The sequence below is a fragment of the Vidua macroura genome, chromosome 8 (genome assembly GCF_024509145.1).
Source record: "Vidua macroura isolate BioBank_ID:100142 chromosome 8, ASM2450914v1, whole genome shotgun sequence".
In the NCBI taxonomy this organism is placed as follows: Eukaryota; Metazoa; Chordata; class Aves; order Passeriformes; family Viduidae; genus Vidua; species Vidua macroura.
In genome coordinates this window covers 1,173,550-1,243,377 of record NC_071578.1, presented here as the reverse complement: position 1 = coordinate 1,243,377, position 69,828 = coordinate 1,173,550, and the positions used below count along the sequence as shown (strand labels likewise).

At 45.8% G+C, this 69,828-nt stretch overlaps 3 protein-coding genes and 1 long non-coding RNA gene across 14 annotated transcripts; 1 reads left to right on the top strand and 3 right to left on the bottom strand.

Annotated features, from left to right (window-relative positions):
* Positions 1-9,828: 9,828 nt before the first annotated feature.
* Positions 9,829-17,980, bottom strand: C8H10orf143 (chromosome 8 C10orf143 homolog). Of its 10 annotated transcripts, none has more exons than XR_008438134.1 (4): positions 14,989-16,176; positions 14,797-14,862; positions 13,017-14,111; positions 9,829-12,771 (listed from the first exon to the last, which is right to left on the bottom strand). XR_008438134.1 is itself a non-coding variant. In XM_053983950.1 (4 exons), the coding sequence occupies exons 1-4, from the start codon at positions 17,973-17,975 to the stop codon at positions 14,082-14,084; spliced, it is 306 nt and encodes a 101-aa protein (XP_053839925.1). In that variant the 5' UTR covers positions 17,976-17,980; the 3' UTR covers positions 9,829-14,081. The 10 variants fall into 10 exon arrangements, 2 of the variants coding, with proteins under 2 accessions (XP_053839925.1, XP_053839923.1); XR_008438135.1 differs by having other exon boundaries at positions 9,829-13,360; positions 13,469-14,111; XR_008438138.1 differs by having other exon boundaries at positions 9,829-13,212; positions 13,469-14,111.
* Positions 17,981-21,005: 3,025 nt separating this feature from the next.
* LOC128810804 (hepatoma-derived growth factor-related protein 2-like) lies at positions 21,006-21,477 on the bottom strand. Of its 2 annotated transcripts, none has more exons than XM_053983952.1 (2): positions 21,332-21,477; positions 21,006-21,262 (listed from the first exon to the last, which is right to left on the bottom strand). In XM_053983952.1, exons 1-2 carry the CDS (start codon positions 21,395-21,397, stop codon positions 21,041-21,043), a joined length of 288 nt encoding a protein of 95 aa, XP_053839927.1. In that variant the 5' UTR covers positions 21,398-21,477; the 3' UTR covers positions 21,006-21,040. The 2 variants fall into 2 exon arrangements, with proteins under 2 accessions (XP_053839927.1, XP_053839926.1); XM_053983951.1 differs by having other exon boundaries at positions 21,006-21,298; positions 21,344-21,477.
* A 1,438-nt stretch (positions 21,478-22,915) lies between these two features.
* Positions 22,916-25,754, bottom strand: LOC128810805 (uncharacterized). The gene is made up of 2 exons (XR_008438142.1): positions 25,657-25,754; positions 22,916-23,252 (listed from the first exon to the last, which is right to left on the bottom strand). It is a non-coding gene; the product is annotated as an uncharacterized LOC128810805 (long non-coding RNA).
* On the top strand, positions 25,483-47,860 carry GLRX3 (glutaredoxin 3). Its single transcript, XM_053983947.1, has 11 exons — positions 25,483-25,603; positions 30,327-30,435; positions 32,925-32,999; positions 34,905-35,088; positions 38,681-38,853; positions 39,823-39,884; positions 41,484-41,541; positions 42,648-42,700; positions 44,576-44,615; positions 44,697-44,789; positions 47,614-47,860. Exons 1-11 carry the CDS (start codon positions 25,536-25,538, stop codon positions 47,662-47,664), a joined length of 966 nt encoding a protein of 321 aa, XP_053839922.1. The 5' UTR covers positions 25,483-25,535; the 3' UTR covers positions 47,665-47,860.
* Positions 47,861-69,828: the final 21,968 nt, after the last annotated feature.

Here is a 69,828-nt window from a genome sequence, read left to right as displayed (position 1 = left end):
CAGAGAGCAGGAGCTGAGTTACTGCTGAGGCCAAACGGCTCTCGTGAGCTCATGGAGCTGATCCCAGCCCAGCTGCTGCTCCAGTGGCTCCTCTGCTCCCTCTCCTGTGGATTTAGGGAATTCTGGAAAGTTCTGCCCGGGGAGGTGGTGCAGTCCCCATCCCTGGGTGGGTTTAGCAAAGCCTGGATGTGGCACTGGGTGCCAGGGTTGAGTTGAGCTGTTGGGCTGGGTTGGACTCAATGGTCTTTAAGATCTCTTCCAACCCAGGGATTCTGTGACTGTGGGGTTCTGTAAAAGGCCCCTGGCGAACCTGAGCCCAGCAGAACCAGTGGCAGAGCTTTTAGAACAAGAATAAAGCGAATTCCTGAGCTGGCTGTGCCAGCCTGGACATCCTCTCAAAGGGTGACAAAGTTCTGGAATGTTCTCCCGGGGAGGTGGTGCAGTCCCCATCCCTGGGTGTGTGTAACAAAGCCTGGATGTGGCCCTGGGTGCCAGGGTTGAGCTGTTGGGCTGGGTTGGACTCGGTGATCCTGGAGGTCTCTCCCAACCTGGAGGTTGTGTGAATTACAGTTCACCCACCTGGCAGCAGCCCAGGTGAGGATGGAGCTGTGTCAGGAGCACCCCTGGCTTTCTGAAGGGTCGATCAATACCTGAGCTCATCTGCTGCTGCTGCAAAGGTTACGCTGGAGCTCTCCCTGCAGATAAAACAGAACATTATGTCTTCTTCAGACTGGCTCAGAATTGCAAATCCTGGAGTGAGACACACTGGGGCACTCGCAGGCAGCCTAGGAACGAGGTTTGGAGCAGGCAAGGTTCTGCAGCCCTGAGCTGCATCCTGTCCATCCCATCCATCCTGTCCATCCCATCCATCCTGTCCTGTCCATCCCCTCACTGTGGGGACAGGAGGGCGTGCTGTCCATCCCCTCTGTCCATCCCCTCTGTCCATCCCCTCACTGTCCATCCCCTCTGTCCATCCCCTCTGTCCATCCCCTCTGTCCATCCCCTCTCTGTCCATCCCCTCTCTGTCCATCCCCTCTGTCCATCCCCTCTGTCCATCCCCTCGCTGTGGGGACAGGAGGGATCCCGGTTCCCTGCAGGACCTCGGCGCTGTGGGGAGGGGATGCTCCGGAGAAGGTGATGCCCGAGAGCTCCCTGTGCCAGAGGCTGGGCAGAGGCAAAGAACAAAGCAGGGATTTATGAAAAGCCCTCCCAGGACACACCTTGGGCACTGCAAGAGCCCGGCCAGGCCTCCACCCAAGCTGGGCCCCGGCTCAGGAGCTTTCACACTTTGATCAGTTCTGCTCCATTTCCAGCCTGGCCTTCAGTGCCCAATCCCAGCTCCAGGTGCTGCAGTCCCACCCTGCCAGGCTGCTCTCCTCCATTCCCTGCTGGTTGCACTTTTTGGGGCTGGAGCTGCAGCGCTGTCCTTGGTTCTGGGCTGGAGAAGGATTGCTGTGTGTGCCTGGGCTGTGAGGAGAGCTGCTGGCCCCGTGTGTGCAGTTCAGAGCCACGCTGAGGCAGGAGAGCCAAACCCGAAGGCATCGGAGGGGACGGAGCTGTACGGGCAGATGCGAGCCCAGGTAGCCACAGGGCCGAGCGCTGCTCCACCAGCAGTGCTGGAGCTCCTTCCTGTGGTGGCAGCGATGAGTTACTGCCTGTGGAGCACCAGCCTGGCAACCAGCTGGGAACCAGCCTGGCACTGCGGGATCCACCACGCCGCGGGCTCAGGGCGGACTGACCCGCTGGACACTGCTCCAGGACACTCCGGCCGTGCCGGGCTGGTCACCTCACCCAGCCCCGGGCTGGCTGCGTGCTCACTCATTTATTCCTTAAATTATGTCGTTTTCTAACTGGTGTCACGCACCTTCCCAGCCAGGAGAGGTGGGAGTGGGGAATTTGGGGGGCGGGCACGGCCCTGGGTGCTGCCCGCTCCCCTGGCCGCAGCAGCAGGGATGAGCAAGTGCTGCCTGCAGGTCTCCAAAAGAACAGAATCTGGCCCTTCGTGTTCTTCTGACGTGGTTTTTCTTGTATGCAAAGAAGGTAAAATTTGCAGGTTTAAGGTTTAGTTGGCAGGTGAGTTTGTCAGAGTGTTGTGTTATTGAGTTTATACTCCTGGGGTCAGCCCAGGCATTGGGAAAGCACAGCGAGCATTATTCATATTGTTAAACAAAGTCAAGGAATTCAGGCATCTGCTACTGGCCAGGAAAAGAGACACCCAAAACAGAGGCACGTTTGTAATCATTCTCAGTAGTCTTTTTAGGAGCAGTAATTACTAAAATAATCGACAGGCATGGAAGGGGTTATTAACGACAGCGATAGCCTGGAAGATCCATCCCTCCCTGGCACAGAGCAGCTGGGGGGTGGAATGAGCAGCCCTGGGCTTGTGCAAGGCCGAGCTCACACCTGGATTTTGTTGTGTCAGCCGAGGAGCTCTGAGGGGAGCAGAAACAGCCCCGCTGCTGCCTGGGCCGGGTGGGGATTCTGAACCCAGCACCCTCCTACCCCATGCACTGATTTTGCTCTTGCTGCTCTGGAGAAACCAAACGTAAGTTATTAATGAATTCCTTTTAATATGGGCATTTCCATGCGTCGAGCTGGGTGAAATTCAAGCTAAGGTGGAAAACATCCAGGCTGCATTACCACGGGGATGGGACAGTGAGGAGGGAATGAGTGGGAGCCTGCACAGGCTTCCCTGGGTCCAGGCTGGCACCCAGTGCCTGGATGGACAGGGCTTGGAGCAGCCTGGCACAGTGGGAGGTGTCCCTGCCAGGGCAGGGAGGAACTGGATGGGATTTAAGGTCCTTCTCCAGTCAAGCCGCTCTGGGATTCTGTCACGTCTGTGGTGATGCTCACGCTGCTCCGCAGAGCTTACCCAGCCCCACCTGCCAAAACGATGAGGTACAAAGCTGCTTTAGAGAGAAAACAGAGCTACAGAGATCCACCAGGTCCAGCTGCAGCTCCCTGAACCCCGCTGGGTCTCCACTCAGGGCCAGGCTCTGCGCTGAGAGCCAAGGGAGGAGAGCAGGACTGGGAGGAGGTGGGAGCAAACCCCTTCCACGCTTCTGGAACAGGAGCAGCGGGAATAAAACGCCACTTTTCTGGCACTAATGAACGTGTGGCAGTGCAGGAATAGCTCTGTGCCCATAGGAAGTCTGGATTTTCAGCTACTGTTTAAGTTCCTTTTCTTCTAAAAGTGCTGGTGAGGCTCAGTCCTGTCATCCACTTCCTCTTACAACCGCCGCCGACTTCAAAGGAAATCCTGCTGGCAAAATAGCTACAGAATTGTGTCAGGAGTTTATTTGCTCCCAAGATTAGATAATTAATGAAGATAGAATATTAAAATTACATTTACATAAAGCTAAGGGTAATCTTAAAGGGTTCTATTATTTTGTAAATGACCCGAAGTTTGTAACGCATTTATAATGATGAATCAGGAGACGAGGCCTTTCAAATGAGGAAGTACAATTTATAATCTCACTTTCCTTCATTATTTATTCATCCTGCTGTGGAATCATCTGCTCTTCAAAACCTGAAAAGCCACGGAGCTCCCTTTACCTGCCACTGGTACTTTAGAAGGAAACCAAGTTTTGTGTTTGAGTCAGTCCCAATCACAGGGTGAGGGCAGCTCCACACAGGTCCTTTTCTTGGGCCCAGTGAGTCTGAAATTCATAAAATTCCAGCCTGGTTTGTGCTGGAAGGGACCTCAAGGCTCATCTTTTTCCACCCCTGCCATGGCAGGGACACCTCCCACTGTCCCAGGTGCTCCAGCCCCAGTGTCCAACCTGGCCCTGGGCACTGCCAGGGATCCAGGGGCAGCCCCAGCTGCTCTGGGAATTCACCCTGTGTCAGGGCTGCCCACCCTGCCAGCCAGGAATTCCTTCCCAAAATCCCATCTAAGCCTGCCCTCCTTCAGCTGGAGGCCACAAATTCCACAGAACTTCTGCTGTCTGGCTTTCCCTTCAGGCTCAGACTTTGCTGCACCTGAATTGCCGAGGATGTAAGTGAGGGTAAAACCAGACATTTTTTTATTTTCAGCATAAACCCAGGGAAATAGAGATTCCTTTCCACTCTGGTACGGTGTTTGTGGCAGTGCCCTGAAGGATTCCCCTGCATGAACTCATTGCTCTGCTCCTTTCAAACAAGCCTCTCACCCAGCAGAGCTTTATTTAAACCCACTGCCCATTTCTGGGGGCAGCAATTTCCCACCCTTCAAACCAAGGAGGAATTTTCAGCACACAAACTGGGCTGCCCCTGGATCCCTGGCAGTGCCCAAGGCCAGGTCGGGAGCTGGGGATCAGCCTGGGACAGTGGGAGGTGTCCCTGCCATGGCAAGGGTGGCACTGGGTGGATTTGGGGTCCCTTCCCACCCAAACCATGCCAGGATTTTATCCCAAGTGTGGTGTGCTCTCCGTGGGCACCAAGGGCTCAGGAGGATCCCCTCAAGGACATCACGTCCTTAACCCAAAAGCTGCTCCAGGAGCATTCCCTCATCCCAAGCAGAGGAACAAGGCCCCCCAAATTCCCTGCTGTAAGAGGGAACCCAGCCCACCCCACTGCTCTCAGCACAGAGAGCCACACTGGGGGCAAGAAATGGCAGAGAAAATCTTCTCTCCCCTTCCCTAAAGTAACTGTCCCAGCCTGGGGAAGTGATTTGCTGCACACAGGGACTGAGAAAGCAAAGTTTGGACAGGGCAGGATTTTGTGACTCAGCTTTTACCAGAACTGGAACGACTTCAGCAGGATGCTCAGCACAAGTGATGCAACCCTGGCCATAAATTCAGACAGAAAACTCAGGATGTTATTTACTAGCTACCCTAAACTACCCAATCTTCAGTGAAATAGCCTCCCTTCACTGAATAACTCACACCAGCTCCTTCCCTTTCCTTACAAACTCTTTTAAAAATTCCTCAGAATTCTTTCCCTTCTGAGCTTTGCCCAGAAATGCACATTTCAAAGCTTCCCAGGCTCTTTCCTTGCTGAGCTACTTGAGTCAGGGACTGAAGCACGTGGCACGTGCTGGGAGGTGTTGAGTTCAGAGAAATGAACTTTTATTTAAAGGCTTCTTTATGATCAGGACTCCCAGAAAGCAGCACCCTGTTAGTGCAGGGAGTGCTGAGGGATTGGAGCTGGATTCCTGCCCCTCTCCTTGTGCCTGTGAAGATGAGGGTGGTGAGGATGAAGGCTGGTGCTTGGGAAGGTGCTCACGAGCAGAGGGAGGGTTTGGGAGGCTCAGGGAGGATTTTAACTGTGGGAATTCAGCTGTGCTCTGCCCTGCTGGAATATTCACATTCCACTCAACTCTTGTTATTCCCAGGGCTTAGGGCACCACTGACAAAAAAAATAGGTGTGCTGACACGTCTTTATTAATTAATTAAGGCCTAATTAATAAATTAGGATTCAAGCTGTGGCTGTTCCTGGATCCCTGGAAGTGTCCAAGGCCAGGCTGGAGCAGCCTGGGACAGGGGAAAGTGTCCCTGCCATGGCAGGGGTGGGAATGGAGGGGCTCTGAGGTCCCTTCCCACCCAAACCAATTTGGGATTCCATGTAATTAAGAGGTAAACATTAATGGTTTGAGGGGGAAAAGCTTCCCAAGGAGCTGGAGCATGGCTGGGCTTGGAACAAGTGGAAAGGGGAAGGAACTGGGTGGTCAAGTCCTGCCAGAATTTCATTCACCAGTGACCACGGGGCCTGCTCAGAGCCATCAGTGGCCAGCACGAGGTGACAGCAGAGCCGGTGGGGAGAGATTCCAGGAGGGATCTGCACGTGGGGACACCTCAGGCTGATGCTGGAATCCTCCACGGATGAGGAAAAGCCTTGGTGCTGCTGTAGGTCTGTGTTCCATCTGCAGCCTTCCCAAAACTCCACAGGCCTCTCACTGTGCAATTACAGGAGGATTTTGGTCTGATTACACACTAAAAACTCCCCTCTCCAAAGAAACTCGAAGATCAGAGACATTTCCTTTCAAGTATTACGCTGAAATTTGAACAATCCTGCTGCTTATTACAAAATGTTTCTGCATGGCACTGCAGAACTCATCGACTCGATACTTTTATTGTTAGAATTGTTTTGTTTTCTCTATAAATCCAAGCATTTCGCTTCCATACCCTTCTTTTTTTTAAGGAAATGTTGTTAGGGAAGTTTTAGTCACAGCTTGAGCAGGATGCACAGTCACAAGCCACTGCTGTGGGTACATTACCAGGACCATGAGAATCACAACCAGACACAAAATAAATGACATGTTTGTCCTTCAGCTGGGTGAAAATGGGAATGCAAAGTCTAGAGTCTTATTTTTCCTGATCCCCACGATTCCCTAATCTTATCAAATATACATTCCCATATTCCAAGGCAGCCTGATAAAGCAGCTTGCTAGAAATAAGTTGCATTAGATTGTGTACAGCACATTTTCCTGGGAAATCCAATTTCACAATCATGTTCTGGTGACATTTAGCCATTGCTTAGTGCAGCAAGGGCTCCTCAGATATTTGAAACGCTGAGTGCTGTGGCAGCAGGACCAGGGCAGGGATTGTCCCCTTGTGCCACCACAGGGACCTCGAGGGCTCAGTCCAGCTCTGGGTCTCACTGCAGGAGAGCCCTGGAGGGGCTGGAGCATGGCCAGGGCAGGGAATGGAATTGGGGAGGGGCTGGGAAACTCCTGAGGGAGCTGGGAAGGGGCTGGGGAACTCCTGAGGGAGCTGGGAAGGGGCTGGGGAACTCCTGAGGGAGCTGGGAAGGGGCTGGAGGATCCTGAGGGAGCTGGGAAGGGGCTGGAGAATTCCTGAGGGAGCTGGGAAGGGGCTGGAGGATCCTGAGGGAGCTGGGAAGGGGCTGGGGAATTCCTGAGGGAGCTGGGAAGGGGCTGGAGGATCCTGAGGGAGCTGGGAAGGGGCTGGAGAATTCCTGAGGAGCTGGGAAGGGGCTGGAGAACTCCTGAGGAGCTGGGAAGGGGCTGGAGAATTCCTGAGGAGCTGGGAAGGGGCTGGAGGATCCTGAGGGAGCTGGGAAGGGGCTGGAGAACTCCTGAGGAGCTGGGAAGGGGCTGGAGAACTCCTGAGGGAGCTGGGAAGGGGCTGGAGGATCCTGAGGAGCTGGGAAGGGGCTGGAGGATCCTGAGGGAGCTGGGAAGGGGCTGGAGAACTCCTGAGGAGCTGGGAAGGGGCTGGAGGATCCTGAGGAGCTGGGAAGGGGCTGAGCCTGGAGCAAAGGAGGCTCAGGGGGGACCTTGTGGCTCTGCACAGCTCCTGCCAGGAGGGGACAGCCGGGGGGGTCGGGCTCTGCTCCAGGGAACAGGGACAGGAGGAGAGGGAACGGCCTCAGGCCGGGCCAGGGCAGGCTCAGGGTGGGATCAGCAGGAATTTCCCCATGGAAAGGGGGTCAGGGATTGGCACTGCCCAGGGAGGGTTGCAGTGCCCATCCCTGGAGTGTCCCCTGGAGGTGGCACTCAGGGCTGGGGACAGGGTGGGCATGGGGCAGTGACAGGGCACACTCAGGGGTCTGGGAGGTCCTGTCCCACCTCAGGGATCCTGTCCACTCCTTCCCCCAGCCCCTGCTCCTCCCTGGCTTTACAGCAGCTCGCTGCTGACCCTCTGCAGGCAGGAAAGGATTCCAGAGGCTGCCCGGCCACGGCACAGCTGCACAGGGAGTGTGCCTGGCCCTGTTTGTCTGGGAGTGGAGGTGCCTCCAGGTTCATAAATCTGTATGCAGTAGTAGGGGCTCTCCACCAGCAATTCATTTTAATTACGTGAGACATAAAAGGACCACCTACAGATGAGACAATACAGCTGTAAGATTCTCAAGGTTACTACGGGGAATACTTCATAACTGAAGTATGTTTTCCCCGAGGAGTTTGACTACCATTTGATTTAATTTTTAATTTTTACATTTTAATCAAAAATAGATCAAATGGTGGTGTTCTCCCCTGGGAACCATACTTCAGATATGAAGCAGTCCATGTTCCTTTTAAATATGTAAAGCTGCCATTTATGTATAACTCATGAATGACACCCTGTGTTGCAAGCAAATATCACGCGGCGATTTCGGGATTGTTGCAGTAACAACACCATAATCACACCAAAATATCCCCCAGCATAATCCCACCAAAATATCTTCACCATAATCACACCAAAATATCCCCCACCATAATCCCACCAAAATATCTCCACCATAATCCCACCAAAATATCCCCCACCATAATCACACCAAAATATCCTCCAGCATATTCACACCAAAATATCCCCCACCATAATCACACCAAAATATCCTCCAGCATATTCACACCAAAATATCCCCCACCATAATCACACCAAAATATCCCCCACTATAATCCCACCAAAATATCCCCCAGCATAATCCCACCAAAATATCCCCCACCATAATCACACCAAAATATCCCCCAGCATAATCCCACCAAAATATCCCCCAGCATAATCCCACCAAAATATCCTCACCATAATCACACCAAAATATCCCCCACCATAATCAGAACCAAAATATCTCCACCATAATCACACCAAAATATCCCCCACTATAATCACACCAAAATATCTTCACCATAAATACTCCAAAATATCTCCACCATAATCCCACCAAAATATCTTCACCATAATCACACCAGAATATCCCCCACCATAATCACACCAAAATATCCTCACCATAATCACACCAAAATATCCCCACCTGGCAGTGCCCAAGGCCAGGCTGGACACTGGGGCTGGAGCACCTGGGACAGTGGGAGGTGTCCCTGCCATGGCAGGGGTGGCACTGGGTGGGATTTGGGGTCCCTTCCAACCCAAACCAGGCTGGGATTCTGTGACAAGGAACAGCCTCAGGCTGTGCCAGGGGAGGTTCAGGATGGGTATTGGGAAAATTCCTTCCTGAAAGGGCTGGGGGGGTTTCACAGCCCTGTGGATGTGGCACCTGGGGACAGGGGCAGTGCTGGCCCTGGCAGTGCTGGGAAGGGTTGGACTCCAAGGGCTCAGAGCCTTTTCCAACCTGAACAATTCCGTGACTCTGTTGCATCTTCCTGGGGATTTTTTATTTTTCTGTGTGTCTAAACAGTGTTGCCACTGCTTTTTTTGCTTCCTTGAGAAGAGTTGGGAACAACTCAGGAGGGGAGAGGAACAGCAAGTCCTGGTGGCCCCAGGGTGGGGCAGCTGCTGGGTCCCTGGCCAAGCCCCTGGGAAATGGGGGAGAGGAAGAGGAGCAGCTGCTGCAGGCTCCCAAACTCTGCAGGAGCTCCCAGGGAAAGTCCCTCTGCCCAAAACTCCATCCCTGGTCCTGCTCGGAGCACCAAGCCCCAGAATGGACACGCAGGGATCCTGGCTGGAAGCTGGATGTGGGAGGAAATGCCCAGTGTGAGTGTTAATTGGATAATTATCTGCAGTAATCAAGGCAAAGGCAGAGTTATTTATGTGTGACTGCATCTGCTAAAGCAGGGTATCACACCAGGCTCCCAGGAGAGCTGCTGAGGTTTTAAGCAACTAATTTAGACATAAACACCACGGATTTAAAATCTAGTCAATAAATTATAGTGTCTAAAATAAACAAAAATAAATTTAAATATATTAACTATATTAATTTCAACACATAAGTCTTGCCTTGTCAGATCCAGTTGCCTTTAAACCCCACTTATCCCAATATTTTGATTTTCCATGTTTTTTTGGCAGTCAAGATGCCAAGTGGACCTGTAATTACCATCAAATTAATAAAGTGAGCACCTAAACCCACTACAAAGATTTTACATGACATAAGTAATGTATTTCTTCTCCTCATCAGAGGTTTTATTTACCTTTATTCCTCAGAAACCATTCAAGGAATAACACAACCAGACAATTCCATGCTGCAGCCAAAGTGGTGTTTAATGCTTCTGCTTTTGTAAGGAACAATTTACAAAATACAAAGTTAAAAATAAGAATTAGATCCTTTAAACCTGAATTAAAAACAGGCCAGGGGCCTTTCTCTCTATATACAAGTAAATAAAGCATCACTCTGGTTATTCTGTGTACAAACCACAGCAGTAGGAAATAGAAAGTTTATACATTTTTTTCATCAAGAAAACAAAACTTCAGAGTTCTACAAGGCGTACAAAAATAACTCTGTGGTTCCACTGCAGATTTGACACAAATCTGCTTTAAAGGAACATTCACTGCCCCAGCCTGTGCCAGCTTCATGATCCTGGAAAATCCCAAAATAAATTACAAACACATCTATCAAAAAGATATCACTGTTAAAAGCCTTCAGTGGAGCAGACAATTAAACTCCAACTTGTTTCCAGCCAGACTGATTTAAAAAAGCACTCCTTGCCCTGTTGGAAAACACGGAGCAAGGAATCACATCCGAGAGGAAAAGCTCACCTTGGAATTGACCCAGGAGCTTCTGCCTTCCAATTTGGGAAAAAAAATCAGGGATAATGAGGGGTGTGAGAGGAGCTGGTTTTATTCAGGGAGCTGCTGTGCCACGGGAACAGCTGGATGTGAACTCCAGGGGCTCCACGTGGGGACAATTCCCACGGCATGGAGCTGAAATGTGAATTTGTGCAGCCCCAGGCTGGGCAGGCCCTGGCACAGAGCAGCTGGGGCTGCCCCTGCATCCCAAGGCCAGGCTGGACACTGGGGCTGGGAGCACCTGGGACAGTGGGAGGTGTCCCAGGTGGAGCTGGGTGGGCTTTGAGGTCCTTTCCAGCCCAAAGCAGGCTGGAATTCTGCAAGGAAGTGGAGTCTGGGGCAGCTGGAAATGAGAGCAGTTACCTTCCCACTGCCTGGTGCCCTTTTTGGGGCTCATTCCCCAGCACAGATGGCATGAGGAGGAGAATACATTTTATTTATTTATTTAAATGTCAGGATTGACCTGCTCTGCTTTCCCCTCCGCTGTGTTCCTGGAGAATCCCTGCTTGGGATCTCTCCCCTCAGGGGCAGTGTGGAAAACACCTGCAGGAATGAATTCCCAAATTCCCTGCCAGCCTGAGCTGCACATGGCATTTGGGACAGGGGGAAGGACGTCCCTGCTCACCCCAGAGCAGCTCCCAGGGCCAAAAGCAGGATCAGGATTTCCTGGCTGGCTCAGCTGTGGAGCTCAGGAATGCCCTGGATGCAACCCCTGCTCCGTGCCAGGGACAATGGGAAATTCTCATTAATTAAATCAGGATCACGTCAAACCTGAGCTTACTCAAGTAATACATGAGGAAATAAGTCTAAAAGCAGACCTGCACTGCACTGGCATTCAGATTTTGGTTAAAAAAAAAAACAAAAAAAACCCAAAAGTTCCCAAAAAAAATTCTCATTAAAGTTCTGCTGCAGCCACCAACTGGGACCAGCCCTGGGATTCACCACGACACTCAAACCAAATGCAATGGCTGCTGGAAAAGCAGGAGAATTTAAAAGGATGTGCCACAAACCCCACCAGGAGCAGAAGGAAAACCAGGAAGGAACCAGCTGGTTCTTGGTTTTACCCCAGAGCAGATCCAGGTTGAAAGCAAACAGAGGAAATGCTGACACAGGTAACTGTGAACTCTTGAACACGATAAAATGGGAGTTGTTTAAGGAAAAAAAAACCACTTTGTTTTGATAATCCATGTTTTCCCTGTGTTTTAGACTTGATCCCATACTTTTGCCTGATGTATTCTGGCAGAAAACTCCTCCATCACAGTCTGAGTCCAGTTTTGGTATTCCCCTCTTTGAACACCCAAAATTTTGACTATATTTGACCAAATTTTGACCAGTCCAATCATTACTTGTCACACTTGAGGTTTTGAGTGATTTTGCAGGAACAAAACCATTACATTTACATCAGATATTTCAGATTTTGCAGCACAGAACTGCTGTTTATCCACCTTTTTAAAAAAAAATACTGCTTTGATTACCAGGATTTTTAAAAGACAAGGATTGGGGATGTAAAAATGAATTCCCCACAAATTCTGACACCCCAGATCTTGGTATCAAGTATGTAAATACTAACTTGAAAGTATTCATTCTTAATTTAACTAAAAATTTTTATTGGCTTGGAGGAAACTTCATTTTTTAAACCAAAATCTGAATGTCAATTAAGTGTAGGTCTGCTTTCAGACTTATTTCCTCATGTATTACTTAATTAAACTCAGTATTTATGTGGTATTTATTTATTTAATGAGAATATCTCAACTCAGTGCTGACTCCAACTCCACACACCACATGGGAAGGATTCAAGGACTGCAGAACACCTTTGCCTGAGGATTTTGCAGCCTGATAACCCCCAAAATTAACCTTTCAGAGGTTAATTAACCTGTCATTAGATCTGTGCCAATAAAAGCCCGCTGGGTGATGAGGTCAAGCCTTTTTAAACAGATTTTTTTTTTTTGAGATTTAAATGTAAGCTTCAATGGGATTTTTCCTGGACTTCACAGCTGCAAAGCCACTCAAGAACTAAAATTTGTGTCCTCCCACTCCTGCCCGTGGCCCTGCCCAAGGAGGATTTTCCACAGGAGCATTTTCCAAGGGGGTCAGGGCTGTTGGGAAAACCTTTGGAATCACCACAGCACCTGGCCCAGTCCCAGGTGAAGCCTGGGCCCAAGGCCAGCTCAACTCAACCAGCCTAAAACACCAAAATCTGCCTTTCCTTGTCCTTTTTAGATCAATTCTGAGCCACCTAAACACTAAATCTGCCTTTCCTTGTCCTTTATGAACAAATTCTGAGCTACCTAAACATGAAATCAGCCTTTCCTTGTCCTTTTTAGATCAATTCTGAGCTACCTAAACATGAAATCAGCCTTTCCTTGTCCTTTTTAGATCAATTCTGAGCTACCTAAACATTAAATCAGCCTTTTCTTGTCCTTTTTAGACAAATTCTGAGCTAAAAATTAAATCAGCCTTTTCTTGTCCATTTAAAACAAATTCTGAGCTAAACATGAAATCTGCCTTTTTCTTTTCCTTTTTAGACAAATTCTGAGCTAAACTGTAAATCAGTCTTTTCTTGTCCTTTATGAACAAATTCTGAGCTAAACATGAAATCAGCCTTTTCTTGTTCTGTATGAACAAATTCTGAGCTACCTAAACAAGAAATCTGATTTTCTTGTCTTTTTTAGACCAATTCTGAGCTAAATATTAAATCAGTCTTTTCTTGTCCTTTTTAGACCCATTCTGAGCTACCTAAACATGAAATCAGCCTTTTCTTGTCATTTTTAGACCAATTCTGAGCTAAACATGAAATCTACCTTTTTCTTTTCCTTTTTAGACAAATTCTGAGCTAAACATTAAATCAGCATTTTCTTGTCCTTTATGAACAAATTCTGAGTTACCTAAACATGAAATCAGCCTTTCCTTGTCATTTTTGGACCAATTCTGAGCTAAATATTAAATCAGCCTTTTCTTGTCCTTTATGAACAAATTCTGAGCTACCTAAACATGAAATCAGCCTTTTCTTGTCTTTTTTAGACAAATTCTGAGCTACCTAAACATGAAATCAGCCTTTTCTTGTCTTTTTTAGACAAATTCTGAGCTACCTAAACACTAAATCTGCCTTTTTCTTGTTCTTTATGATCAAATTCTGAGCTACCTAAACAGGAAATCAGCCTTTCCTTGTCCATTTAAAACAAATTCTGAGCTAAACTGTAAATCTGCCTTTTCTTGTCTTTTTTAGAGAAATTTCTGAGCTAAATATTAAATCAGCCTTTTCTTGTCCTTTATGAACAAATTCTGAGCTACCTAAACATGAAATCTGATTTTCTTGTCTTTTTTAGACAAATTCTGAGCTAAACATGAAATCAGCCTTTTCTTGTCCTTTTAAAACAAATTCTGAGCTACCTAAACACAAAATCTGCCTTTTTCTTGTCCTTTATGAACAAATTCTGAGCTAAACATGAAATCAGCCTTTTCTTTATGAACAAATTCTGAGCTACCTAAACAGGAAATCAGCTTTTCCTTGTCCTTTTCAGACCAATTCTGAGCTACCTGAGCAGCAGGAGCATTTTGGGCAGGTGCAGAATTGTGCCCAGAGTGGCAGCAGGGCAGGGTGGGGGTGCTGAGGCAGGCAGGGCAGGGCAGCACCCAGGATCCAGCTGCAATCTGGGCATCCCAGCAGGAAATCAGAGCTGCTCCTCTGGCCCCTGTCCTTTCCTAGAAGCCCAGGATGTGACTGAAGTGGCCCTGGAATGAGAAAATCTCAGGTCACTACAAAGGAGCTTGGCAAAAAGGCTTTTCCTCACTCTTCATTTTCAAATTTTATTCGAAATTGCTGAGTACCACCACAAATATTCCCTTTTTTTTTTTTTTCCTCCTCCTAAATTAACACAATCAATGTCTGCTCAGTCATAGCTCCTGATGGAAACTTTGATGGAAACTTTGCCTTTAATTCCATAAATCAGAGATTTTGCTATGAACATCCAGCATTTCTTCACACCTCTCCTCATTTTGGCTCTGGAAGGAGCAATATTTTCAATATTTTATCTATTCCTTAGAAAGGAAATATCCAATTACAGAAAAACATCGGAGATAGAATGAGATTCCTGAATATTTTCTTATGATCCAGTAAATCAAGGACAAGTAAAATAGGGTAGAGGAAGTGTTATGTTATTGTTTCTTTCAGTTACTTCCCAAATTCTGCTTTTTAGAGAGAATTGGAATTGAGAATGTCCAGATTTTCCAACTGCTGCTGGAAATATTCATTTGTGCTCTGCTGCAATGCTGAATCCATCTCCTTTATTTTTAATTTCCACGATTTTTTTCCTGAGCAATGTAACTGTGGAGGTTCTTAACTTCATGTTTTATGGATCTAATACTGGGGAACAACTCCCAGTCTTTTTTATCCCAAAAAGCAGATTCCCACACTTACAGATTCTCCAGCAACACATCTCGGGCAGGGCTGGGAAATGCCTTTGCTCCCATGATTTTCCAAAATCTGAGGAACAAAACCAGTCACAAATTCACCAAAAATCCTAAAAGGGAGGGCAATTATTTGCAGCTTTATTATCAAACGTATTTGAGAAGTGACTTTGTAGCAAACCCGTGGCCAGTGGGGACTTACCACGGAATTCTGCTTTGTCTTTGCAGCCCAGGGAGCAGAGTCAGGGAGGAGTTTCTGCCTGGAATCCACATCCATGGCACAGTCCACCAGCTGGGCAGCAGCCTCCCGTGGGATGGTGTCCAGCAGTCTGCACACCCGCTTCTGGAAGACCCCAAAAGCAATATTTACCTGTCTGTGCCAGGCACAGGACCCAAATCCTCGGGATTTTCCTGCCTGTGCCTCCCACGGATGCCACATCCACGGGAAGAACACCAGGCTATGAGGCATGAGGCCAGAACACCAAGGTTTGGGTTTCCCAGTGCTCCTCATGCTGGGAGAGCAGGAATTCTGTACCTCACACCTCTCTGTGCCCAGGAAATCCCCTGGGAAAAGGCATCCCTGAGCCTCTGCCCCAGCAGGACTCAGCGTGGGGATGATCCAGGGAGCACAGCAGGGGATTGTGTGGAAGGAGCAATTAAATCCAGGAAACAGAAGGAAAAGCCTTGGATGGGAACATCCTTGGAGAGGGGTTTTGTGTCTTCCCTGAACGTGGGCACCTTTTCCCAGCTCTCCAGGGCTGCTTCTCCTGGAGCTCTGCCCTGAGCTGTGCCCAGGACCGAGGGGAGTTTGGATGTGCTGGGAGCCCAAGGGCTGAGCTGAGCCCTCCCAGCACCAGGCACTCCCAAAAATGCTGCTCGGACAGGGGAGGCTAAGCTGCAAATCCATGGAAAGCACCAGCTGGAAACCTTCAGAAGAACATCCCTGGCCTGAGAGTGCCCGTGGAAAGGGAGGGTGACCCCAGAGCTCCTTGGAACTGCAGCAGCAAATGAACACAAGCATGGGAATTACAGAACTGACAGAGTTGGAGAACTGACACAGGAGTTACAAAACTGACACCAAATTCCAGAGAGGCACTCACACACTTGGGATGTTCCTTCCCAAACAAACTTTGTTTAAAGAATCCCAAAATCGCATCTCTTTCTCCAGCACGTGATTTCCCAGGAAGAAGGCGTGCTGGCACAGAGCTAAGAGGCTACTGAAGCACAGAAACGGAATTTAAAGTTGGAATAAGTTATGGAAAACCGAAAATGGATCAATGCACCAGGAACCTCAGCAGGAAACAGCTGAGATGGGGTGACCAGGAAGGGAGGCAGGATATCAGGATGGGAAGGGAATCCAAAAGTGAAATATGTACTGTAGTAAGAAAGGGAATAAAAGTCTGGGGAGGTCCTCTAAATCCGTGAGACTGCCTCCCACTGGGAAAATATCCCCTGCCTCTGCTGCTGCAGAACTCCTCCTCTATTGCAGGGAAAGGCAAAGTGCAGCAGCAAACTGGGAATACGTGCGAGATGAGGGGGGAAAGGGAAAAATGACTCAAAGCCCCACAGCAGAAGGAATTTGGCCGATTAAAAATAAACTCCAGGTTTTGTACTGTATTTGGGGGGGGGTTGCTCGGTGTCAGCGCCAGGAATTCAGCACATGGAGGAGACAAACTCATCCCACCAATGCCAGCCTGGGGGAGCTGCTTGCTTCAGCCTCTGGAATTGTCTCTTGGGGAAGAAGCAGCCACTGCACCACCCCTGCCTGGGCAGGGATCCACGATCCACCTGTGGCTGACAGGGATCCACGAGCTCCCTGCTCCAAAGGCAAGCAGGCACTGTTTGCTTTTGCCAGGGAATGATCTGCCCCAGGCAGCTGGGAACAGGCAGGGAACAACACATCTCCCTGCAGGGAAGTCATTCCCATTTTCTTGTCCAGCTGGAAATCCCACTGGTTTTCACTGACAGGATAAAGGCCCCAGAGATGAAGCCAAGCTGCTGCCAAGCCCAGCTCCACTGGACAACCAACCTGAAGGAGTTGTAGGAAAAGTTCTGCTCACTTGTTGGGGTATTTTTGGTCCAATTTTAAAGATTTCCTCCAAGTTTAATATGTTCTTGTCGTGCAATTTCTGCTTTTTGACCCTGTTTTTTAAGGCCAGGCTGTCTCCTGTTTGGGGTTCCACCCAGCCTGTCCCACAGGTCTCCACGGAGCCCAGCTCTCCCTGGATCAGCCCCACTGGATCCCTGAGGAATGATGGCCCTGTGGAGATGCTCCTTGCTTTTTCCCCTATGGAAAGATGGCTCTGTTTGGGAAAGCAGAGGGAATGTGAGATCCATGCAGATCCACCTGGGAAACTCTACCTAAAGATCAATCCAAGCCAGGACACTGGGAGCTCTGGCCTTGAAAATCTGATATTCCTCTAAGTCCAAATGCCTTAAAATCCAACATTCCAACCCAAACCAGGCTGGGATTCTGATTCCTCTCTGTCATCTTGGAGCAGATGGAATTAGTGAGGCTGCCTGGTAAAGAGGGTGTTGGCCAGAAAAAAAAGAAAAAAAAAAAACAAATTTAAAAAGAAAAAAAGAAAAAAAAAAGGAAAATAAAAAATACTGGGAAGAAAAAAGGGAAAAGAAAAACAGAGGGGAAAAGGAAAAAAAAAGGGAAGGAAAGAAAGGGAAAATAAGTGAAAAGGAAAAAGAAAAAAAGGAAATAAAAAAGGGAAGCAGTAATTAAAAAGGAATAAAGGGAAATGACGAGAGGAAAAACGAGAAAAACGAAAAATTCGAAAGGAAAGAAGGAGAAAGGAAAAAAGAAAAAATATTAAAAAAAAAAAAAGCGGGGGGGGGGGGGGGGAGGGAAGAAAACTGGGGAGAGAAAACGCGGAGAAAGAAAGGACGGAAAACCAGGAAAAAAGAAGGAAAACCCCGCAGCCTGTTGAGCTCCGTCCCCGAGCCGGCACCACCCGCGACAGTCGCGACACGGCCCGGGCGGCGAGGGGACCGGGACCGGGCCCGGCCATGGGGCAGAGGCTGGGCCAGCGCCCGGGGCCGTCCCCATTCCCCATTCCCCATTCCCCACTCCCGTTCCCGTTCCCGTTCCCGTTCCCGTTCCCGACTCACGCATTCCGGCTCCCCGGCTGCCCCCGGCCCCAGCGCCCCACGCCGGCCCCGCACCGGCCCCGCGGCCATGGCGGCACCGGCACCGCCCGGATCCGCCCCGGGATCCGCCCCTGGAACCGGGATCCGCCCCGGGATCCGCCCCGGGAACCGCCCCTGGAACCGGGATCCGCCCCGGGATCCGCCCCGGGAACCGCCCCTGGAACCGGGATCCGCCCCGGGATCCGCCCCTGGAAACGGGATCCGCCCCGGGATCCGCCCCGGGATCCGGGATCCGCCCCGGGATCCGCCCCTGGAAACGGGATCCGCCCCGGGATCCGGGATCCGCCCCGGGATCCGCCCCTGGAAACGGGATCCGCCCCGGGATCCGGGATCCGCCCCGGGATCCGCCCCTGGAAACGGGATCCGCCCCGGGATCCGCCCCGAGATCCGCCCCTGGAAACGAGATCCGCCCCGGGATCCGCCCCGGGAACCGGGATCTGCCCCGGGATCCGCCCCGAGATCCGCCCCTGGAACCGGGATCCGCCCCGGGATCTGGGATCCGGGACCCTCCCCTGGAACCGAGATCCGCCCCCGGAGCCTCCCCCGTTCTGCCGGCGATGCGGTCCCGGTTCCGACAGCGGCCCGGAGCGATCGCGGCCGCTCCGCGTCCATCGCGCAGCGCTGAGCGCGGCCCCGTCCAGACCATGGGATGGTTTGGGTGGGAAGGGACCCCAAATCCCACCCAGTGCCACCCCTGCCATGGCAGGGACACCTCCCACTGTCCCAGGTGCTCCAGCCCCAGTATCCAGCCTGGCCTTGGGCACTGCCAGGGATCCAGGGGCAGCCACAGCTGCTCTGGGAATTCACCCTGTGCCGGGGCTGCCCACCCTGCCAGGGAGCAATTCCTAATTCCCAATCTCCCATGTAAATCTACCCATTGTCAGCTTAAAGCCGTTCCCCGTGTCCTGTCCCTCCATCTCTCAGCTCCTTCAGGCACTGAAAGGTCACACTGAGCTCACCCCGGATCCTTCTCCAGGCTGAACAATCCCGACTTTCCCAGCCCTTCTCACAGGGGAGAAGCTCCCTCCATCCTTTAATAAGACACCTCTGGCCTTCCAGCTGCACCTGGCAGTTCTGCAGGAGAGAACACAGATTATTCCCTGGCATCCACTCCTTCTGGAGCTCATTCTTCACTCGGGATCCAGCTGTACTTCCAGGAGATGCTCTGTCACATTCCCTAGGCCTGAGGGCGTCTCACAAAAGATAATCCACAAATTCTTCTGTTTTTCTTTTTTTCATTTAGCACTTGCCACGCCTGATAGCAGAATAACCAAAATCCAGGTAAATCCATTTTGCAGAACACCCCAAGTCCCTGCAGAGCTGGGACCGGACCCAAACCCAGCCACAACAAATCCGATTTGTCTCATTATTTCCGAGCCACCTGCCAGAGCTCTGTGTCCTGCCAGTACAGCTCTGGGGAATGTTTCCCAGTGCCTGTTCCTGGTGAGAACAATGGGATGCACCTCAAACCCCCGGCATTCTGTGCCACATCCATCTCAGTGTGCCAGCGTGGGCCAGGACATCCCATCCTGCAGGTGCCCGCTGTGCACCTGGCTGCTGCTGACGGGGACACACCTCCAGATTTCCACCTTGTCTTCTCCAGGTGAGCCCTGACCAAGAAACCCCTCCAGGATGGGAACACGGATGGGCTGTCGCTGGCAGAGGGAGCTTGTTCCCCTCCATGCCATCAGCTGGACTTTCCTCATTTTTATCTGACACCTTTTGCCCTGGATTTGCAGAGAAATTCCCTTTGTGCCACCCCAAAACCCCGTTTCTAGCTTTGGTGTTGGATCCTGAGAAAGCGAGGGCTCACAAGTCTCATTCCCCTCTCAGTTTCCTCCATCCTTTCTCTGCTGTTAACTCCCTCATTTCACGGGGTTCCAGGTGATTTAAAAGGAGAAGAATTTCTCAGAATTACCTGGGTTGGAAGGAACCTCTTGAGATGCTCCTGAAGCAGGATTGTGTCCCGAGGGGAAACTCCTCTTCCAAGGATGGAGATCCCACACTCCGCCCCAGAGTTTGGCCACCCTACAGAACTAAACCTGGGTTCTGTTTACCCCAAATAAATGGATTTAGGAGTCACAAACTCCTCACAGCTCCCCCTCGTTCCTTGCTGAGTGCTGGGAGACAGCCTCGGGATTTAAAGCATTAATTGGAATTTCAAACCTGTTTGTTCTCTTTTTTTTTTTGGTCCAAAGCTGTATGAGATACTTAGAACTTCAACTGGACCCTTCGTTTTACCATTTTCCCAGAGGAAAATATCAGTATTTCCAAGTTTTCCCTGTAAAACTCCCCATTATTTTGTTCTATTCTGTGTGTACATCTCTGTGACATTTAACCAGGAAAACTGCTGCCCTGCCAGAGCCTTTTCCCAGTGCTCTTCAGTAAATGTTTTAAAATTTAATTTCATTTCCTCATTTTGTTTTTTAATTTCTTCATTTAATAGCAATTCTATTTTAATATCAGACTAATAATATCAGAATAAAAAAGGATGTAGCCACATAAGAAAAAGGTTGCTAGGTGTATTCCAAAGTTATTATTTTATATTTAACACTGCAATAAATCCTATTTCTGGATCGAAACAGAGTGTGGATATATCCTGAACACTTGGCAAGTTCCAGCTACTTCCAACTGGAATTCCAGTCTCTTTCCTGTTATGTCTTTTTGTCTGTAATATTAACAGCATTAAGCACCAGGAACTTTTCTGCCATGCAAGAAATTGTGGGATCAGGGCCTGGCTAGAATGGGAATTAGGTTAAAACATCATTCTTTCAGGGAATTCCCAGCTGGAATGTGTCAGGTTAACCCTGTGTCCATAGGGGAGGTGCTTTCACTCCTCCAGCTGGGCACTAAAATGTGGGAATTAGCACATGGAAAGGTGTTGGAGCCCTGGCTGCTGAGAATTTTGGACTTTCTGTGCTGCCAGGCACTGACCCCCAGGAGAACTCTGCATTGACCTGAGGCCGTGGAGCAGCTTCCAAAATGGAATGGCAGAGCTGGGATTGTGGGGGTGGAGTTTGGATAGAAGTGTGTGATGTCAACTCACAGTTTAAAGGTTTAGAATACAGTAATAGATATACAGCAAGATGGAGGCTTTAGGGCAGTGGCTGGTCTTTCTTCTTCATCTTCTTCTCCACCTTCTTCTCCATCTTCTTCTCCACCTTCTTCTTCACCTTCTTCTCCACCTTCTTCTCCACCTTCTTCTCCACCTTCTTCTTCACCTTCTTCTTCACCTTCTTCTCCACCTTCTTTTCCACCTTCTTCTCCACCTTCTTCTTCACCTTCTTCTTCACCTTCTTCTCCACCTTCTTCTCCACCTTCTTCTTCACCTTCTTCTTCACCTTCTTCTTCACCTTCTTCTCCATCTTCTTCTTCACCTTCTCTACCTTCTTCTCCACCTCCTTCTCCATGGGTTTGGGTGGTTTTGTGTACTTGGATAAAAAAGTCCCCATTGCAGGCACAGGTAGTTGGTTATTAAGTTAAGAGTAAAAATAATTTAGGTGTCATTTCTTAATTGGACAATTTATCCTTAAAAGGCCTTGTAGAGAGAGAAATGAGGCTCCATTTTTAGTCTGTTGGAGTGAAGGGCTGCAGAACTCAGGGTTTGTGAGACTGTGACAGAGATAAGAACTGATAAACATCTGAGCCCAACAAGAAATACCCTCTCACACATTTAATCCCCACCTTGGCAGAAAAGAAACAAGGAATCATTAGAAAGGCAACACACGATTCTTTGGGAAACCTGCTGGCAAACTGCAGTGGGATTTGGGAGCAGCTGGGAGCACCCACCCAGCCTCTTCCCTCGGGGGTTTTCCACCCCGGTTTGGGCTCCACATCCATCTCCTGGGGGCTGCAGGTGAGCAGGGCATCCCCTGGCACTTGCCAGGTTAATTTGTCCCCCTGCCTGTTCCATCCCGAGTCCTTGAGGCTTCCCTGGGACGCTCCTGCCAAGGCTCCATATGGGATCCCAGAAATACAGCCGGATGGGAGGGAGATTTAGCTCTTCCCTGTCTCCGTGGGCCTATCCATTTGGAGCAGCAATCCTCGCCTTTCCCTTCCCAAGGAACCTGGAAAAGGTCTCGGGAAGCTCTCTCAGGGCTGAGGGTTTGATTTATGGGGCAGAGCTGGAGTTGACACGGGCCACGGAGGGAAGAGATTTATTTCCAGGGGTTCCATCTGTCCCACGCCTCGGCCTCCATCCCATAATGTCTGGACCCAGACCCTTGGGATTCCCTCTGCTGAATTCCTTCACAGCCAAAATTCACCTCTGTTTGCTGGGAACTCACCAGGAATGGGGCTGGGACAGGGAAAAAAATCCCAAACCCCCGCGCGAGTGCGGCAGCGGCAGCAGGAATTCGGTGGAATTGTCCATGGACAATTGAGGGAATGTCCACAGCAAAATTCTGTTTGGTGGGGAACTGCAAGGGCAAAAGGATTTCCCCTTGGAAAACAGAAACAGCTTTGTTTGTGTGTGGAATTCCCTGGTTCAGCCTCACTCATGGCCCTGAGTGCTGCCCGCTCGTCCCAGCCACGTGTTTTCCCTGTTGTCCCACGTGGGATTTTATTTGATATGAGCTGGAACCTAAAATGAAATTGGGCAATCCTACTGACAGCACAGGAATTCAGGATTTAAACAAAATTATTATCTTCAAAACAAATATTTTGTAGGGGAACCCCCCCCCCGTTTTTCCCTTGTTTTGTGAGAGAGGAAGAATTATTTTTAAAAGCTCTGAAAATCAGCAAAATGAGATAAAATCCCAAACATGATTTTCCTAAAGGCTGGATTATTCCACTGGGTTGCTGTCAGGTTAAAATGTCAGAGAAAATAAATAGAATTAGACTTTCTTTTCTCCACTCACACAATTTACACCAACTAGAATGTATTTAGGGAAAATGTGTAGTTTTATATATTTTTCTTTGTTTTCTTTAGAAGTATTTTAGCCTATAGGAAAAGACAATAAATGGAGATATTAACAGTTTATTTTGCATTTATTTGCTTTTTTGAGAATTCAGGTAAAACATTGTTGATTAATGTGTCAAAACATGAAATTTATCCAGTGAAATTCCAGGCTGTTTCATGACCATCTTAGCAGCAGCACAGAGATCAGAGTGCTCTGGATTAATTTTTGTCTCTTTCTGCAGCAGGAGGATTATTGGAGAGACCAAAATAAACACTCAGTGTTCTCACCCACACTGCACTTCCCACCACTGGGGTAATCCTGGTCCCAGATTTAAGGGCAGCGAGCTCCAGGGGTGAGAACCTCACTTCACCTTGACAACACCCCACGTTCTTTTCCACGGATTCTCCTGGCAAAGACAAAGGAAAATGGGAATTGGTCACCTCTGGTATTGCAGAGGGTCAGCAGGGAGCAGTGGGGCCCCCAGGGGCTGTACTGGGACCAGTGACACTGGGGACACACCAGGGGACTGAGGGTGCAGGGACACCCCTGGAGGATGGGATGGCATCCAAAAGTGCCCTGGAGCCAGGCTGGAACAGCTGGGAATGTTCACCTGGAGAGGAGCAACTCCAGGGAGAGCTCAGAGCTCTGCCAGGGCCTGGAGGGGCTCCAGGAGAGCTGGAGAGGGACTGGGGACAAGGGATGAGGGACAGGACCCAGGGAATGGCTCCCACTGCCAGGGGGCAGGGCTGGATGGGAGATTGGGAATTGTTCCCAGAATTGCTGAAGGTCTGGGATGGAATTCCCAGAGCAGCTGTGGCTGCCCCTGGATCCCTGGCAGTGTTATCCCAAAAGGGTTTTATTCCCCTCTGTGGAAGAACCAGACCCCCACACAGACTTATGGGATTTATTTCCAGCTCTGCACAAAAAGGGGATGGGGCTGATCCCCCAAGGCAGCACACAATTACCAAAACTTGTCACTATTTATACAATCCACCAAACAAAGGCACAGACATTCACTGGCTGCATGTCACACAGTGCCCTTATTAATTAGTGTTCTGTCTCCTCGTTAACGATTCTCTGCTTATCTAATGATTCCCGGTGTTCCTCTGCTTTTGGGGTTTCTCAGGTTGCTGGTCGCCATCTGCTCCCCCTGGAATTCCCTTCTTTCCCAGTGGGAGCTGGCCCAGCACAGCTGGCCAGTTGTTTTTATTAGTTTCTTCCTTATCCTGAGAGTTCTGCCGAGTGCCCCTGGGGCTGGCAAATTCTGTATTCCCCGTGCCCTCTGTCAGTGGGAATCCTTCTGATACCTCAGGTTTGGCTTTTCTATTTTTCAGGTTCTGTGCTGCTTTAGTGTGTGGGTCTGAGCTTCATATTATGGGATGGTGAGCTCTGTGCACAGAGCAGGGAGACAAAACAATTCCTGCTCCAGCTGGGCACCAAGGACAAATGATCCAAAGCTCAGGCCCAGGAGCACAAACAGCGTGGGCTGGAGAGAGAAAAACAAGCAGGATGGGAGTGCCTGGGCTAAAGCTGGAATGGGACAATGAACTGCAAGGTGCAAATGGAGCAGAGCTGATCCCAGTGAGAGCCCCCGGGAGCGCTCGTGCATTTTGGGACCATTTTGGTTCCTCTTGGCTGCAGCCCTGGCTGGGCTCTGGTGCTGCCCAAGGTGGATCCATGGAGGAGATCCTTGGAATAAATCCCTGCTTTATTCTGTGGCTCTGCCCAGCCTCTGCTCCAGGGCAGCCTCACCAGCACAAAGGCTGTGCCTGCCGCCTGGGAAGGACACCTGGCATGGACTGGGCAGCCACACACGGAATGATTTTTCCCCGAAGCGTGTTCTCGAGCCCCGGGCCGGGCTCGCTGGGAGGCGAGCAGCCCTGAGGCGATGCCGGCAGTGCCTCCGCGATCCCCGGGGCGGCCTCAGGGAACGCCTGTGGGGCAGCACCCATTCTGTGTGGGACACATCTGCCACCTCCCGAGTTTTTGGAGGCGGCCGCCCACACAGGGCCACGGAGACAAAGATCAGCCTTTTCCCTTGGGAAAGAAAAGTGGCCAGCCCAGGTTCCTGATGTCAGTTTGTAGGGTTCCCTTGGGGCTGTCAGGGCAGCACAGGTTTGAGCTGGGGGCAGCTTGGGTCTGCGACACATCTTCGATCGTTTGGTTTTTTGGAGTTTGCCGGCCACTGAGGCCCACAGGCCCCTGGAGACAAAGTCCAGCCCTTTTCCCTGGGAAGGAAAAGTGGCCAGCCCAGGTTCCTGATGTCGGTTTGTAGGGTTCCCTTGGGGCTGTGAGGACAGCACAGTTTTGAGGCGAGGGCAGCTTGTGTCTGCGACATATCCTTGCTTATTGGGATTTTTTGGAGGCGGCCGGCCACTCAGGGCCACAGGCCGCCGAGCACAAGCGCGGCCTCCGGGGCAGAATCTCAGCGATCGCGCATGGCGGCGGCTCCGGGCCCCGGGGCTGTCCCTGCCCTTGGAACGGCGCGGCCGGCACGGGGCACACGTGACGCGGGGCACACGTGACGCGGGGAGCGCACGTGACGCGGGGAGCGCACGTGACGCGGGGAGCGCACGTGACGCGGGGAGGCCACGTGAGGCGGGCGGAAGCGCGTGACCGGGGCGGACGCACGTGACGCGGGCGCCGCCACGTGACCGGCGACACCACGTGTCCCTCGCTCGGGCCGGCCATGGCGGGCGCGGTGGCGGCCGCGGGCTCCGCTGAGCAGTTCCAGAAGCTGCTGCAGAGCCCGGACAGGTGAGGGGACAGCGGGGGCGACGGGGGGGGGATCTCGTTCCCGTGTCCCGTACCGGGGCTCCCGTCCCGCCGCGCCATCCCTCTGTCTCCTCCGTGGGTGCCATCTCCGGCTCCCGTCCCTCGGTGCCATCCTGGATTCCCCATCCCGGTGTCCCCCTTTTGGATCCTGTCCCTTTGTGCCATCCCGGTGTCCCCATCCCGGTGTCCCCATCCCGGTGTCCCCATCCCGGTGCCCCCATCCCGGTGTCCCCATCCCGGTGTCCCCCTTTTGGGTCCCGTCCCTTTGTGCCATCCCGGTGTCCCCATCCCGGTGTCCCCCCTTTGGGTCCCGTCCCTCGGTGCCATCCCGGTGTCCCCATCCCGGTGTCCCCATCCCGGTGTCCCCATCCCGGTGTCCCCTCACGGGTCCCCGCAGGGCACAGCTCGGGAGGGGCCGGTGCTGCCGCAGCGCTCCGTGAAACCTGCGAGGGGAAGAGAAAAAAAAAAAAAAAAAACCAAAATGGAGAAAAGCCGAGCTCCAAACTGCGCAAAGGCCGGGCTTTGGCCGGGTTCTGGCCTGGCTTTGGCCGGGTTCTGGCCTGGCTTTGGCTCGGGCTTAGCCCGGGCTTAGGCTCGGCCTTTCCCCGGCTCAGCAGTCGGGGGTGCTGCCCTGCAGCAGCTCCTGCCGCAGGGAACATGGGGCGAATCGGCTGGAAAATCCTATAAACCAGAGCTGCCCTGCGAGCTGGGATTGTCCTCCAGCCGTGGAAGGTGTCACCAAAACCACCAGGGCATTTCAGGGGGGACAGCAGTGACATTTCAGTGGGAACAGCAGTGGTGTTTCAGTGGGAACAGCAGTGACATTTCAGTGGGAACAGCAGTGACATTTCAGTGGGAACAGCAGTGGTGTTTCAGTGGGAACAGCAGTGAATTTTCAGTGGGAACAGCAGTGAATTTTCAGTGGGAACAGCAGTGGTGTTTCAGTGGGAACAGCAGTGAAATTTCAGTGGGAACAGCAGTGACACTTCAGTGGGAACAGCAGTGGTGTTTCAGTGGGAACAGCAGTGACACTTCAGTGGGAACAGCAGTGGTGTTTCAGTGGGAACAGCAGTGACACTTCAGTGGGAACAGCAGTGGTGTTTCAGTGGGAACAGCAGTGACATTTCAGTGGGAACAGCAGTGACATTTCAGTGGGAACAGCAGTGGTGTTTCAGTGGGAACAGCAGTGAATTTTCAGTGGGAACAGCAGTGAATTTTCAGTGGGAACAGCAGTGGTGTTTCAGTGGGAACAGCAGTGAAATTTCAGTGGGAACAGCAGTGACACTTCAGTGGGAACAGCAGTGGTGTTTCAGTGGGAACAGCAGTGACACTTCAGTGGGAACAGCAGTGGTGTTTCAGTGGGAACAGCAGTGGTGTTTCAGTGGGAACAGCAGTGACATTTCAGTGGGAACAGCAGTGGTGTTTCAGTGGGAACAGCAGTGAATTTTCAGTGGGAACAGCAGTGACATTTCAGTGGGAACAGCAGTGGCATTTCAGTGGGAACAGGAGTGAATTTTCAGTGGGAACAGCAGTGGTGTTTCAGTGGGAACAGCAGTGAATTTTCAGTGGGAACAGCAGTGGTGTTTCAGTGGGAACAGCAGTGACACTTCAGTGGGAACAGCAGTGGTGTTTCAGTGGGAACAGCAGTGACATTTCAGTGGGAACAGCAGTGACGTTTCAGTGGGAAGAGCAGTGACACTTCAGTGGGAACAGCAGTGACATTTCAATGGGAACAGCAGTGGTGTTTCAGTGGGAACAGCAGTGGTGTTTCAGTGGGAACAGCAGTGACACTTCAGTGGGAACAGCAGTGACGTTTCAGTGGGAACAGCAGTGACGTTTCAGTGGGAACAGCAGTGGTGTTTCAGTGGGAACAGCAGTGGTGTTTCAGTGGGAACAGCAGTGATGTTTCAGTGGGAACAGCAGTGGTGTTTCAGTGGGAACAGCAGTGACATTTCAATGGGAACAGCAGTGACACTTCAGTGGGAACAGCAGTGACATTTCAATGGGAACAGCAGTGACACTTCAGTGGGAACAGCAGTGGTGTTTCAGTGGGAACAGCAGTGATGTTTCAGTGGGAACAGCAGTGAATTTTCAGTGGGAACAGCAGTGAATTTTCAGTGGGAACACCATCATTTGGGTGTTCATTGACACAGAAGTGGCTCTGAATTATTCCTCTCCTGCACAGGGTCTCATTCATCTGGTTTTGTGCTCTGTGATGAACGGCAGGGCTCTGCTTTTCCTACAATCCCAGCCTGGTCTGGGACCTGCAGTCCCATCCAGGGACAACCTTGCCCTGTGCCAGGGTGCTCCCAGCCCCGTCCAGCCCGTCCTGAACAATCCCAGTGCTTTTATTCCATGCACATGTTTAACTTTGGGAGGGAGGAGACAGATTTACAGGTGATTAAACATGTGGTGGGATACCAGCAGTTCTTACAGACAGCAGGAGGAAATGCTGTTAAACGATGGTTCTGGGGAAAAGGAACAGAATTTCTTCCAGACTTGCTGCAGGACTTCCCCTTTCCCCCCTGGAATTGTCCTTCAGCTGGATTGTTTTGTAGGGACATTGCAGAAGAAACTCACGTGTCCAAAGGAAAATTGCTTCAGGAACAAACACAGTATTTTAAGGTTATTTAATATTTAGAAAATATATTCCTAAATATATGATGGAATATATATGTCTATATATATATAAATACATATAAATATAAATGTCTAAATACAATATTTAAAAAGACCCACCAGTAATTTTCTCATTGTCTTTGTCACAGAACATCATTTGGTTTTCTCTCTGAAGGAATTGATTATTTTATCCATGTTCTTGGACCTAAGATGAGCTGATAATCCTGATAAATCTTCCTCTGAAAACAGCATTTATGATTACATATCAATTTCACAGCATTTCTTGTTTCAGAAAATTATCATTTCTTGCATCGAGTTATCATTAAGTTTGTGTTGTAGAATAAGTGTAAATCTTGATATTTAAGGGAAAATTGGGGATTTGTCATAACCTTTTTGTCCCTGCCCTGTTTAATAGTGGAGCTCTTTTTTTTAACCTTGATTGAATGTAGGGAACACTTTGTTTAGAATTACTTAAGTGTTTCATTTTGCTAAGTCTTTATTTTTTATCTTTCTTAATGTTTTCAAGTACTCTGTTTTTTTTTTAAGGTAAAATCGAAGTGCTCAGAGAGCAGTTCAATTGCAAAATTGGAATTTGTTCTGTGAAATGAATTTTAAAAAAATCAAAAAACCAAAACAACTCCAAAACCCCTACTACAGATGAATTTAAAATATGTTTTTCCTGAAGATAACAACATCCAGCTGCAATATATTCATTTTTAAGGAAGGACCAGGCTCTGGTGGGAAGAGGATGAAATAATCCTGGGATGATTTGTCCTGAGGTCCATCCCTGTGGCCAGGTGTGTCCTGCTGTGGGCACAGACTTAAACTGAGGATTAGGGGGGGAAAAAGAAAAGTTGTTCTGTTGTTTTTCTGCCAGAATTTTCTAGAGTTTCACTGGCAAACCAAGTTTGTGAAAGCATCCAGGGTGTGTGCTCAGGTCACGGGAAGTGCTCCAGCAGGGATCTTGTGCTGCCCGTGCAGCTGTTACAATGAATTTCTATTTTTTTTTGAATAAAAGACATGAAGTGGCTGCTGTGGCATGGGTGACTTGGTTTCTCTGTTTTTCTAAGTAATTAATACCAGTACATTGTATCTTTAATTCCTTTTTCCCGTTCTCTGGTGGGTTTGACCTCTGCCAAGATGGAGAACAGAACTGAAAATTCCAATAGCTTGTCACTGCTGCCATCCCAGATGTTAAAGCCCCTGGGAGCTGGTACCCAGTGTGATGGGATTTCTGCTCACACCTTTAAATGCTGTGTAGAACCAATCCCAAACATCCCAGAAAACCTGGAATAAGAAGTTGGAGGTAATGAAAGCAGAAAAATAGCATTGCAGTGTGATGGGTTTTGTACTGCATCGCCCCAGCAGTGCTGCCTGGGCTTGCACTGTTCCCTGGAAAGGAAAACTCCTGGCTATGCTTTAAGGGGTTTTTTAATCTCAGGTGATGCCTTGGGTTTTAAGTTTTCTATTTTTCACATTCTGTGCTGCTTTAGTGTGCAGTTCTCAGCTTCACATCAGGGGATGCTGAGCTCTGTGCACAGAGCAGGGAGACAAAACAATTCCTGCTCCAGCTGGGCACCAAGGACAAATGATCCAAACCTCAGCCCAGGAGCACAAACAGCGTGGGCTGGAGAGAGAAAAACAAGCAGGATGGGAGTGCATGGGCTAAAGCTGGAATGGGACAATGAACTGCAAGGTGCAAATGGAGCAGAGCTGATCCCAGTGAGAGCCCCCGGGAGCGCTCGTGCATTTTGGGACCATTTTGGTTCCTCTTGGCTGCAGCCCTGGCTGGGCTCTGGTGCTGCCCAAGGTGGATCCATGAGGAGATCCTTGGAATAAATCCCTGCTTTATTTTGTGACTCTGCCCAGCCTCTGCTCCAGGGCAGCCTCACAGGAAGGTGGTGGGGGTGGGTTTTTATGGAGTGCCCATCCCTGGAGTGTCCAAGGAATTCCTGGAGGTGGCACTCAGGGCTCTGGGGACAAGGTGGGTGTCGGATGGTGACCCTGGAGGCCGTTCCCAGGCTCAGTGATTCCATGATGCTGGTGGTTTTTGGCAGCTGTTCCCAGGAGTGCTGTCTCTCCCCAGGTCCCTGGTGGTGGTGCACTTCTGGGCGCCGTGGGCTCCGCAGTGCGCGCAGATGAACGAGGTGATGGCAGCGCTGGCGCGGGAGCACAGCCAGGTCACCTTCGTGCAGGTGAGCCAGGGCCAGCCCTGGGGAAGGGAAGTGTTCCAAAAGAGGGGGAGGTCCCTCTTGGGGTGCCTGTGTGGCCTCACATTTCAAATGCCCCTCTCACAATTGTTATCCCAGAGGTGCTGCTGCCATCAGGGATGGCTCAGAGAAGGAATCCTGGAATGCTTTGGGTGGGAAAGGACCTCAAAGCACATCCAGTGTTATCCCAGGGGTGCTGCTGCCATCAGGGATGGCTCAGACAGGGAATGCTGGAGTGCTTTGGGTGGGAAAGGACCTCAAAGTACATCCAGTGTTATCCCAGAGGTGCTGCTGCCATCAGGGATGGCTCAGAGAAGGAATCCTGGAATGCTTTGGGTGGGAAGGGACCTCAAAGCACATCCAGTGTTATCCCAGAGGTGCTGCTGCCATCAGGGATGGCTCAGACAGGGAATCCTGGAGTGTTTTGGGTGGGAAGGGACCTCAAAGCACATCCAGTGTTATCCCAGAGGTGCTGCTGCCCTTGGGGATGGCTCAGACAGGGAATCCTGGAATGCTTTGGGTGGGAAGGGACCTCAAAGCACATCCAGTGTTATCCCAGGGGTGCTGCTGCCCTTGGGGATGGCTCAGACAGGGAATCCTGGAGTGCTTTGGGTGGGAAAGGACCTCAAAGCACATCCAGTGCCACCCCTGCCATGGGCAGGGACACCTCCCACTGTCCCAGGGTGTCCAGCCTTGGAGATGTTCCTGGTTCAGGGATCTCAGGATTCCCAGAGGGCTCCTGTGGCACTAAAATGTCCCTTCAGGAAGGTGAATTCAGCCCCTGCACGTTGTCACTCTGCTTTGTGAGGCTCTCTGCACATCCCACTGGGATCCAGGGCAAGGAAAAAGGAATTCACCCACGTGCTGATGGTTTTAAACCAAATTTCTCTGGTTAATGAGACACTTGTGGGATGATGAGGGCAGGGAGCAGTGGAGCAGCCAGCTGTGTGTGAGTGTTTTAATGTGATTTTTACAGCCTTTAGGATGTGTGTGTGGGTTTTTTTTTAAGGATTCCTCTCAGTTGGTATTTGTAAAACAGGACAGAATTACTTTAATGGTATTTTATGACTTAGAGCTTCACAGGACTAATTTTTAACATATTGCAAATTCAAGATGCTTCAATTTATCTAGAGTTTAGTAGCTTTTACCCAGCCCAACAAAGTCTGGAATCTCTCAGTTGCCTTTTTATTTTTCCTATACCATTTATTTATGACCTTTTATTATTCATTTATTATTATTTATTATTATTTATTATTTATTTTTAATAACAAGATTCCAAAGTCATCCAGGACTGTAAAACCAAGAGTGGCACATCCTTTTCCCAACTTCCCTCCTCCCAGTAATTTTAATATTACTGGTGTTCTTGCTTAGAGAAAATAAAATTCTTGGGTGAATTTTACTGATGCATTTTGGAGGGAGGAGCTCCTCAAGAGGAATATATTTGGATTTTGGCAGTTCTTGATGGGATTTTTGTATTGCAGAATATCCAGCCTGCCTTTGAATTGGCAAACACATCCCAAAACACAAACAACATTTTGGGAAGCTGTGCCAATAAGAGCAAGTTCCTGAAATATGAAATGAAATCTCTTCTGTGTTATGTGGAACATAAATATCCGAGCAGGAAATTTTGCTGGGGAAGAAAATGAGTGTTAGAGGTGGAAGTCATCATTTGCCCCTGGAGAAAGAATCAATAATTGGAATTATCTGTTCTCTTTCAATTATGTATAAGCTTTCAGTTCAATTTCAGCTAATGTAAGCTTTCATTTTCTAGCTGTAGTTTCTCACTTGGTTCTGTTGGAGTGGTGATTTGCAGGAGGAGGCTGGGGCTCAGTTTTGATGCTCCTGCTTTGCCTCTCCAATTAGTGGGTTCATTAGGAGCCTGTGTAGCTGGAGCAGCTCAAAAGCTGAGCCAGTGAAGATAAATTTCCAGAGCAAATCCCTGTGTGATGGAAGTGGGAGCAGTAATCCCAGGCTGGGCACTCAGCAGCCTTGCAGGAGTTAAAAATCAGGTTCAGCTGAAGGAACACCTCCTTTTCCCCTCCTAATTTGCAGAAATGGGGCTGCAGATGTCAGGGGTGATGTAGAGCCCCCCAAAGGGGCACAAAGGCACCTCTGTGATGGTGACATACCTGGGGGCAGTGATTTATGGGTTCCAATATAGCAGGAGCTGCACAGCATTGAGAATTTACTAGGTCAGGAGTGCACCAAAAATTTTATTCGCAGCCTCCAGGCGTCTTTTGAAATGGGCAACAAAATAAAAACCTCTGAACCTGTTTTGACACCACGGAGGTTCAGTGGGTGCCACGGCAGCCCAGAGAGTCTCATTTAAATGCAAATGTCTCACAGACTTCAGCAGCAGATCCTGTTTAAATGTATAAAATACCAGGGAGAACATTCCAGGATTGACACTCACAGTGAAACTTTAAAGAAGATTATGAAAATAATCAATTTTTTTTTTTTGGTTTGGTTTTTAGCTGGAAGCCGAGGCTGTGCCTGAAGTGTCTGAAAAATATGGAATTAGTTCTGTTCCAACGTTCTTGTTCTTTAAGGTAAGAGGAAATGGATTTAAGAGGAAATGAGTTTAAGAAAAGTGGATTTAAGAGAAAACAGAATCCATGTGGACTCTTTAATACTTTTCTAATACTCTACCAGAACCTTAGGAGCTTTCTCATTGAGGAAACACCTCTGTAACTGATTGAAGTCTATCCAGTGGAACCTAAAAATGGAGATAGAAATGGTTTTTGCACTTTATATGGAATAGTTCAGGGCCTCCTTTAGTGCTTGAGCATTCATACGTAGTTTTTATTTCACTTGTTGTACTTGGGTCAAAAGATTTACAGCAACATTTCTTTGTCTTGTAGTTGGGAAAAAACCCGAGTAAATATGGTAATAACAGAAATAACAATTCTGTTTGGGTGCTATTTGCCTGTTATGATAAAACTGATAACATTTGCTTAAATAATTATTTCTAGAGGCAGACTTGCTGCTGTTACTGATGCCTTGGAGTGGCTGCCTAGAACAGAGGCTAGACAAGGTTAGGAGGATAAAGTGGGTATTTATTAAAGGCCTTCCACAGCTACACCTTGGGCAGTCAGAAGCCTCAGAGGCTGCACCCAAGGTGTGGACCATGGTCACGATTTTTCAGGCAGATATAAGTTTGGTCTATTTACACATCAGGGGTTAATCCTCCAATTAGAGCTTTGGGTGATGAAGTTATTTACCCCCAGTTTGCTCCCCCCAGCTCACTTTTGTTGGTACTTTTCAGGGCCTGAGGCTGTCGGGTGTCCTTGAGTTTCAGGCCTGGAGGAATTGTTTAGCCTGACCAAGATGTGAAGGCAGTCACTAACACTTAGTGTGGAGTTCAGTTTCGTGCAGCACAGGACATGAGAACCGCTGTCGCCCTGTTCTTTTAGAAGTGTTAAAGTTCTGTTCAGAGCTTTCTGTGCCTTCTGATGTTCACATGTTTCTACAGAGTTTCTCACGCATGTTCATGTAGATAGTGATTGTTTGACATTCTTCTTTGTGAGAGGAGAGAATTGAGGCACTGTTGGTTTGACCAGGTAGTGGGTAGAGAAGTGACCCCTGTTAGTGGGGAGAGAAGTGGTTAGTTAGTGGGTAGAGAAGTTACCCTTGTTAGTGGTTAGAGAAGTGACCCTTGTTAGTGGTTAGAGAAGTGACCCCTGTTAATGGTTAGAGAAGTGGTTAGTTAGTGGTTAAAGAAGTGGTTAGTTAGTGGGTAGAGAAGTGACCCTTGTTAGTGGTTAGAGAAGTGGTTAGTTAGTGGTTAAAGAAGTGGTTAGAAGAAGTGGTTAGTTAGTGGGTAGAGAAGTGACCCTTGTTAGTGGTTAGAGAAGTGGTTAGTTAGTGGTTAGAGAAAGACCCTTGTTAGTGGTTAGAGAAGTGGTTAGTTAGTGGTTAGAGAAAGACCCCTGTTAGTGGGTAGAGAAGTGGTTAGTTAGTGGTTAGAGAAGTGACCCTTGTTAGTGGTTAGAGAAGTGGTTAGTTAGTGGTTAGAGAAGTGGTTAGTTAGTGGTTAGAGAAGTGGTTAGTTAGTGGTTAGAGAAGTGACCCTTGTTAGTGGTTAGAGAAGTGGTTAGTTAGTGGTTAGAGAAGTGGTTAGTTAGTGGTTAGAGAAGTGACCCTTGTTAGTGGTTAGAGAAGTGGTTAGTTAGTGGTTAGAGAAGTGGTTAGTTAGTGGGTAGAGAAAGACCCCTGTTAGTGGGTAGAGCAGTAACAGTTTGATCCCCCAGTGCACTGTCACTTTCAGAGTTCTGTGTATTGCCAGGTCAGAAATTCAGCTTCCTCTTTTATAGCCCAATGCGCGCGGAAGTTCTTTCGCGACGAACCGGCCAAGCCGCAATCGCTGAGGCGCCGCCGCCAGGAGCAGGGCCAGGCCTGGCTTTGCTGTGCCTTCAGCCCAGGCTGGCCCCACGGGTGCCTTTGTGTCCCCGCAGAACTCGCAGAAGGTGGACAGGCTGGACGGAGCGCACGCGCCCGAGCTGACGCAGAAGGTGCAGCGGCACGCGGCCGGCGCCGCCGCCCCCGCGCAGGAGCGGCTGCACGCCCGCCTCGGGCGGCTCGTCAACGCTGCCCCCTGCATGCTCTTCATGAAGGGCTCCCCCAAGGAGCCCCGCTGCGGTGAGCTCCCTTTCTCTAAGGGTTTTCTTTTGGAAGTTCTAAAGTTCTTCTGAAAGCTTTCCGCGCCTTCTGACGGTCACGTATTTCTACTGCAGTTCTCACGCGCTGTCCATGTAAATAACGTTTGTTCTGCGTTCTTTGTGGGAGGAGAGAACTGATGGGCTGTTGGTTTGACCAAAAATAACGATTATTTTGCATTCTTGTTTGTGGGAGGAGAGAAATGATGGGCTGTTGGTTTGACCAAAAATAATGATTGTTTTGCGTTCTTCTTTGTGGGAGGAGAGAATTGATGGGCTGTTGGTTTGACCAGTGTGGTTGACCAGAAATAACAATTTTTTGTGTTCTTCTTTATGGGAGGAGAGAATTGATGGAATGTTGGTTTGACCAGAAATAATGATTGTTTTCCATTCTTCTTTGTGGGAGTAGAGAACTCATGGGCTGTTGGTTTGGCCAGTGTGGCTGGAGAGGTGGCAATTCCATCCTCCAATCCACTGCCACTTTTAAAATTCTCTATCTTGCAAAATCAGAAATAAAACTCTCTCCTTTTCTCCTTTGGACTTACCAAGCTGCTGTGTACTCACTGCATGTCCAACAGCAGCAGGCCCTGCCTGGGGTTTCATGTTCACTATCTCCCATCTGCTGGGTGAATTGTACTGGTTTATTTTAGGCCCAAATTTTATGTATGTGTACATATTTGAAATATGTATACATTTAAAATTTTAAATACGTGTATATTTATGTATGTATAAATATATATATAATTATTTCTAATAACAAGTTTTATATAAAAATATATTTTTATAATTATATTTATATATCTGAGCATATTTTAAATATGTATATATTTTAAATTTTAAATGTGTATATATTTTATGTATGTATAAATATATATAATTATTACAAAAAACAAATTTTAAATAAACAATATTTTTATAATTATATATGCATACATATTTTAAATATGTGTATATTTTAAATTTTTAATTTGTATACATTTTAAATTTAAATATGTATATATGTATGTATATATAAATATATATAATTATTACTAATAACAAATTTTAAATAAAAATATATTTTTATAATTATATATGTATACATATTTTAAATATGTGTATATTTTAAATTTTAAATTTGTATAAATTTAAATTTTAAATATGTATATATTTATTTATGTATAAATATATATAATTATTACTAATAACAAATTTTGTATAAAATATTTTTATAATTATATATGTATATGTATACATATTTTCAAGATGTATATATTTTAAAATTTAAAGATATATATTTATGTATGTATCAATAGATCTAAATATCACTGATAACAAAATTTTTATAAAATATTTTTAATAATTATATATATGTATACATATTTTAAATATGCATATACTTATGTATGTATAAATATAATTATTACTCATAACAAATTTTATACAAAATAGTTTTTATACTTACATTTATATATAATGTAGGCAGGCAGCACTGACAGAAGCAGAGGACACAGCCTCGAGCTGCATCGGGGGAAGTTTAGGTTGGATATCAGGAAAAAGTTCTTTACAGAAAGAGGGATTTATTTATTTAAATCTAACAAAACTATTTTTAACTTAGTTAGTTAATTTACTAATAAACAATTAACTAATACTATAAAATATTTTAAATTTTAAAAATAATTTATTATTAAATTTACTAAAAAATAACATGTTTAAGCGAAATTTCTCTTTAAAATACTTTATAAACTTTAAAAATTAAAACCTTTCAACTTAATGAAAAACTATTTTATATAATATTTATTTTTTAAAAATTAGAACAAAATCAAAATAAAATTATAAATATTAGTTTGCATTATAAAAAATATAAATATTACTTCAAATTATGAAAAAATGATAAAAATTACTTTAAATTCAGGAGGATTTATATATATTATGTATTTGTCAGAGATGATCTGGATCTGTTTATCAGTAGTAGGAGTAATAAAAATAGAATTAAATAAAAGACCCTGCTAGGTAAAGATGGAGATAATGTTGACTTTTATCTACTTTGATACAGATAAGATGTGCTGGGCCCTTCAGTTCAGTTGGCAAGTGGAGGGAACTTTTCCCAGCAGGGATTTGGGGATTTTAGTGCAGTTTGGGGCATTTTTTTCCCTTGGAAAAGGCAGCAGAGCAGAGCGTGGGGTGAGGCAGCCCTGGCTGACCCTTGGGTGTGGTTCCTGCAGGTGCTGCAGGTGTGATTTCTGTGCATTCCTTGGGCAACACTGGGGTTTATTTGGTACGTTTTGCTCGTTGGCTCCATTCATACTCTCAATTTCCAAGGTGTTCTTGTTGCTCTGATCACCCTGTTTTTATATATATATATATTTATATATATATAAATTATATAATTATATATATAATTTTATATATAATTATATAATGTATAATCATATAATTACATTATATATAATTATATAATTATATTTTATATAATATAATATAAATATAACAAATAGATAAATAGAATAAATATATAAATATATTTATATTAATATAAATATATTTATTACATTTTTATATATTTATACACAAATATAAAAATAATAGCTATTGATATGTTTATATTTATATAATAAATATATAGCAAATATATAATATTTACAGTAATATATAACATAACATAATATGCTATGCTATAATATATTATAATATACTATGCTATAGTATACTATGCTGTACTATGCTGTACTATGCTGTACTATGCTATAATATGCTATAATATGCTAAATATAATATAATACGATATGATATAACGTAATATAACGTAATATAACGTAATATAACGTAATATAACACAACAAACATAATATAACATAATATACTATGGTATACTATGATATACTATAATATACTACACTATAATATACTACAATATAATATAATATACTACAATATAATATACTACAATATAATATGCTATAATATGCTATAATATAATATAATATATTATAATATAATATGCTATAATATGCTGTAATATAATATAATATAATATATTATAATATAATATGCTATAATATGCTATAATATAATATAATATAACATAATATAACATAACGTAACACAACAAACATAATATAGCATAATATAGCATAATATAGCATAATATAGCATAATATAGCATAATATAGCATAATATAGCATAATATACTATGGTATACTATGATATACTATGATATACTATACTATACTATACTACAATGTAATGTAATATAATATAATATAATATAATATAATATAATATAATATAATATAATATAATATAATATAATATAATATAACATAATATAATATAACATAATATAATATAACATAATATAATATAACGTAATATAATACAACATAACATAACATAATATAATATAACATATAACATAATATAACATCACATATACAAAATAAGTAGACACTATTTGCAGCAGTACAGCATTGCTATGTGCACTACTGCGCTCTCCTGTGTGGCCATGTCACCATTTACCCTCTCACCGTTCGCTCTGGCGCGGTCGCTGTCCCCGTGCCGGGCCCAGCCGAGCTGAGCCCCGTTTCCCTCGCAGGCTTCAGCCGGCAGATGGTGGAGATCCTGCAGCGGCACGGCGTGCCCTTCAGCTCCTTCGACGTCTTCTCGGACGAGGAGGTGCGCCAGGGCCTCAAAGCCTTCTCCAACTGGCCCACCTACCCCCAGCTCTACGTGGCTGGGGAGCTCATCGGGGGCCTGGACGTCGTCAAGGTGCCGCGCTCGCGTTTCTCGCCTTTTGCCTTTGCTTAACCTCTCAAGTCAGGTTCACTTAAATGACTGTGAAGCTCTAGAAGTCTCCTAAACAACCTTCTTTTTTTTTTTTTCTTATTTTGATAGGGTTTAACATTTGTTTCGGTTTTTAGAGCACATGACCTTGAGCAAACCACAAAATCCACTGCCAAGCTACAGTAAGGGCCTAGCCAACAGAAGAACTGCCTCTAGAAGCCTCAGATCTTCCATTTCCCGTTTATATTTTCATCCTTCTCCATGAAAGCCTCCCGCTCCCAACCATACCACCCCACCCAAATTTCTGTATCAGCCCAGCACGCCCCTCTGGCCGCCCTGGCTGGCTCCAGGCCCTGGCAGGGCGCTCGGGGACCTTGGCACGAAGTCAAAAACACCTGTGGCTTCCATTTCAGCTGCCAAGCTTATATGAGGGATTACAACCGGTGGTGGTTCAATTGGCACAGGGTGGAAAAGTGGAATTTTGGGGTTTTTTTAGAATGTAATTCACGGATACAACATGGAGGGATCTGGGCGTGCCCGAGCCTTTTCTTCCTTCTTCTTGCCCTCCATGTCTCGGTGTGATGGGGACACTTTTGGTCTAGGATAGGGACAGTGTCCAACACAGATTTTAGGTGTTGGGACAGGAGCTGTGAACCTGGTACACGTAATTTTGGGTATATAATGTGGGAGGTGCTCGGGGCAGACTGCCATGGCTTCTGTACCAGCCAGACCTCGGCAGATCACAGAGAAAATATTTTAGATAAAAAGAAATAAACAACCTTGAAAACTCAGCTTGACTCCTTCCAGAGCTGTTCTTTGGCTGCCGGGCTAGGGGAAGAGGAATTTCACACTCTGGGGTCTTGCCAACCCAAGCCTGAATATTCCTTGCCAGAAATGTCTTTTTCTTGCCTTTTCCACCTCATTTTTTGCTTTTTTTCCCCCCGATTTCCCCAGGAGCTGGAGGCGTCGGGAGAGCTGGACACGATCTGCCCAAAGGGCCAGAAGCTGGAGGACAGGTGGGGCAATGAGAACAAATGTTGAGTTTTCTTTCTGTGTCATGTAGGGGAAACCCTCTGCTTCATTCTGCTTTTAAATTCCTGCTTCGTCAGAAGTGCCTCAAGAATTCATTTGCTTTACAGAATTCCTGCAGTTTTTCAGTGTCTTTTGGGGTTTGTACATCGAAGTCCAAGGATCTTTACTTATATTTGTGGCTTAATTTCTGCTTGTTGCAAAAAAGTATCTTTTTCTATATTTATATAGCTATATATATCTATTTATGCATTAATATATCTATATCTATTTATATATCTCCATGTATCCATATATTTATAAATATATCTTTCTATATTTATATATCCACATATATAAATTTATATATTTATACATTTATGTATATATGTATTTATTTATAAATATATCTGTACTTCTATATTTCTATTTATATATCTATATATATCTACTTGTAGATTTATATATTTATATAGCTACTTATATATTTATATATCCACTAATACATTTATATATCCACTAATATATTTATATATACACTAATATATTTATATATCCACTAATATATTTATATATCCACTAATATATTTATATATACACTAATATATTTATATATACACTAATATATTTATATATCTACTTATATATTTATATATCCACTAATATATTTATATATCCACTAATATATTTTTATATCCACTAATATATTTTTATATCCACTAATATATTTATATATCTACTTATATATTTATATATCTGTATCTATAGGTGGCTATATAGAAATAGATTCCTTCTTGCCTCTCTTTAAACAATTTATTCTTTAAAAATAACTGGGAAAATCATCTTTTTAAGCTTTTTTCCAGCTTTATTTGCCACTGATTTCCCATCTCTGGTGTCACTGGAGGGAATCCCTGCCTGGTTCTTCTCTCTGCTCAGTGCAGTGCAGAAATAATTTCATTAAATCCCATTTAAAAGTGGTCATAAATAATAATCCCACCATTCTAAATTCCAGGGATTAATTAATTCCTTCCCAATTTGTCCCGAGGCTTGGGTTACTTCACTTTGAAATTGTTTCACTGAGGCCACAAACCCCAATTAATGCTTTGAGCAGAGATTAAATTGGAGATTGAGATGAGATGGGCACATCTTCAAAAACTTTTTTTTAGTGGCCTTTAAAACTTTTTTTTTTTAACCTTTTAGCCCCTTCCTGTGCTTTTTAAGGAGTTTGCTAAGAAATCAAACATTTTTTGGCCAGTTCTTGATGGAAGTTTGCCAATTGCACAAGCAGTAACTCCATTTACACAGAATTTTTTTTGCTTGGCACAAACTTTAGAGGGAAAGAAGAGAATTGGAAATGTCCTCTGCCTCCCAAAGGCTTTTAAAATTCCCTTAAAAAAATAAAAAAAACCCTCCCAAGTTTTATTTTTGGTTAAAATAGTCCCTGGGCTGTGTTGGAAGGAGCAGCATTTTGGGTAAGTTTCAGGGATATTTTTCACCATTCCTGCTGGGAATGGGGCAGTTCTGGGAGCTGGATCTGTTTTGATTTTTCCCTTCCACACCTGCCTTTGTTTGGGGTGATAACCAAAGGCTTTCTTGTCTTTTTCCAGGCTTAAATCCTTGATAAACAAAGCTCCTGTGATGCTCTTTATGAAGGGAAACAAACAGGTAACGTGGAGTGCTCCAGAAAATATGGAATTTTTAGCTTCTTCTCCCTAAATTCAAATCAGGGCTGCTGCAAAAGTTATTTATCTTTTCATCTGGGGCTTCTGTAAACCATGGAACAGCCCTGGTTTTAATTATTGCTGAATATTATTGAAGTATTGGATGTTTCTATTATTATCTATATTAATAATATAATATACTGTAATATACTATAATATACTACAATATACTATAATACAATATAATGTACTGTAATATACTATAATATAATATAATATAATATAATATAATATAATATAATATAATATAATATAATATAATATAATATAATATAATATAATATAATATAATATAATATAATATAATATCAATTGATATACTATAAATTAACATCATATCAATTAATAGAATATAAATTAACATAATATCATCTCATATCAATTAATAGAATATAAATTGGTATATTATATTAATATATATTATATTAGTATGCTATAATATACTATATATCATATATATAATATAATATAATATATCAATTAACATAATATAATATCAATTGATATACTATAAATTAACATCATATCAATTAATATACTATAAATTAACATAAATAATCTCATATCAATTAATATACTATAAATTAGTATTAATATTATAATAGATATTTCTAATATCTTATATAATATAATATATTTATTATATAATACCTATAATGCCTATTAATATCTAACAATTGCTGGGTGTTTTTTTTTGTCTTCATGTGAAGAGTTTGCAGTGGATATGAACTATTAATTCATTATAATTCACATTATAATCAATTTAATTACAGTTGAATTCATGAGAATTAAATTAATTCTAATGATGATAAATATAACAAGTTGCTGTTCTTGTTTATTGGAGTTTATTGTGGTGAATCCAGGGCAGTGGTGCCTCAAAATGAAGCAGATTTATTCCATAAATCCATAAAAATCAGGAGATAAAGGATGGAGAAGGGATAAAGGAGGGGCTCATCCAGCAAAAAATTGGGAATTGCTGTAGGGCAGCAGGAATTCCATGGATTTAAAAAAAAAAACAGAGACATTTCATATCTATATTTTATATTTTAGATGGCAAAATGTGGCTTCAGCAAGCAAATCCTAGAAATCATGAATAACAGCGGGTAGGTAAAATGGGCTTGGGTTTGGGATGGTTAAAAACTGCATTTTATGCAAAAAAAAAAGAGAAAATATAACTGCAATTATTCCCTAAATACGGATTTTTATTTTTAAAGAGGATTTCAAGCAGCTGAAAGGTTCCTTGAGAATTTTAATGAAGTTTTTTTGGGATCATTGAGGAGTTTTTTTGAGAATTTTGTGGGTTCTTTCAAGATCTGTAAGGTTTTTTTTGGTTTTTTTTTTTTTTTGAGAATTTTGTGGGGTTCTGTTAGAATGTAAAGAAATTTTTGAGGGCTCTTTGAAAATTTTGGAGCCTTTTTGGTGAGGATTTTTTGGAGAATTTTGAGTGTTTTTTTAGGATTTTGGGTTTTCTCTGTGAGAATTTTCAGGGTTTTTTTTTTTTTTGGGGGGGAATTTTGAGGATTTTTGTCAGAATTTTGAGAGGTTTTGAAAATTTTTAGGGTTTTTGAAAAACCTTGAGGTTTTGAGACTTTTGAGGGTTTAAAAAAATCTTGAGGTTTTAGAACTTTTTGGGGTTTTTTGAGACTTTTGAGGTTATTTAAAAAATCTTGAAGTTTAGAACTTTGAGGGATTTTTTTTAGAATTTTGAGGGGTTTTTGGGAACATTGACTTTTTTTTTATAATTTTGAGGGATTTTTTTCCCAGCAATTTATTGGCTTTTTAAAAAGTCTTGAACTTTTAGAACTTTGAGTGATTTTTTTTTTTTTAGATTTTTGAGGGGTTTTTGAGAACATTGAGGGGTTTTTTTTGATAATTTTAAGGGATTTTTTCCCAGCAATTTATTGGCTTTTTAAAAATCTTGAAGTTTTAGAACATTGAGGTTTTTTTTTTTTTAGAATTTTGAGGGGTTTTTGAGAACATTGAGGGTTTTTTTTTTGATAATTTTAAGGGATTTTTTCCCAGCAATTTATTGGCTTTTTAAAAATCTTGAAGTTTTAGAACTTCGAGTGATTTTTATTTTAGAATTTTGAGGGGGTTTTAAGAACATTGAGGGATTTTTTTTTTTATATAATTTATGGGATTTTTTTCCCAGCAATTTATTGGCTTTTTAAAAAGTCTTGAAGTTTTAGAACTTTGAGGTTTTTTTTTTTAGAATTTTGAGGGGTTTTTGAGGTTAATTTGAGGGTTTTTTTGTAATTTTGAGGATTTTTTGAGAACTTTGCAGGTTTTTTTCCACCATTTTATGAGTTTTTAAAAAAATCTTGAAATTTTAGAACTTTGAGGGGGATTTTTTTTTAGAATTTTGAGGGGTTTTAAGAACATTGAGGTTTTTTTTTGATAATTTTAAGGGATTTTTTTTCCCAGCAATTTATTGGCTTTTTAGAAATTTTGAAGTTTTAGAACTTCAAGTGATTTTTTTTTAGAATTTTGAGGGGTTTTTGAGAACTTTGAGGGTTTTTTTTGTAATTTTGAGGATTTTTTGAGAACTTTTCAGGTTTTTTTCCACCATTTTATGAGTTTTTAAAAAAATCTTGAAGTTTTAGAACTTTGAGGGGTTTTTTTAGAATTTTGAGGGGTTTTTGAGAAATTTGAGGACTTTCTGACAACTTCACAGATTTTTTCCACCATTTTATAGATTTTTAAAAAAAATCTTGAACTTTTACAACTTCGTTTTTTTTTGGAGAAATTTGAGGACTTTCTGACAACTTCGCAGGTTTTCCCCACCATTTTACAGATTTTTAAAAAAACCTTGAAATTTTAGAAATTTTCAGGGTTTTTTTTACGTTTTTATGAGAACTTTGAGCCTCTCTTTACAAACACTGCGGGATTTTGTTGTTTTTTTTGAGCATTTCTTCCCAACTGCACCGTGAATAATGTGAATATCCCATTTTTTTTTCTTTTTTCCCCTCTCTCCCCAGCGTGGATTACGAGACCTTTGACATCCTGGAGGACGAGGAGGTAACAGAACCTGCCCATTCCCCCTGCTGCATTTCCCAGAGCCACAATTCCCAAATATTTCCCAAATATTTGCTTTTCCAGGTGCGCCAGGGGCTGAAATCCTTTTCCAACTGGCCCACGTACCCCCAGCTGTACGTGAGGGGGGAGCTGGTGGGGGGGCTGGACATCGTCAAGGTAGGAGCTGGGTTTCTTGGCAATCAAAACTCCATTTATTGCATTTAAAAATTCCATTTATAGCATTTTAAAATTCCATTTATTGCATTTAAAAATTCCATTTATTGCATTTAAAAAACTCTATTTATTGCATTTACAAAGTCCATTTATTGCATTTAAAAACTCCATTTATTGCATTTACAAACTCCATTTGTTACATTTAAAAATTCCATTTTTTGCATTTAAAAATTCCATTTATTGCATTTAAAAATTCCATTTATTGCATTTAAAAACTTCATTTATTGGAATTTTCACTCCATTTATTGCATTTACAAACTCCATTTATTGCATTTACAAACTCCTTTTTTGGAATTTTCACTCCATTTATTGCATTTAAAATCTCTATTTATTGCATTTAAAAATTCCATTTATTGCATTGAAAAACTCCATTTATTGCATTGAAAAACTCCATTTATTGCATTTAAAAATTCCATTTATTGCATTTTAAAACTCCATTTATTGCATTTAAAAACTTCATTTATTGGAATTTTCACTCCATTTATTGCATTTAAAAACTCCATTTATTGCATTTAAAAAACTGCATTTGTTGCATTTAAAAACTCCATTTCTTGCATTTAAAAATTCCATTTATTGCATTTAAAAATTCCATTTATTGCATTTTAAAATTCCATTTATTGCATTTAAAAATTCCATTTATTGCATTTTAAAATTCCATTTATTGCATTTAAAAACTCCATTTATTGCATTTAAAAACTCCATTTATTGGAATTTTCACTCCATTTGATGCATTTACAAACTCCATTTATTGCATTTAAAAATTCCATTTATTGCATTTAAAAATTCCATTTATTGCATTTAAAAAACTCCATTTGTTGCATTTAAAAACTCCATTTATTGGAATTTTTTTGTTGTTTTTTTTTTTGTTTTTGTTTTTGTGGTTTGTTTTTTTTTGTTTTTTTTTTTTTTTTTTTTTTGTTTTTTTTTTTGTTTGGTTTTTTTTTTTTTTGTTTGTTTGTTTTTTTTTTTCCCAGAAAACATTCCTGGGAAAAAAGGAAATTTTCTTGGAGCTGTTGGAGCAGCCCCAGAGTTCCCAAATCCTCCTGAGCCAATTCCTCAGACTCTGGGGCTCCTGGGAATGCTCAGGCAATAAAAAATCCCTTTTCACTCTAAAAATGCTGGGACTACTTAAATTACAGAGATTTGTTTGGTTTATTTAACAAGTGTGAGGATTGCCCCAATTACATAGATTAATTTTATTTACAAAGATTAATTCTACTTCAATTGCATAGATTAATTTTATTTATGTAGATTAATGTTATTTAAAGTATATGGATTAATTTTATTTACAAAGATTAATTTTGCTTCAATTGTATAGCTTTATTTTATTTATATGAACTACTTCAATTGTATAGATTAATTTTACTTAAAGTATATACATTTTTATTTATTTAACAAGTGCAGGGATTGCTTCAATTATTACATAAATTTTTAATTGAAATGATATAAAATTACTACATAAATAATAATTTTAATTGTAGCTATTAGTTTTGCCTAAATTCTGGAGATTAATTTTATTTCTGTAGATTAACTTCACTTAAATTATATAGATTAATTCTATTTCTATAGAATTATATAGAATTATATAGAATTATATATTCTATAGAATTATATAGAATTATATGGAATTATATAGATTAATTCTATTTCTATAGAATTATATAGAATTATATATTCTATAGAATTCTATAGAATTATATGGAATTATAGAGATTAATTCTATTTATATAGAATTATATAGAATTATATATTCTATAGAATTATATGGAATTATATAGATTAATTCTATTTATATAGAATTATATAGAATTATATAGAATTATATATTCTATAGAATTATATGGAATTCTATAGAATTATATAGAATTATATAGAATTATATAGATTAATTCTATTTCTATTACCTAAAGTATATAGGTTAATTCTGTTTATTGAACAAGTGTAGGGATAGCTTTGATAATACAGATTAATTTTGCTTACATTATATGGATTCACTTCACTTAGAGATCAATTTTATTTGTTTATTTAGCAAGTGTGGGGATGAAAGAAATAAAATTAATCTGGATAATTGAAGAAGTGTGGGGGCTTGTTCAGTGCTCAGGAAGGGGAGTCTTGGGCACTGTGAGATGCTGTAAAATCCATTTTTTTCCTGCTATTTCAATGGAATTTCTCCCTTTGCATCCTTGGGCTGCTTGAATTCCTGACTCGTAGGGGTGGGTGAATGTTGTGCGTGGTTCAAATTTCATTTTTTATGTGGGATTGTTGAAAGAGAGCTGTTTGTGCCGAGGTGTGGGGGAGGAAGAAGCTTTCCCAGGTGTCTCCTGGCGTTCCTTCCCAGCCCTGCAGTGGGAATTCCAGTCCCAGGATGGGCAGGGCAGGCACCTCCTGCTCAGCATCCCCAGGAGATTTTATTTTCTTGTTGGGCTTTGTGGGTGGGAGGAACAAAACCCAGCCGTGGGTGGCACCTTTGGGGTGCTGGAAAGTTCTCTGGGTGCCTGGAATTCCACCTGGGAATTCCACCTGGGAGGAGATCCAGGGACCCCAGCCAGAGCTTTCAAGGTGTGATTTTTCCATTCCAGTGTTTTGTCTTTTTTTTTGCTAAATACACCCAAAGCAGAATTTAAATCCTTTATAAAGCTCAGAGTGTTGCCCAGGAGGGAGCTCTGGTGAGGCTCCAGCACACACCCTGCTGCCAGGGAGTGTTCCCTGCTGGAATGCCCTTGGATAATCCCAGCAAATCCATCACTGCTGCCTTTCTGCCTTTCAGGAGCTGAAGGAAAGTGGGGAACTGCTGCCTGTGCTGAAGGGGGAGAATTAATGGGGAGGACATCAGTGGGAAGAGAAATCCCTGGAACAGCCTGGAACAGTTCGAGATTCTGGAGAAACAGACAACTTCAGCCCTGAGGAGCGTCAGGAGGGGAAGCAGACAGGAAATAAATATAAATATTCTCTTTATGAAAAAAGGGGTTTCACTGGGGACACAACAAGGTCAATTAAAATTCACTGCTCCAGGATTTGTGGTGTTGGGCTTTCATGATTTGCGCCCCTGTCCATCCCAGAATTATTTAAGGTGAAATTGGAACTTGGCTTTTTTTTTTTTGGGGCTCAGCTCTCATTAGGGGAATATTAATGAGGCACCATCTCTTCCTGCCCCCATTAATTGTTTCCATGTCTAATGAACAAGAAAAACGCTTTGGGAGCCTTCCCCCAGCGCAGCTTTAGGGAGTTGTTAATGAGCTGCTGCTCTGTCCTCTGCAAACTCGTTAAGTGGGCGCACTAATTGCTAGTTTGGGGTGCTCAGTCACGGACCTGGGGGTTTGGGGGATGTTTCAGAGGTTTTGGAGGTGCTGGTGGATCCTCAGGGAAAGTTTCCTGGGCCACTCCAGGGATCCTTCACTGCTGGATCCAGAGGATTTCACCGGGGCTCAGTCCTTGTTTCCACACCTGAGTAAATTCCAGAGCCCCAAATCCTCTCCTTGCTGGGAGGGGCCAGGACTGACCTTCCCAGGTGTGCCTGGAGAAGGAGCTCCAGGTGAGGTGCACACCTTGGGGCAGCACCTTGGGAGGCTTGGGGAGCAGCTCTGGGGCTTTCCCCCCAAATTCTAAATATGATCCAAGTCCCTGAACCTCAAATCTGGAGTTAAGCTTATCCCAACCTGGAGGAGATTGGCAGCAGGGAAGCAGCTCCTTCCATGTGTTAGAGGATTCCTAGGGATGGATATTTAATTTTCTAGGATTAGTTTTAGTAATTGCTATCATATATGTGTTATAACTTTAAACCTGATTTTAATTGCTCTGGAAAAAAAAAAAATCCTTGTCATGAAAACAAGCCTTAATTAATCCTCTTAAGTGAATTGCAAATGCATTCAGGTAGTTGTCAGTAGGAAGAAAATAATTTATTACAGCAAAACGTAGCACCCCTGTGGTGAAATAAGGAGTTAGAAGCTTTAATTAAATACTAAATACCAAATGCTATTTAGTTTTCTTTCGGAATTCAGTGTAGTGGAATTTATTTGGGGTTTATGGAGTCCTGGTAATGGATTTATAGACATGCAGCAGAGCAGCGGGGAATAGCAGTTGATTCCTGACAATTTGTATTTTTATTTGTTCCAGTACTGGATATTGGGGATTGTTCCCTGGCACAGGCTGCCCACAGCAGCTGTGGGTGCAGTTAGAGCCTCCTGCTCTGCATTTCCCTCCTTATTGTGCAATATTCCCCTTGTCTGTCCCAACATTTCAGCTGGATTATTTTCCCCTGCAATTTAATGTTGGGATATTAGGGGAAAAAAAAACCAAACAAGCTATTCCAGAGGATGATGAAGAGAGGAACAGCCAGTGATTAAACCCTCCGTGCTACTTAAATATATTAAATAACTTCACCCTGCAGATAATTGTCACCTCCCAGGTGCTGGGATAAGAAATTCCTTTGAACCTCCATAAAAGATTCCAGGTTGGAAAGGGAAATATCACTTGGCTGAGATCAGGGATGCAATCCATACCTGGGATTGAAATTCAAAATGAACCTGGCTGCATGTGAACACTGACTGAGGGCTTCTGCCAGGCCAAGGAGAAACCTGGGTTAGCCAGTGGTGTTAATTAGGGGGTATTTCATGGGGAAATTGGGGTTCATGATTTTAATTAGGGGGTATTTTATGGGGAATTTGGGGTTCATGATTTTAATTAGGGGGTATTTCATGGGGAAATTTGGGTTCATGATTTTAATTAGGGGGGTATTTTATGGGGAATTTGGGGTTCATGATTTTAATTAGGGGGTATTTTATGGGAAAATTTGAGTTTATGATTTTAATTAGGGGGTATTTCATGGGGAATTTGGGTTCATGATTTTAATTAGGGGGTATTTTATGGGGAATTTGGGGTTCATGATTTTAATTAGGGGGGTATTTTATGGGAAAATTTGAGTTTATGATTTTAATTAGGGGGGCATTTCTTGGGGAAATTGGGGTTCATGATTTTAATTAGGGGGGTATTTTATGGGGAATTTGGGGTTCATTATTTTAATTAGGGGGTATTTTATGGGGAAATTAGGGTTCATGATTTTAATTAGGGGGTATTTTATGGGGAATTTGGGGTTCATGATTTTAATTAGGGGGCATTTTATGGGGAAATTGGGGTTCATGATTTTAATTAGGGGGTATTTTATGGGGAAATTTGGGGTTCATGATTTTAATTAGGGGGGGTATTTTATGGGGAATTTGGGGTTCATGATTTTAATTAGGGGGGTATTTTATGGGAAAATTTGAGTTTATGATTTTAATTAGGGGGGCATTTCTTGGGGAAATTTGAGTTCATGATTTTAATTAGGGGGTATTTTATGAGGAATTTGGGGTTCATGATTTTAATTAGGGGGGTATTTTATGGGGAAATTGGGGTTCATGATTTTAATTAGGGGGGGTATTTTATGGGGAAATTGGGGCTCATGATTTTAATTAGGGGGGTATTTCATGAGGAAATTTGGGTTCATGATTTTAATTAGGGGGTATTTCATGGGGAAATTTGGGTTCATGATTTTAATTAGGGGGTATTTTATGGGAAAATTTGGGTTGGTTCATGATTTTAAGTAGGGGGGTATTTTATGGGGAAATTGGGGTTCATTATTTTAATTAGGGGGGTATTTTATGGGGAAATTGGGGTTCATGATTTTAATTAGGGGGGTATTTTATGGGGAATTTGGGGTTCATTATTTTAATTAGGGGGTATTTTATGGGGAAATTTGGGTTGGTTCATGATTTTAATTAGGGGGCATTTCTTGGGGAAATTTGGGTTCATGATTTTAATTAGGGGGTATTTCATGGGAAAATTTGAGTTGATGATTTTAATTAGGGGGGTATTTTATGGGGAATTTGGGGTTCATGATTTTAATTAGGGGGGGTATTTTATGGGGAAATTGGGGCTCATGATTTTAATTAGGGGGGTATTTCATGAGGAAATTTGGGTTCATGATTTTAATTAGGGGGTATTTTATGGGAATTTGGGGTTAGTTCATTGTTTTAATTAGGGGGGTATTTCTTGGGGAAATTGGGGTTCATGATTTTAATTAGGGGGGTATTTTATGGGAAAATTTGAGTTTATGATTTTAATTAGGGGGGCATTTCTTGGGGAAATTTGAGTTCATGATTTTAATTAGGGGGTATTTTATGAGGAATTTGGGGTTCATTATTTTAATTAGGGGGTATTTTATGGGGAAATTTGGGTTGGTTCATGATTTTAATTAGGGGGTATTTCATGGGGAAATTTGGGTTAATGATTTTAATTAGGGGGTATTTTATGGGAAAATTTGGGTTAGTTCATGATTTTAATGAGGGGGTATTTTATGGGGAAATTTGGGTTCATGATTTTAATTAGGGGGTATTTTATGGGGAAATTTGGGTTCATTATTTTAATTAGGGGGGTATTTTATGGGAAATTTGGGATACCATGATTTTAATTAGGGAGGCATTTCTTGGAGAAATTTGTGTTAGTTCATGATTTTAATTAGGGGATATTTTATGGGGAAATTTGGGCTCATGATTTTAATTAGGGGGGTATTTCATGGGGAAATTTGGGTTCATGATTTTAATTAGGGGGGGATTTCTTGGGGAGTAATTGGGATTTCATTTCATGGGGCTGACACCAAAGGGGAGCAAACAGGGACTTGTTTTTCCTTCAAGGTGTAGTTGCAGGGATCAGGTTCAGATGAGATTTGGGGGATTTGAAGGACAGTCGGGGGACATGGGGTTACAGGAGCTGGTTTGGGGTTACAGGAGCTATTTTGGGGTTAAATTAGCTGTTTTGGGGTTGCAGGAGCTGTTTTGGGGTTACAGGAGCTGTTTTTGGGGTTGCAGGAGCTGTTTTGGGGTTGCAGGAGCTGTTTTGGGGTTACAGGAGCTGGTTTGGGGCTACAGGAGCTGTTTTGTGGTTACAGGATCTGGTTTGGGTTGCAGGAGCTGTTTTGGGGTTACAGGAGCTGTTTTGGGTTGCAGGATCTGGTTTGGGTTGCAGGAGCTGTTTTGGATGTTACAGGAGCTGGTTTGGGGTTACAGGAGCTGTTTTGGATGTTACAGGAGCTGGTTTGGGGTTAAATTAGCTGGTTTTGGGTTACAGGAGCTGTTTTGGGGTTGCAGGAGCTGGTTTGGGGTTGCAGGAGCTGTTTAGGGGTTACAGGAGCTGGTTTTGGGTTACATGAGCTGGTTTGGGGTTACAGGATCTGATTTGGATGTTACAGGAGCTGTTTTGGGGTTACAGGATCTGGTTTGGGGTTACAGGATCTGGTTTTGGGTTACAGGATCTGGTTTTGGATGTTACAGGAGCTGGTTTGGATGTTGCAGGATCTGGTTTGGGTTGCAGGAGCTGGTTTGGGGTTGCAGGAGCTGGTTTGGGGTTACAGGAGCTGTTTTTGGGTTGCAGGATCTGTTTTGGGTTGCAGGATCTGGTTTTGGATGTTACAGGAGCTGGTTTGGATGTTGCAGGATCTGGTTTGGGTTGCAGGAGCTGGTTTGCCCCATGCTGGCACTCCCCTCACCCCGGCGGTGTCTCCGGGCCGTGCCCGGTGTCGCTCGGGGCCGGTCCCTGTCCCTTCCCTCCTGTCCGTGTTCCCCGTGCCGGGGGCAGGGGAGCGGAATCGCTCCCGAAACGAGCTGAGAAATGCCGGGGCGGGGAGACAGCCCTGACCTCCTCTAGGGAAATCCCTCCTACGGGAAACCTCAACCCCACTGCTGCTCCGGGCTCCCCAAATCCTTCTGCCCCCCGTAATTCCCGTTCTGCCATCCCGGGCTGCGGGCGAGCGGCTTCTCCCGTGCCAGAGCTGCCCGTGCCCCCGCAGGAGCTGCGGGCACAGGGAGGGCACGGACGGGGCTGGGGGGAAAAGCCAATCCCGGGGATTTTCCTGCCGGCGGCAGCACCGGGGATGGCCACGGGGCGGTGCTGGGAGAGCGGGATAACAACGGGATAATGGGATAACGGGATGGGGGAGAGCGGGATAATGGGATAACGGGATAGTGGAAGAATGGGATAGGGGGAGAGCGGGATAATGGGATAACGGGATAGGGGGAGAGCGGGATAATGGGATAGAGGGATAGCAGGGCAGGGGATGCTGCCCCGGGATGATGGGATAACGGGATAAAGGGATAGCAGGGCTGGGAATGCTGCCCTGGGATGATGGGATAACGGGATAAAGGAATAGCAGGGCAGGGGATGCTGCCCCGGGATAATGGGATAATGGTCTAGCAGGGCTGGGAATGCTGCCCCGGGATGATGGGATAGCGGGATAATGGGATAGCAGGGCTGGGAATGCTGCCCCGGGATGATGGGATAGCGGGATAATGGGATAGCAGGGCTGGGAATGCTGCCCCGGGATAGAGGGATAACAGGATAAGAAGATTGGGAATGCTGCCCTGCAATAATGGGGATGAGCATGCTGCCTCAGGATAAGGGGATTGAGGGATAACGGCACTGGGGATGCTGCCCCGGGATAGTGGGATGGATAACAGGATAACAGGACTGGGAATGCTGCCTCAGGATAATGGGATAGTGGGATGGATAACAGGATAACAGGACTGGGAATGCTGCCTCAGGGCAATGGGATAGTGGGATGGATAACAGGATAACAGGACTGGGAATGCTGCCTCAGGGCAATGGGATAGTGGCAGGGCACGGGGGCAGAGCTGGGGGGGACACGGGGCTGGGGATGCTGCCAGGAGGGATGGCCGTGGGATAATGGGAATAACGGGGCTGGGAACGCTGAGGGGGAGCTCGGGGGGATAACGGGGAGCGGGAGGTGGGGTCAGGAGGGAAATCAGGCTGGGAATGCTGCAGGGGGGGGATAACGGGGGGCACGGGGCAGGGAATGCCGTGGAAAACAGGAACAAGAGGAGGGGCCACAGGGCTGGGGGCTCCTTAGCCCAGCACCCCCCGGTCCCGGGGTGAGGTGTCCAACGTGGCTTTGCTTGGGGATTCATTTTGAACTTTCAATTTAAATCCATCGGTTGCTGTTCCCAAGGCAAACCTGGACTTTTCAGATCGAATGCTTGGGAATTCTAACACTAATTCTAACACTAATTCTAACACTAATTCTAACACTAATTCTAACACTAATTCCAACACTAATTCCAACACTAATTCTAACACTAATTCTAGTTCTGGAATGATGATGATGATGCCGATAGCAGCTGTGGTTGCTGTTCAGTCTGAGTGTTCCCAGGGAGCAGCTCTGAACCCCTGGCGGTGCCACGGGTGCCTCTGAAGGAAGGGCAGGAGCCAAGGCTTTCCTGCCACTGGGAAGGATTGGGTTAAACTGGGAATGCTCCCACTGGGCAGACTGGAGCTGTCAGGAAGACTCAAACTCTCAGGGATTTCGGGCTCCTGGCAGAACCAGCCTGGCATTTCTGCCCCTCAGTGTCTGGGCTGATCCCTCACTGGGTGCCTGAGCCTGGCACTGCCAGGGTGCCAGTCTGGCTGCCAGCTCTGCACCCCGAGGGCTGCCCAGATTCCTCCTGGATTTGGGTCCAGTCTTGGTCACAGTGCAGATCTTGGGGTAATTAAGTGATGGCAACAGAATTCGTGGATCACGTGTGAGCCATCAGAGAATTCCAGAAGGGTTTGGGTGGGAAGGAACCTTAAAATCCCAGCCAGTGCCACCCCTGCCATGGCAGGGACACCTCCCACTGTCCCAGGTGCTCCAGCCCCAGTGTCCAGCCTGGCCTTGGGCACTGCCAGGGATCCAGGGGCAGCCACAGCTGCTCTGGCAATTCCATCCCTGCCAGGGAACAATTCCCAATCTCCCACCCATCCCTGCCCTCTGGCAGTGGGAGCCATTCCCTGGGTCCTGGCACTCCCTTTTCCAAAGCCACGATGGAAGATCTGGTCTTCCCCTTCCGTGGATGGCAAAACACGGTAGGAAAATCAATTTAATAAATTGTAGGGGTTTTTTAATTATTATTATTGTTGTTGTTGTTTGTTTGTTTGTTTTTGTTGTTGGGTTTTTGTTTTTGTTTTGTTTTGCCAGGGCAGCTTAAAACCCCGTATCAATTATTTCCAAGTGGCTTTTCCCCCGCCTTTCCCCCTTTTTCCCGGGACCATCCCTGTGTGACACTAGATGGAGCCTTCTGTGCGCGGGAGGAGTTCGGGGAGTTGGGAGCGGCTCTTCCAGCAGCGCCCTCAGTGTAAATCGTGTCAATGCCATCGCCGCTGGGAGCAGGGCCGGTGTTCAGTGGGAAAAACACGGTGGGAAGGGATTTCTCACACCTGCAGAGGGCAAAACTCACCTGGGGTTTCCCTTCTACGTCCGAACCGAGAGGTAGGATTGCACACAGCATTGTTAAAGTGGATTTTTAAGGCTCCCTGCCCCTGGAATGAGGTGAGCTGGGAGGGCCCTTCCAACCCAAACCAGTCTGGCATTCCGTGGTTTTGAAGGATGTGCAGAGGAAGAGTTGTGCACAGAGGAAGAGTAGGGATGCACAGAACTCCCTGCCCTTCAAATATCTGGCTGCTTGTAGCTGTCTTGGGAAAATCGCTCAGAGTGGGATAATTATTTGATGATGTGGCTTTGGTGGCCATGCTGCAGTGGGGAGCTCCTCTCAGTGTTCTCCTTGCAGCAGCAGAGTGGTGTCCCCAGAGTGGTGTCACATCTGTCATTGTGAGCACACCCCGAGCCTCTGAGAGCACCCAAAAAAAGCAGATTATGGACTGCCAGTGCCAGGGGAGATGGAGCTGCAGCACCGTTCTGGGATGGGCTGTGGCATCTCGACTATTCTCTGCCAATTTCACAGCGAGTGCAAACAACTTGGACACTTTGTGGCACCCAGATAATGAGAAAATGCGATTATCAAACGAATTTGGGGCATAGGATCTCTGCTTTTACTGAGGATGAGAACTGGGAGGGGAGTTCTTGTAGGAAGCTCTGGGACAGGGATGCAGGGGCTCACAGAGGGGACATCCTCTGCCCCAAGGTTTTCAAACTGCAGAAATGGATCTGCCCCATCCCTGGAAGCGTCCAAGGCCAGGCTGGAGGGGCTTGGAACAACCTGGGAAAATGGAAAGAGGGGGAGGGTGGATTTGATAGATTCACTTCATTCTGGTCTCCTCCATGGGAGAACAGAAAGTGAAATCAGTTCTTCACACTCCAACGTGGCAGGACAGATTTTTAAACTGCTGAGGTCTAAGATTCATTGCTTAGAAGAAGGAAAAGAAAAACATTTTAATCTTAAAGTTTATTCCTTCCTTCCTGTACTTTGCTTGTGAGCAGTTGAAACCCATTTTTGGGGAAGGGAAGGAGCGGGAGAAGCTGCCAGTGTGTCCTGGAATGGAATTGTCTCTTTTTAGTGCAAACAACCTCTGCCCGCAGCCCCTGCTCCCAGCCAGCCCCACTTCAGAAGCTTTGGCTTGATGGATTCCACCGAAAGGAGCTGAAAACAGCAGGGCCGGGACACGGTAACACTTCTGGATGCCTGCGGGGGCCAGGAGGGCGTTAAACGTTCAGAATTCCCGCAGATCCACGGCATTTCCCCCGGAGCACCCGAGCTCTGCTCTGCCTGCCCCGGGTTTGGGATGGGATCAGCCCCAGCTCTGCTCTGGATTTGGGATGGGATCAGCCCCAGCTCTGCTCTGGATTTGGGATGGGATCAGCCCCAGCTCTGCTCTGGGTTTGGGATGGGATCAGCCCCAGCTCTGCTCTGGGTTTGGGATGGGATCAGCCCCAGCTCTGCTCTGGGTTTGGGATGGGATCAGCCCCAGCTCTGCCTTCCTCGGGTTTGGGATGGGATCAGCCCCAGCTCTGCCTGCCCCGGGTTTGGGATGGGATCAGCCCCAGCTCTGCTCTGGCTTTGGGATGGGATCAGCCCCAGCTCTGCTCTGGATTTGGGATGGGATCAGCCCCAGCTCTGCTCTGGATTTGGGATGGGATCAGCCCCAGCTCTGCCCTGGGTTTGGGATGGGATCAGCCCCAGCTCTGCTCTGGGTTTGGGATGGGATCAGTCCCAGCTCTGCTCTGGATTTGGGATGGGATCAGCCCCAGCTCTGCTCTGGGTTTGGGATGGGATCAGCCCCAGCTCTGCTCTGGGTTTGGGATGGGATCAGTCCCAGCTCTGCTCTGGATTTGGGATGGGATCAGCCCCAGCTCTGCTCTGGGTTTGGGATGGGATCAGCCCCAGCTCTGCCCTGGGTTTGGGATGGGATCAGCCCCAGCTCTGCCCTGGATTTGGGATGGGATCAGCCCCAGCTCTGCCCCGGGTTTGGGATGGGATCAGCCCCAGCTCTGCCCCGGGTTTGGGATGGGATCAGCCCCAGCTCTGCCCTGGGTTTGGGATGGGATCAGCCCCAGCTCTGCTCTGCCTTTGGGATGGGATCAGCCCCAGCTCTGCTCTGGGTTTGGGATGGGATCAGCCCCAGCTCTGCTCTGGGTTTGGGATGGGATCAGCCCCAGCTCTGAGGCTCCTGGCCTCGAGGGGCTCAGCCTGGGCTGAACCCAGGTTTTCCAGGGGCCTTTTACAGAATCCCAGAATCTCCAGTTTGGGAGAGACCTCCAAAATCATCGAGTCCAACCCAGCCCCAGCACCTCAACTGAACCCTGGCAGCCAGTGCCACATCCAGGCTTTGTTACACACACCCAGGGATGGGGACTGCACCACCTCCCCGGGAGAACATTCCAGAACTTTGTCACCCTTTGAGAGGATGTCCAGGCTGGCACAGCCAGCTCAGGAATTCGCTTTATCCTTGTTCTAAAAGCTCTGCCACTGGTTCTGCTGGGGGTACAGGGAATGTCTGTGGGAATGTCCGTGCACAGGGGCAGGGAATGGGCTGGGGCTGGGGCTGGGAATAGGGCTGGGAATGGGGCTGGGGCTGGGGCTGGACAGCCACAGCCTCCAGCAGGGAAGGAGCTCCTCCAGCCACCCCCTTTTGGCATTTTTGGGATCTTTTCCTGCTGCTCAGGCTGTGTTGCCAGTCCTTTTTGCCCAGGGAGGGTTGCAGTGCCCATCCCTGCAGGTGTCCCAGGAATTCCTGGAGGTGGCACCCAGAGCTCTGGGCTGGGGACAGGGTGGGATCAGCACAGCTGGGGCTCTGATTCTGGAGTTGTTTTCCAGCCTGAATGATCCTGGGATTCCGTGGTTCTGTGGCAGCTGGGTACCTGAGCAGACCTCATTAACTTCAGATCAAATGCAACACAAATTCATGCCCTGAAATGGTAATTTTCAAAACATGTTTTGTGTTAAAAGGGGTCTTTTTTCTCCTCTCGCTTCACTTTCATCCGGAATTCATTTCCAGTCTCTCTGCAACCAACTCCTGTGTTTCAGGAAATGTTTCCGAATTCCTGAGCTAAAAAAACCATTTGAAAACCTCATTTGAATTTTTAAACAGCTTTGCCTGCCCCAAATGGTTTTTGCCAAATGAAAGAGCAGCACCTGAAAAGTTTTTCCCAGCTCCAGGGAAGAACTGGGTCTGCATGTGGAAGCAGCTGGAATGCTGAGGGGGAGCAGGGAAAGAGAAACAGCACGATGGGAGGGAAGGACGTGGTTTCCTATGAGTGAAACCTCCACCTTCATTTTTAAAGCATAAATAAACCACATCAGGCCTTTGGGAACAGCAAAGTGTGGGATAGGAACGCGAGGTTGGAACACAGGGTCCTGATCTCCTCTGGGATTAAATCAGGATTTATGCCAGAGCTCAGTGCCGTGGAGGGTCCTTGGTGACCTTGGGCTTTCCAGGGCTTTTACACAGAAAGGGGAAAGGTTTCAAAGTGAGTAGGTTTAGATGGGAGATTGGGAATTGGGAATTGTTCCCTGGGAGGGATGGAATTCCCAGAGCAGCTGTGGCTGCCCCTGGATCCCTGGCAGTGCCCAAGGCCAGGCTGGACACTGGGGCTGGAGCACCTGGGACAGTGGGAGGTGTCCCTGCCATGGCAGGGTGGCACTGGGTGGGATTTGAGGTCCCTTCCCACCCAAACCAGGCTGGAATTCTATGGAAGCTGCTGTTTCAGTAGCTTGATATCTCAGGTCAAAAGGAGTTAGAACCATGGAATCTTTAAGGCTGGAAAGATCAAATTAAAATAATCAAATCCCACCAGCAAATGCTGCTCTGCATTGTTTGTTTCTCCCCTCTAAGGAATGGGGAGCTGGATGTCACCAATCCAACTCCTGGCTGAAATCCTGTGGGGTGAGCTGACCTTTAATTCAGGTTTTAGGTGATTTTAAATGCCTAAAAAGGTTTGGTGCACGTGCAGCAGAGCAAATGGGAAGTAATTCCAGCGTGGAGCTGCTGATGGTGCAGGAGCAGGGCCGAGTCTGCCTGGCTGGGAGATGTCAGGGCTTTGGCCCAGCACAGCAAAAAGTGGCAGAAAATGACAAAAAAGCCCTCGTGGCCCGTGTTCAGGAGGCTCAGGAAATGAGTGGCTGAAGGAAACACAATTTCAGTGCTCAGAGCTGGCTCCTGGCACCGAGCATTTCCTGCAAATGGGATATTTCTGCTAAGGGCAGAGTTCTGCTGGGTTTGATGCTGAAAGCTCATTAAGATCTGATGTTAAACAATTAATGCTCCGAGGGACAAATTGGTTCATGCAGCAGGCCTGGCTGTAGCCAGAGGAAAATACAATATCCTGGGAAATTACAGGGCTTGCCATCAGCCTGGTGCTTGCACAGGGCTCGGTGCAAGCCCCAGGATTTCCAGGGGTGCTCTCAGAATCCAGTGCACACCTTCCAGCTGCTGTCCTGGGGAATTTCCTCCTGGAAAGGCTTTTCCAGCCCTGGCACAGCTTCCCAGGGCACTGCTGGGGTCCCCATCCCTGGGGATGTAAAAGCCTTTGGCTGTGGCCTTGGCAGTGCTCTGGAATCATTGGACTTGATGATTTTGGAGGTTTTTTCCCCCAACTTCAACAATTCTGGGATTCTGGAATTCATGAAAACACCTTTAATGTCTTTAGAGGGATTTTGGGGAGGAATTGTTCCCCAGGAGGCCCTGGCACATAAAGGGTGCCCACAAATGAAAAGTTTTTCCTCAGGCTCAGGTGGATTTTCCTGTGCACTCCTCTCTTCCCATCGCCTGCTTTGGCCTCCTGGCAATTCCCTGCCCCTCTCCAGGGTGTGCCCAGCCCAAATTCAATTTGTCAATTTGTGGATTTGTGTTCTGTGCCTCAGCAGAGCCTGGCTCTGAGCCCACGCAGCTGCTGGCAGATTTTGGCACCTCCAGCTGCAGCCCAGGGATGCATTTCTGGATTTCATCCCTCATACCACAGCCTGAAGGGAAGATACATTGAAACTGTCATCCCAATTTTTAATTCCCTCTTTTCTTTTCTCTCTCCTGTAGACATACCACAAAGCTCATTTATGGGATCAGCCTGGTTTGGGAATGTCTGCTTTAAATATTTTAGTTTCCATTTTATTACCTGCAGCTCCAATCAGGCTTTGCACGGTGCTGAGTCTGATCACAAATAATTTTTTTTTTTTTTTGCTACCAGACATCTTTAGTCCCCAAAAAAAAGACACTGAGAAAATGAGCAGTGATGCATTAAAATGCATTTTACAGAGAAATTATCTTTATATGCTTTTTAAAATTTTTGGTAAAAACTATAGTTGCTGCGAAACCACAAAAATACAAAAAAAACCCCATCTCCTACGCTTGGAAAAAAAAAGGATTTGCAAGATATCCCCATGAATGTCTTGGAATCATGAATGGATTTTAATAACCACCACATTGATGAGGGCACGCTGCAGATACCGATTAATTATTAACATGTTTACAACAATTTTGCAAATAATGGGCTAATCACTGCAATTATGTATTTTCCATGTGCTCCCAGGCAATCCTGTGGCCAAGGCTCTGCTTCCCAGGGCGCTGTTTATTTTTTGTGGACCATTGATTTCCTGCCAGGATGGAGTGGATTTAATTTTAACTGATGGTCCAGTGCTTCGTTCCGGCTTTAAATTATTGGTGAGGCTCGTGTTTGCAGCATTCCAGTGCCTGGGAAGGGAGGGGATTCCTTACAAACACCTGGGCAGGTGAGCAGGGAAAGTCAAATGCTTCCCTGTGGGATTCCTGCAGAGCTGGACTGCTGCAGGGCAAAGGTAAACTCAAATGATGGATAAAGAGAGAAACAAATCCTGCTGGAAATAAGGAAGGAGCACAGGCAGAGGTGGAATTATCACCTTTTAAACTCCTTTTTTTCTTTTTGGTCCTGCAGGCCACAATCAGCACAGAACCCCAGAAGGGTTTGGGATGGAAGGAACCTCCAAAACCATCTCATCCCACACTCGGGACACCTTCCACGAGGGGCTGGGGAGTCTCCCCCGTGGGGAATATTCCAGAGGATCTGGACACAATCCTGTGCTGGCTGCACCCACTGGGGTCCCTTCCAACCTCACCCAGTCTGGGATCTGCTGGTTCTGGTCTGGCTATGAAGTGCTGAGGGAATGGTGATTTTCTGTCCTGGATGTGGAAGTGCTGAGGGAATGGTGATTTTCTGTCCTCTGGGAATGTGCTTAGGGAATTGTGATTTTCTTTCCTGGATGTGGAAGTGCTGAGGGAATGGTGATTTTCTGTCCTGGATGTGGAAGTGCTGAGGGAATGGTGATTTTCTGTCCTGGACATGGAAGTGCTGAGGGAATGGTGATTTTCTGTCCTGTTCTGGATGTGGAAGTGCTGAGGGAATGGTGATTTTCTGTCCTGGCTATGAAGTGCTGAGGGAATTGTGATTTTCTTTCCTGGCTGTGGAAGTGCTGAGGGAATTGTGATTTTCTGTCCTCTGGGAATGCGCTGTATGAGTTTTGTTGGGATTTTTTTGGGGATTTTTTTGGGGAGGTGTTAAATCCTGAGCAGCCTTTTCCATCAGACACCCAATCCTGACCCAAAACCCCTCTCCCCACCCCTGAAATTTGCTGAAGCTCCGTAAAGCTCCGACACCAATGCCCCGATCCCTTAATAACAGGATTATTGCCAAGTACACAAGCAGCACAACGAGCTGTGTGTTGTAATGCCTGATTAGAGGCTGGATTTAGGGCTGGAGCAGCATTAATGCACAGCTACAATGTAACTGGGTTAATAACAATCAACTGATTAATGTCGAACATCTCCTGGCAGCCTGAGGAGAGCAGGCTGGGCTGATTAGCAGGGATGCAAATGTGCAGAGGAGCACGAGGCAGGGCTGCAGAGATCAGGCTGGTCAGAGAGCCACAGGAGGGGTTTGGAGCAGGGCAGATGGGAAGTGACCCAGTGACAGTGGCCTGGGAGAGGCAGTGACCCTCGGGGTGTTTGTGGTGGCTGCTGTGAGGGAATATTCCCAAGGGAAGGGCACAGGAGGTGTCAGAACCACAGGATCATGGAATTCCTGCAAACCTGGACTGCTGCAGGGTAAAGGAACCCTGGGCAGTAACTCAAGTGATGGATAAATAGAGATAGAAATCCTGCTGGAAATAAGGAAGGAGCACAGGCAGAGGTGGAATTATCACCTTTTAAACTCTTTTTTTTTTTTTTGGTCCTGCAGGCCACAATCAGCACAGAACCCCAGAAGGGTTTGGGATGGAAGGAACCTCCAAGACCATCTCATCCCACACCTCGGGACACCTTCCACGAGGGGCTGGAAAAGTCCTCCACTGAGGTGGGAAAAGCCCTCCAGGATCACCGAGCCCCAGCTGTGCCCCATCCCCACCTTGTCCCCAGCCCAGAGCTCCGAGTGCCACCTCCAGGAATTCCCTGGACACCTCCACCACCTCCCTGGGCAGCTCCTTCCAGCGTTTAACGATCCTTTCCATGAAGAAATCCTTGCATCAGAGCAGGTTTAGGTTGGATATTAGGGCCAGTTCTTTCATGGGAAGTGCTGGATCCCTGTGCTGGAGGGATTTACACACCATGAACGTGGCATGTGGGGACACAGGTTAGTGGTGGCCTGGGCAGGAGTGGTTCTATCAAATCCTACATTCAGTAAACTCTCTGAAATGCAGCTCTCTAAAGCATGAGGGAAGGAAAGTTCTCGGCTACAAAGGCACAATCAAAACTTTACGAGACAGAGGAATAAAAGGTGTATGTGACAAGGCCGAACCTGCAGTAATAAATGAACAACAAAGCAGAGTGAATAAAAGGAAGGAGGCACTTAAAAGAAGTGCACGGGGTTTCAAACTCTAAACAGAACTGCAAAAATTAAATTGCCACAGCAAACAGAGCTCCCATCACCTGTGGGGAACATGAAAAAAGAGTCTGGATAGGGGCCTGGATTGGGGACTGAGGAGGGGAATAATCAGTTTGTGGTTGTAGTCCAAAACTGGAGGTGTTCTGTTAAGGAAGGAGTAACTACCTGTGCACCTGAGGTGTGGCAGGAGAAATTACTGTGCTGGTTTGTTTGGGGCAACCTCCGTGGTCCCCTTGACCTCCCAGGCTGTGGTTTGAGCACAGCCAGGCTGATTTCTCATTTCTCCTGTCATTTCCTATCTTTGAAGGCATTACAAAAAAATTCAAGCAAGTTATTTTTAGTCAGGCTTGAAAGCACCTATTTTTTTTTTTTTCCAGGCCTGATTCTTGAGGGGCACCTTTGATTCTGTTTCCTTTTGTTTCTGTTCTCAATTCTGGCTGCCTTGAAGTGCAGCTTTCCTTTGGCCACGAGGTTCCCCTGGGCAGGGACCCTGCCCTGCTGCTGTTCCCAGTTCCAGGCACACCTGGGATCCCAAGGTGAGGTCCAAAGGTGTTTGTCACCTTGCAGGAGCAGCCAAAGGCAAGAATTTGGTTTCAGCTGCAGGGAAAATGCTGGAACGCAGGACAAGCTATATCTGAAAAGGGAAATATCAGGAAATAATCCCAGTCTCATCAGTTCTCATCCTAACAGGAATGTTGGAATTGTCACTGAACTGAGCAGTTTCACCTCTGGCTGTTGGAGGCCTGAGTTCATCTTCTTTGCTTGGATTCACACTTATGGAAGTGGGTGAATAAATCTGGAGAGGTCAGTGCCAGCCTTGCTCTGTGCTGTTTACTGGCACCACTGGTTTGACTGGTGTTCCCTACGGGGCACCAGTAGGGATCTCTCCTGTTGGGATTTCAGCTCTTTCTCTTTTGCATTTCCTTCCCATCCTTTGTCCTTAGCTGGAAGGACCCATAGCAAGGGCTCTTCAGGTATTCCCAATCATTAGAAGACAGGAAAATTAAATTAAATGTCTCTAAACTCAATGTGTCTTTGTTTCATGGCTCAAACTTCCTCCTCCTACCCACACTCATCAATCCTGAGGTCTCTCTGCAATTCTCTCCAACTCAGTGAACTCCTCCACGTGTTCTTTGGTTTCTCTCCATCCATTGCCCATCTCCAGGGCTCCTGTAAGCGGATCCAAGGCACCATCAGCAGTGATCTGTCTCCTTCCCTCAGCCCCGAGCGCAGCAGATCTGATTTTGGAGCTGGGCTGATGAGCAGTTGCTCATCTAGAAGGAAGATGGATGGTGGGCACAAACCAGATTATCCACGGGAGCTCTGACTCAGAGAGCTGATGAAGGTGCAATTTCTCATTTTGGGGGGGGGATATGTGATTAGGCCTGGTGGAGGAGTGTTGTAGATGTCGGTGAACCCAATGGGAAGAATGATGATGTCTAACTCCATTTCAGAAGGCTGAATGATTGCTTTATTATAATTATGTTATAATACATTAATATGCTATATAAAAGAGGATACTAAATACTACATGCTATTTTCTCTAACTATCATATCTAACTAACTCACAACTCGTGACTCTGTTCTCCAGAGCCCAGACACAGGTGGGCTGGATTGGCTGTCAGGCCCTAACAATCCACCATGGTCCAACCAACTGCTCACTCTGGGTAAACAATTCTCCAAACACATTCCACAAGAGAAAAACATGGAGCAGAAATAGAAATTGTTTTCTCTTTCATTTCTCTCTGTGCACCTCAATAAAAAATCCTGAGAGAGAGAGAAATGTGCTTGCCACAGAGGAGTGTAGAAATGTTGGAGTCCAGGACACCCCTCTGGCTGCCCTGGCTGGCTCCAGACCCTGGCACAAAGTCAAAAACACCTGTGGCTTCTATTTTAGCCTGTGGGAAAAGCTGCCAACTCTGTGTGAGGAATTACAAGCCACAAGGGTTTGAGTGGTGTGGTAGTTGAGTTAACACAGGGTGGAAAAGTAGAATTTTGGGGCTTTTAGAATGGGGTTCAAGGGGAGAAGATGGAGGGATTTGGCTGCGTCCTGACCTTTCTGTGGGGAAATTCCTGCTGAAGACCCAAAGTAGGTCAGTGGCAGCAATGAATGAGTTCAATTGGTGTTCAATCCCAACTCCTTCCTGCTCTGGGGTCTCCCTGGAGGCTGCTGAGGCTCTCCAGGGCCGTTTGGGATAAGGATTTTCTTTACCTGTGTGGAGAAAGGCAGAGGAACAGAAAAGTCATTGTCACCTACCTGTGCATCCTCCTCCTTGTGGCTTTTATATTTTCCCTAATATTACACACAAGCCACAGATTAGGACAGCAAGAGGAAAAGAGAATAGAAAAGCAGAAAAAGAATATTTTATCATTTTCTTATTTTTTCCCATTATCCACAAGTTTTTAGTGGTTTTCTGGTCTCCCAGAACCCCAATTTTGCCCCCTGAGCAGAGGAGCTGCTTTTGCTGTATTTGTGTCTTGCTCCTCGTGCTGTGCTCCACTTGAGAGTGAACTTCCCCTCAACAAAGGGCTTGGCAAGGGATTTCCTGATTTGGCACCCGGATCCAAGGTTCAGTCTGCTGCTTGTTAAGCCCATAGTAATTCTGGAATTCCACAATACCACAAAGCTTTGCCCAGATCCTGTAACAACACCAGGCTTTGCCCACGTTGCTGAGTGCCCACCAAACACCCATTTTCTAATCACATTGCTGATTTTTGAACAAAAACTCCCCTCTTTTGGCGCTGTGCTGTCCCAGGAATTCTCTGCTGTCCTTTAAAAAGGATGTAAAGGAGCTGTGAAGATGAGAAATGAGCTGTTTCCCGTGCATTATTTACCTCTCTGGCTGTGTTGCATCAGGCAGGTGCTGAAGGGGCTGTCTGGGAATTTGGGCTCCAAGAGGATCTCTCCTTAATGGGGGATAATTCCTGAGCATGGAACAAACCCAGCTTCTCCTGCACCAGATTCCATCGTGTGGGAGGCCTGGAAGGGATGAACTGGGAAGGGATAAACTGGGGAAGCACCTGTTTCATTTCAAGGATTAGATTTCATTCCCAGCTTTAGTGTCCAAATGTGTGCAGCAAAAACCTCTGGTGAGTGATGCTGGTGAAAAGCTGTGGGACCTCTTGCTCTGGAAATTCATCTTTTTTTTGGCTTTTTTCTTTGTTTCTGTGGCTGACTCCCATCCCTGGCAGTGCCCAAGGCCAGGTTGGACAGGGCTGGGAGCAGCCTGGGAGAGTGGGAGGTGTCCCTGCCATGGCAGGGGTGGCACTGGGTGGGTTCAAAGTCCCTTCCACCCCAAACCATCCTGGGATTCTCTGATTTTATGACAGCACATCAGATTTTATGAGGAGGACAATCAGTGGTTCCCAGTGGAGAACATCCCAAAAGGATGAGAATTTCTGTGTCCCAATGAAACGAGCTCAGGAGAAAGAAAACCTTTTCCCGTTCTGAATTTCACATGGAAATATGCATAAACTCTTTAACTGGATAATCAAAAATAAAGGACTCACAGAATGGCTTAGGTTGGGAAAGGCCTCTAAGGTCGTTGAGTTCAAGAGATGAAAAATAATGTCTTGTTGTGAAAAGTGGTAAAATGGGGTGGCGTGGAGATGGAAAGATGACAAAAAGAGCCTTTCTGGCCTGGTGTGGTGCTTGCCTTTAAATGATGGGGAGCAGCTGCGGGCCAAGCGAGGTGGATCAAAGGGCCAGGACAGCTCTGCCATCCTTGGACCTCCTCAAATCCACCCCAAATCCCTGCTGAGGCTCCGTGAGCACTCAGCCCCTCTCTCAGCCGGGCCTTTCTCTGCTGGCTGCAGACTGAAATTGCTGCCGTGGGTTTTGTGGGGCTGCTTTAACACAGGGAAGAACAATTCCTTTGTAGCCATCGCTCTCTTTTATCCCCGGCTGCCCTTTCCTGCGGAATGCTGAGCGCCTTTCTCCTGGTCAAGCAGTGTATTTTAGATTAATTCCTCTGTTATTTTTCCCAGCTGGGCTGCTGGGGTTGCTGGAGAATGGAAACATTAATTTCCAGAGTAGCAGGGGTTTTGCTCCTTATCGACGTCAGAGCCGTCTCGGAGCGCTAAAAATTCTCATTTCTTTCCCTCTGTTTTGGAAGGTTTGGATGCAAATTAAGAAAAATTGAGACTGGAATTTGTAAATGGGATGGCAGCAATAATGTCACATGTCCTGCCCCGTGCTGAAGGTGTTGCTGGGACATCTGGGGCTCACCAGGGCAATTCAGGATAAATCCCACCATTCCCACCTGGAATGACTGTGGGCATTATTTGATTAGAAAATTACGTGAGGAACAATTATTACTTGGGAAAACCAAGGGAAATTGGAGAAATGCATCAATATTCCAAACCACAGGTTCTTTAAATGCAAACCCCAAATTCCCAGATGTGGCATTTAAATCCATTTCCTGCCGTGGAACTGTAGCCTGGAAAAATGTTGGCACCAGTTCTGATTTGCATACTTGATGATGGAATAGAAAATTCAGGGAATGCTTTGCCATCAGGAGGAAATTTGGATTCTTCCTGTGCCTAACTCCTGCTGCTCTGTGCCTGGAAAAGCAGCAGAGGCAGGAAGAGGTGGGACGATACCAAACTCTTGGATGTAACCAAAATTAATAATAATTGCATATTCTTTCATTTTAAAGTGGATAAAAGCTGCAGGAAGAACTTTGAGGACGTTTCTGTGGTACAACCAACTGCTCAAGCGTCTGAGATATTCCAAATTTTCCTTTTAGAGGGAGCTGAGAGCTTTCCTCCTCCCTTCAGTCTGGGTGCTGGGGAGGAGGGAGGAATAAGGGCTGAACTCGCTGTCAACTCTCTTAAAAGCTTTTTATTGCAGCTGGAATGTGTGATAATGGCCCCCAGAACCATCATTACAGTTAATTAAAGGTCTGTTTCTTTTTTTTTTTTAATGTGAGGGGTTTATTTTCTGCAGTTGATAACACAGCAATAAAACCTTGCTTTAGGCAAAATCTTGGTAGGCAAGGTCACAATTTAGAAGTAATTTGGAAATTGAAAGGAAAACCAGAAAGTAGCATCTGGTTCCTGTTATTTCTGAGTTGTGGTAGTCCAGAGGGAATGATTTAGAGTTAAAAGGAAGGGAAAAGAGGAACATCAGAGTCTGTGCACTCAGGGGATGGTCATGGGGAAGAGGTGAAAGGAGGACAGGGAATTTGGGGTAAACATCTACTTAAACATGAAAACTTGTCAGATCTTGGTTTAATTTGGGTTGGAAAGGCAGAGCTACTTCCAGGGACAGGAATAAGTCAGGATGAAGGCACAGAAATGTCAGGATTTTATTGCTTTTGTGTATTTTATGTAAAACTGGAGACTTGCACCTGCTGGGAGTGGAGCTGATGTGGGGCCAGGGTGTCGTGGGGAGCTGCCACACCCCAGAATTTGCTGTTGGAACCACCTGGGATTTCTCTAAGGATCTTTGGCTCAGAAATCCAGGGATGCACATGGAGCACTTGTGGGGTCTCCATCCTTGGAGATGCTCCAGCCCCCTGGAACACCCCTGAGCTGTGGGGACCTGGGCAACTCAGTCTCTCACTGAATATTCAACCCAGATTATGGCTTCTAGCTTTCTGATTCAAACAACAATTCTGCACTTTCATTCCAGGGCCAGCTGAGAAGCAGCAGGTGCTCAGCTGGTCAAAAAAGTCATTTCCTGAGATAAGAAACATAAAATAAGTGCCAGTGGTGGAGATTTAATTGCTGCAAATCTGTTGAGTGGAAGCTGAGCTTTCTGTTCTCCAAAATAATCACGTCCAGCCTCCAGCCAGCACAGCTGTGCTTTAGCTGCCTTCAAGTCTGTAGTAAATTTGTTGTTGATATGTTAATTAAAAGGTTAATTATGGTCGAGATGTTCTGCTACTCAGGTTTGCTGCTGCTGATGTGGGCTGTAAATGTTCCTCACCCCAAAACCAGAGGCACTGAAGGAAAATGGGCAGCCCTGGCAGATTATCCAGGGAAGCTGGGGCTGCCCCTGGATCCCTGGCAGTGCCCAAGGCCAGGCTGGACACTGGGGCTGGAGCACCTGGGACAGTGGGAGGTGTCCCTGCCCTGGCAGGGGTGGCACTGGGTGGGATTTGAGGTCCCTTCCCACCCAAACCAGTTTGGGAATCTGTGATTTGGGGCTGAACAAGGACAAGGTGGGAAGGGCTTGCTCTGTGTGTGGTGGTGCCAGGGACACCCCTGGTGCTCCCAAAAATGTGTGATGTGACCCTGCCACTGTAAACTCCATGAGGAACTAATCCTGGAACCACACAAGAAAAAAAAAAAAAATTAAAAAGCAGGAAAAGGTGTCATCTGGTGATAAGAAATTTCCCACCTGGTGGCAGAAAAGCTTCAGTAGCAATTAATAGTGAACCGCGTTGAGATTTCAAACAACTTTTGGAATTGATAAAGCAAGAGTAAACAAAACAGAGTCCAATCCCCAGAATTTAACCCTCAGAACTGCAGCTCTGCATCTCTGAGGTGGTGCCAGTGAGCTTGGGCCCTGGGAAGGATTGGAAAATCAATTCCCCACCCTCCTTCAGCAGCGCCGGCTGCTGGGACAGCCTCCTTGGTGCCACTAATGAATCTCTGGGGACTCTGCCCGTGTAGCTTGGAATGAAAAGCAAAATTAAGCTCTGGAGCTCTTTGAAGAAAAGCAGTGTCTATAAACAAGATGCACTTCTGGGCTCCTGGTGGATAAAAGTGGATGAAAATCTGGGTTCCTGCAGAATCCAAGGAGTTCTGAGCAGCAACCTCACTGCAGGCTGAGGTTTAAACTCTTTGTAGGGCCCCAGAGGTGCCACATGGCCCAAAATCTCTTGAAATCTGCAACATCTGAGCACATTAACTGTCAGGATCAGCTTGTGG

Bases quoted from the DNA above. Each gene is read 5' to 3' on its own strand.
- C8H10orf143 (XM_053983948.1), bottom strand. From the start codon at position 15,807: ATGCTTGTGTTCATTTGCTGCTGCAGTTCCAAGGAGCTCTGGGGTCAC. The intron at 14,863-14,988 runs GTAAGTCCCCAC...TTTGTTCCTCAG, and splicing joins AGACAAAGCAGAATTCCGTG to ATTTTGGAAAATCATGGGAG. The intron at 14,112-14,796 runs GTAAGTGTGGGA...TTCTCATTCCAG, and splicing joins GATGTGTTGCTGGAGAATCT to GGCCACTTCAGTCACATCCT.
- LOC128810804 (XM_053983951.1), bottom strand. From the start codon at position 21,397: ATGGGGACTTTTTTATCCAAGTACACAAAACCACCCAAACCCATGGAG. The intron at 21,299-21,343 runs GTGGAGAAGAAG...ATGGAGAAGAAG, and splicing joins CCAAACCCATGGAGAAGGAG to GTGAAGAAGAAGGTGAAGAA.
- GLRX3 (XM_053983947.1), top strand. From the start codon at position 25,536: ATGGCGGGCGCGGTGGCGGCCGCGGGCTCCGCTGAGCAGTTCCAGAAG. The intron at 25,604-30,326 runs GTGAGGGGACAG...GTCTCTCCCCAG, and splicing joins CTGCTGCAGAGCCCGGACAG to GTCCCTGGTGGTGGTGCACT. The intron at 30,436-32,924 runs GTGAGCCAGGGC...TTTGGTTTTTAG, and splicing joins GCCAGGTCACCTTCGTGCAG to CTGGAAGCCGAGGCTGTGCC.